General features: G+C 36.0%; 1 protein-coding gene across 1 annotated transcript; it reads right to left on the bottom strand.

The window, feature by feature from the left end:
• Positions 1 to 15,164: 15,164 nt before the first annotated feature.
• Positions 15,165 to 54,765, bottom strand: LOC149949760 (uncharacterized). Its single transcript, XM_090169494.1, has 14 exons — positions 54,720 to 54,765; positions 54,348 to 54,476; positions 49,630 to 49,737; positions 48,497 to 48,685; positions 46,612 to 46,802; positions 45,530 to 45,837; positions 41,013 to 41,252; positions 39,148 to 39,520; positions 36,232 to 36,453; positions 34,206 to 34,490; positions 32,580 to 32,756; positions 24,657 to 24,865; positions 19,188 to 19,267; positions 15,165 to 15,655 (listed from the first exon to the last, which is right to left on the bottom strand). The coding sequence occupies exons 2-14, from the start codon at positions 54,379 to 54,381 to the stop codon at positions 15,165 to 15,167; spliced, it is 2,907 nt and encodes a 968-aa protein (XP_090025620.1). The 5' UTR covers positions 54,382 to 54,476; positions 54,720 to 54,765.
• Between the last annotated feature and the right edge of the window lie 17,324 nt (positions 54,766 to 72,089).

Genomic DNA, 72,089 nt, shown 5'->3' with positions numbered 1-72,089 from the left:
CGAATTTGCTATTTCCGGGTGATATTTGTTTGCCAAGATGATAAATAGCTGAGTGGTCACGTGGCGATAACTAAATAGTGCGCGTTAAGGTTCAAAGTTCGTATCTCTTTACCGGGGTAGTATACGTTTTGCATCAGAATCAGGATTGAGGTATTTCGGTGATGGCTGACTCTAACGAAGAGATTTGTCACATCTTTGTTGTTTGCAATCTCGCAAAGCAAATCATCAAGTATTACCAAATTCTTTTTATTCGGGTCGAGGATATTTACGTCCAAAAGTCCTTCAAGAAATTCCATCGCTGGAGAGTGACACAGTACAGAATTAAACAAGGTAGATTGATATTCAGTGTAACACCATATTACTCTCTCGGGAACTGGGGATATACATATTTGTATATTCTTTATTAGGTTTGCAACAAACACAGACTTTCCCGATTGGGTTGCCCCGCTTATTATTCCGTTTAAAGGGTGCTTTAGGCTTAGATCTATTTCCATGACTATTAATGTCGAGGAACGGAGAACAAATGATATATATTTAGCAAATTTATTTTATTTATAAAAGCATTTTCTTCGAAGTACAAATAATAATAGTTAAAATTTCTTTACAAAATTCGTGACTAAGAAATGTTTTGTTTAGGAATACATTATGGGTGGAATTAATATCGAGAGACTTTACGGCATCCGGGAAGGATGCCTCCACTCTCTCAGCCCATTCTTGAACTGAACACTCATGTTCTAATTGTGATGGTAATGAATACATGCAACCGTTACACTTCAATCGAATTGATTCGCGCAGCTGCGACACTACGTTATTTGCGATAAGATCTCGAACACCTATGGTCTCTGCTAAGATAGTCATCACATTTTCGTACTTCTCAACTAAGTTCGTCCACAGCTCGAACCCGATGTTAAAACCTCTCTTCGTCGGGAAGAGCCTTCCGTAGTTCTTTCCAGTTCCAAGGACCATCTCTCGAATGTGCAACTCACGCCGGTCTTGATAAGTAGACATCTCGATACGTTTGGTTGTAGAACCTTCGAAGAACGATGTAGAGGGTTGAATAGTTTCGTTTTCCAAGAATGATGTGATCACCGTTCGTCTGTTCCATAACTCTTTGAATTCGGTCTCAGTCAAAACAATTCCCGATGAGCCGTCTGTAAGTCCTAGCTTTATTTTTCCTTCCGCCGTGATGGATACTGCTTTCTTGGCCGAAATTTGAAACACGTTCGTTCCAGACCTTTTAATATAGTAATATTTCTATCGTCAGTTGTTGAGCTTGGAATCTCTAAGTTAATTAAGAGAAAATTATACGTACATTTTAGGAGTCTTGTTGTTCCGTCTTTTCCTTTCTTGATGTCGATCGAGAGAATGATGGTAAAGATCTCACGTTTGCCTTTTATACTCAATAAAAAGGACAAAGGTCGATGTTGATATCATTTATGAACGTCATTGGGTTTTCCAGGATGTATTTACGTTCTCAAAATGTTTGTTTTGATTTCAATTATAAAATTGTTTTCCGGGGTAAAGAATGGCATATTTGTCTATTGATTATCATATTTCCCCATTTTGTTTATCTCATATGGAAAATTTAAATGTACCTTTACACCCTTTATCGTCCAGTGTTGTACGTCATTTGCCATCCAGTTGATAAATATCGGGGATAGTAATGGTTCAAATTTCAATTTAATAAGCATAGTGAAATGTTGTTTATTTCTTAGAACATGATTCACCCGATCTTTGTAGGGTATAAAATGTAAGGTAACATCGGAGAAACGAACACGCTTCATTATGTAATAGGAATATAACTTATAGAATAGATATCTTCCCTTTTAACAACGATATATCATCAAAGTTCGATGTTTAGTTCTCTGTCCTCTAAGTACCGATAAACATAAAATATATGTAAGTATAAAAAAACACTCTAGGATAGGTACACGAATTTTACTTTCGGCTCACCATAGGCTTAGAATATGCATATTTAGTTGAGTTCTCTGTCCTCTAGGTCAAATTTAACTATTTTGTTGAAAAAAATAGTAAAACGGTAATTTTCAATTCCAAACAACTACAAAGCAATAACAGTAAAACGTGCGGTGGATTTTGTGTGTATTATGCTATGAATAGGTGCAGAGGGATTAAAATGTATGATATTGTTTCAAAGTTTCAAAGTAATAAATATGCAAACGATAGTATGATTGTAGAATTCATGTACAAAAGATTTTCAATAATTTTTTTTATTTTCATTTTATACATATTTGGTTTAACTGAGAGAGATCGCGGGCACCCCAGCGCGGGTAAAACACGTTCGCGGAGTCGCGACTGGGTCGGAAAATCGCGTTCGCGCGCGCCCGGGTTCTAGGTCGGAAGCGGTTAGTCTTGTCGTGTGGAGTAGTGGCCGTGTGCTTAAGTTGTAACTCCGTCGTCTAAGATAAAGCGCTTGTCATCGCATGGGTTTAAGCATATCTTTGACTGACGTACGGTGTATAGCTCGTGCTTCTTGCTCAAAATGCGAACCATCTCAGCTATGGTGACTTTCTTATTTAAGAGGCACTCCCGATATTGTCTATGACGGACGTTTTTTTTCACCACCTGACGAGAGATACCCTTACAAGTTTTCTTTTCACCAGAAGCTGACAATATGGAGTACATCTTCGGACGTAAACCACCAAACTCCTTGATTGGCACTGAATCCATCTCGTCCTTGAACTTTCCAAGAACTTTACAATTTTCCATACTGAAAAGGGGATGATTTCTCGGGTACCCCGAGAAATCGTATTTGTCTGCTTCATCGGCAAAATCAGCGTAGAGATCGGTCGTTTCGATGGCATACGTTAAACTGTCTATGAATAAGAAACTTAGGTGAGTATGTTGTAGAGATATTAATTGTATTTAAATATATATTTACCAGTATCTGTGAAAAGAAGTTTTGCTTTGACACTGTACCGCGTCCTTACTACATCGTAGTGGAAACGGTACATGAGGAGCTTGGAAAGTTCAAGAATCGTAAATCCAGTATAAATCGGACGGTCCAAGATGAGCTTTTTTTTCACCATATGGATCCCCACGAGGTCGTTATGAAAGATGGTAAATCTTTCGGAGGCTGGAGAGCTCGCCTTTTTCGTTGCCTTTTCCGGAGTTTGTACCAAATGAAAATCAATGCGGTTGCGGAGATTTTCCATTGTTTTTCCTGAAAGATATAAATATATATATAAAATTTAAAATTAAATCTTATTTTAAATATTAATTACCAAATACAGCGTTATTCATGAGTTTGAAGAAATCTTTTTCGAAGGCATTGGCAGCTAACTTACGCTTCTCGGTGTTGAAATTAATGTATTTGCTCAACCAGGTGCCTTGCTCGAACGATATAATGCGGTGAACTTGAACGATTTTCATGCCCTTTTCCACATAGTACTTTATGTTCCGATAATGAATAACGTACTTCTCTTTCCTATTGAGACAGGGTACTAGCTTGGGATGACTGTTCTTTAGCGGGATGTTCAAATGGTTGAGTAACGATTTAGAGTAGTTAGATAACTCAGTGGTTTTAATTGGACGTTTCTCTGGCGCCAGCGGAGAATCACTATGTTCATCGTGCAAAGTGTCTGGATATTCCAGGTCTACTTCTAGGATATATCCAATTTCGTCGCTGTCGGGATGGTTCAAGATCGTTTCTATAGGTGTTGAATTACTCCATTGAAAGTTCCGCATAGGCATAGCGTCGTTCATTACAGTACCGTATAGATTATTAGTCTTAAGGAAAATGAGTATTAGTACTTTAAAAAACCACAAATTTCATTAAAATCTTACCTAGGTATGTAATGAAGGTGCTGGGTTTTTCCGGATCAAAAATCTCTGGGAGGTATTGATTGTTAGCCTTAGCGAACCGGTGGCTAATAACTGATACCCCACCCCGTATCCCACGCTCAATCATGAGATGCATATCGGGACATAGAAGCAGGTTCAACTCCACTTTGCTCATGAAAAGTGCGCTTTCCCATGCGAATCCCGGGCCTGTATACGCGTGAGCGCTATCTAAGTTGTAGAAAGTCATACACGTCGATCTGAATTTCTCAAAGACATCCGCCAATTGTAGCGCATCTACAGTCACGTAGAGGTCATGAAATTCACCTGTGTATTGTAAAATATAAATTATATATAGACTTAGGGTGGGAGTGTAGTTAAATATTTACCGAGATTCTGAATTTTGAAGATTCGCCATATCTTCTGGGCATGTTCATAGTCAGCATCGCTTATGTGGTCCCCAGTCAGAGCGCTGTAGATAGAACTCTTCTTTGCACGGTAGTTTTTTCATCTCGAACTTTTCTTCGGAATCCATAAACTCATACGGGTACACAACCTTTCTTAGCAGAAGAGTAACTTCCTCCGGCGTATAGTTGGAACTCAAAATTGGAAAGTTTTCCACACCTCCTGTAGAAAAACGGGAATATGGCTAGGCGGCTTCATCTTCAAATTGCAGCTGTTATGACAAGGGCCTCGAAACTTTCCACTATAGTGATCATGATCACGCACTTTAAAATCGGTTTCTGAAAATGGGGCTAGACAGACGTAACATGAGAGCGCTGATTGGAATTCTTCCTCTTCAGATGCGGATAAACTCATAGGTGTGTTCTGCTTGATCTTCTGCCAAATGATTTTTTCCTCCATTTGCAGAAACGTTTGTGCTGCATTTTCCCCTCTGTACGTAACCGGTTTTTCAGATTTCCCTGTTGTAGAAAAGACTGTTAGAAAATTCAACTGCAAAAATTATGTTATATTTATTTTTACCATCTGGGCCAACTACCACGTAACTAAAACCACAGGATATGTGGTTCGATAAAGCGGTTGTGGAGGAAAGGGTTTCATCCGGCATGCAGGTTGATATTTTGGTTAATAGGGACTCGAAGTCGGCAAAAATTACATATGGAACCTGTAGGTTAAAAACATGGAAATATTAGACCAATTAATGAAATATAGCAAAAATATTTAAACTCACTTTTTGACACCACCCATATTTTTTGAACCGCAAAATGGGTTCCTTTTCTGGCATCGATATTTTTTGGGGACCATGTTTGGCACATTCCACGATGTGGGCGCGGTGGTTTTCTTCCGCATTCTCTCCACTATGTCTATGAAGGCAATACCTACAATACCAGGTGGTTCTGCAGTTCTTAGTCTTGTCACTCAAGAGTCGACTTAAGCTTTTAATCAGACAAAAATGTTTCTTCTGCCCCTCGGTAATTAGAAGGAGGTCTACTTGTCGCGATTCACAAACTTCATTTTTACTCACGTATAAGGGGAAAATATCTTTCTCGTGTGCAAAAATGTTAACCGATAACTTGTTAACACGCTCAAAATTATGTAGTTTAGCAGAGTCTAATTTAAATGGAAAAACTATTTCACACATATCAAGTTCAGTTTCGTAGAGCCTGTAATGATCTACCCGCTGCAGGTTGTTAGGTTTCGGGTGAAGCTTTGCGAGTATGGACCAAATAAAACATTTATGGTCATTACCATTATCAACGTTCAATACAGCTTTTTTGGCAGCTAGTTTCTGTGGAAGTTTAATATAGCTCCCACCGAACAAAGGTAAATAAGCAATGACGTTAATTTGAAACAAGTTGGCAAGCCAAAATATACCTCTCCTCGGAAGAATTGTCCCTAGTGCTATTAATTTCTTGAAATAACCCTTAAAGATATATCTCCGCAATTTAGAGTTATTTGTTAAAAATGTTATCCCAGTTCTATCCCGCCCAGTATAAAATTTTAATTATAATTAAAATAATTGAGACGAAACGACCAATTTTAATTTATTCAGAATATCATAAGTTAAGTAGTTACAACAGTGAGTTAGACGTACTATAACAATGCACAATTGAATTTAACCCTATGTACAGTACAAGTTTGTCAGTTAAATATAATACGAAACAAATTTTAATGGAATAAATATTTACAGAGGGTATTATAACGACCGTTCGCTTTTTGGTTTATAATTTTAACGGAACCGGACCGATTTTAATTAAATGATAGTTTATAGAAATTTGGTTAAAAGAATATTCCCTAAGGCCACGCGATAAATTTACGAGAATAATTTCCCGTCGCCGTTATATCGAAAATTTATTTGATTCGGGATTGCCAGAACTGTAATGTTGTGGGCGAGTGATTAGAAAATAAAATGGCAAACAGAATTATGCAAAATAATAAATGTTTATTTTTATTCAGAACAGTCTATGGAACGTTCTAGATTTAACTTTTATCAATGACACAACAATATATATCACTTCTACGTAATTGTACAGAACTGGTACTCAAGTGTCTAAGACTAGATTTGTCTTAGTTCATCGTGATTGAAACATAAACCAAAACACACTTACACTTAGGTAAATATCATAAATTATACTGAGTAATTTTAACTAAATTCAAACTACCTAACTATAAACTCTGTCTAAATTAATAGCTGAGTGCTGTTCTCTACTAATTACTTCCAATCTACTTAATTACCCTCACAGGTTGAGTTGATAATTACAAGGGTATAATTAGGTTATTCCAATGCAAAAAAGAATAAGAATCAATTTTATCTTACAGCTGACTTGAGTTAGTTCACAATTACTTTAACACTTTCAGTCTTAAACACGCACTGTTCATACACTTAAGTCCATTCACTCACGTTCCAAACGCGAAACACAATTTAACTCTTTTCTTGACCGAAGACCGAACATACTAATTAAAACCGCAAAGTTACCTCATAACTTTTGACCGACACCAGGACCCCATCTGACAGCCAAGAACTAAGAAAGACGATTTCTTCTATATTGACGGCAACGGCTTTATATACCTTTATTTTGTGTTTTTTTTTGACCCGTCGAGATTTGACTAAAGTTCGAAAAATTGAAGAGATTATATTTTTTACCCGGTTTAATTGATAGTTCCCCACACGGTGGCGCTATATTATTACTTTGATATAGTTTCCACGGGAGTTTTGAATAATTATCCTTTTCTAAGCGTTATTAAAAGGTAACAATGAACTACTTTTTGTGTTTTAATGAAATTTTGTTAAGAATTTGACAAAAATTTAAAACAAAAAAAAACCGTACCAAAGAATAAACAAACAAAGTTCAATAAACAATATATACAGAAATTGTATTAATCCATTTATTAAAAAAACCCGCCTTATCATAATTGTTCCTTTACTTTAATATTTTCCCTAAGGAAGTCAATGGCTCGGCGGTGAACTATGCGCATTGTTACAATGAGACCCAAGTTCAATTCCTGATCGCGATCAAATTTTACATTAAAATACTAAAATATTTCATTAATTATAAGATTAATATAAATTATAAATATTTCATTAAATATAAGATTAATATAATTTATAAATATTTAAAATGATGTAGAATAAATTATAGTACCTAACGTTATAAGTTTGTAAAGGACATTCGCCAAAGCTGTTTTTTAGAAAAACACCGTAAATTAACAAGCGTTGGTGGCTGAGTGGTTAGAGCACATCTCTTGCACGAGGCAGACCCGGGTTCGATTACCGGCCAGCGCCAAAAAATCGCAAATTGATACTAAGACGAATACCGTGTACAACTGGTGGAAGCCCTGCCATTGGACGTTGAGAGGTTCCATAACACTCAGCACTCGGTCCGTCCCAAAGTCATTAAGAAGAAGTTGGAGAGAAAACGCCCATACAAACACAACAGACTCAACATCCACAACCATCATAACACGAACTCAACACACACAACCGTCATAACACGAATTCAACATCCGCAACAATCATAACACAAACTCAACATTCACGACCTACACATTAACGTAACAATAACGAAATATAGGGTGAACGTTGACGAAAAAAGACCAACCAAACCAAACCCAACCGCAAGTCAATCCGTTAACTCTCACCGTCATACGGTGGTTTTGAAAACCTTCGAGAAACTGCGAACGCAGAAATTTCGAGAAACTGCGTACGCAATGATTACCCTTTGCCCCGAAAATGCAGGCCTGACAGACAGACCCACCCACAGACAGACAGACACGGTGATTGTATAACCCCTCCGAGATGACAAAGTCCCCTGGGAGGTAAAAACGGTTATGAGGCCAGGATTTAGCGTTTAATTTTTTAATCGAATAATGTTTTAAAATTTGACATTTTTAGGATAACTTAGGAAATTTCGAGCCTTATTTCGGTTTTCCAAACAGAAAAAAATCGCATATCCGTGCCAAATATAAATTCGTTTTTCTTAATAGTTTGTTTCTTTTTTTCAATTATCTCCAAACTTGTGAAGTGTTAAGTTGTAGACATTCGGATTTCGTTGTTAGTGTAGTGGACATCGTGCATAACGTGGTTTAGCTGGTGCGGTAGTAGTTTTGCTACGACATTGGTTGTACTTCTTTTGTTGTAGCCCCCACGGGAGTGGTCGGTGCTTCGTTCATGGGGGTTTTTGCTACTATGGTGGTTTATATCCTAGTAAATAGGATATTTCGTAGAAATGTGAGGCAGACGCATGTTGGCTACCGTATGAGCACGATGTCGGCCCCACTTCGCCTTTCTCGTGATTCAACTTGTGATACCAATCGTAAGTGTCGTCAATTGAAATACCAAACGTTTACTGGGTCTTGTTCTGGCTCTTCTTTCTGCATTAATGTTATCTAAACCCCTATGGAAAATTAAGGGAGTCTACAATAACGTTACATTGGTGGCAACGGTAAAACGTTACCTCGTGTTTCTCTTTTAGGCTTAGGCTTGGGCCTTGGATATTTTAGTAATTTTCTCTAATACTTTTTCTTTTTCTTTTTATGAATACCGTTTAAATCCAGATCGTTCGGAATTTTCGTTACCTCCTCTTACGCCTAATAGAGCGAGAGCTGTTGCGAATTTACAAACCTTATTGTCATACGCAACCACTCTTGAACCAAGGGGACGAATTGGGTCCGTTGGTTCTGGGTTATTGGTTGTTCGTAAATCTCGACCTGAGCAGCAGGAATCTGTTGAACCTCTTTGGCGATTTGGTTCTTGCCCGGATATTCCAGTGGTTGTTAAGATGTCTTCTGCAGAAAAGGAGCAGATGACTGCGACGATTGCTTTGTTGATACAGAGTGTGGCTAAACTTACGAGTTTGCAAGACCGTAAGACTAAAGTTAGGAAGGTTTCTGCTCCACCTTTTGAGTTTTCGGGTCTGGTTACTGAATTTCCTAGGTTGTTTCTTTCGAAATTGAGACGGTTTCAGATTGCTGAGGGGCTGGATCCTGGTGACTTATTAAGGGTTATTCCACTTACTCTAAAGGATAATGCTGATATTTGGTGGTCCACAACATCGGTATTTACGTCCTATGATGTTTTTGAGACGGCATTTAAGTTAAAATATTTAGCTTCTGATTACGAAAGGGCAGTTAGGCACAAGTTAATGTCTCTGGTTCAGCACCGTGACGAGGAGCCAGAGTCATTTATGGCCGATGTTATATTTCTCAACGGTCAGTTGTCGGAACCTTTTAGTGAGGTATTTCCGTTGAACCAGGTGTTTGATGGGCTTCGTTTTGAGGCCAGGATTTAGCGTTAAATTTTTTAATCGAATCATGTTTTAAAATTTTTAATTTTTTACGATCAATAATAGATAACTTATTAGGAAATTTCGAGCCTTATTTCGGTTTTCCAAACAGAAAAAAATTGCATATCCGTGCCAAATATAAATTCGTGGTTTTTAATAGTTTGTTTCTTTTTTCAATTATCTCCAAACTTGTGAAGTGTTAAGTTGTAGAGATTCGGATTTCGTTGTTAGTATAGGTCGATATGGCCTCGCGCTCAATAGAAGAAATTCCTTATGATTTGGAAAGCGAAAGTTATACCCGGGATATGACAGAGACATTAAATAATGATGCTTGCCAACCTTTCAGTGAGTCAAAAGTTGTTAGGAATAGAGATCACATCGAGCTGTTTCTGAAAAGATACGATTCTACAAGGGAGTTAAACATTTGTTTAGAAATCACCCAGTCTCGAATACGGTCCAATCTGAATGAAACCAAACAAAATCGCCAGTGCAAAGAATAAAGAAGATGAAAAAGAGTGTTTTTTTTAAAGAACTACGCGAGTTGCTCGCGCGTGAAAGCCCGATATCTAGAGAAAAATGTGAATTAGTTAAATAAACATCTCAGCCATCTGAAATGCGGAACCATGCCTGTTATCGATTAGCTGATTATTATTATCACAAAAAAGACAAATTTTTGTGTTATCAAAAAGTTTGTCTGAGCAACCGTTCCCGAAGGTTTTGAAGGTTGTCCAGTTGTCAGCTCCGCGTGATGGACAGAGGGACTTGTCGAATCTGTTAAAAGAGGCACTTAAGAGTCCTACAAGTCCAGAAAAATAATGCCAAAATTTAAAAACGAAAATCTCTTCGTAGATATTCGCCACAAAAGGCTTTGGCGCTAATTATAGATGAAGACTTAACAGTTAAAACTTATAACCGCCTGCGAGAAGGGGCAAATTCCCATGGTGTTGATTTGTACCCACCGTATTCTGAAGTTCTCCAAATTAATGCTAAGTCTAAACCAGTTATTTATCTGCAAAGCCTTCTAAACCATACAGCTTCTCGTATCGTGGACCTACAGACTGAAGTTCTTAAGCATTATTATGACATCTTAAATATAAATGAGCTTAGATTTACTCTATTTTTATCATGGGGATTTGACGGTAGTACAGGGCAATCTCAATATAAACAACAGTTTTCAAGAAACGAAAACTCGAAGGACGAAGTTAAGTTTGTTGTATTGTATTAAACATTCCGTTACATTACATTAAATACTTTTATTAGTCAAACCACATATCAGGATCAAACTGTGATATCCCGTCTACATAACATGTTGCCCCCTAGTGTCTAACTAAAGAACTGATAATAACAATATGACGTAATGATAATATATATGACAATATAACAACTTTCTTTTTTTTTAGTTAATTGTTAAATTTATTATTTAACTTGGTGAGAATGGTTTTGTTGGTTTCAAGATTCGGCCTCTAGATGATCTCGTCTGCACGTTGTTCCTGGTGTTTTGCGATGTTGTTTCACTTGTATTCATCTTTGAATGACTAGTTGAAAATGGTGGTAATACCGATGTTAAATTTAGACAGTTTCTGGATGGATTGGGAACGATGATGGTGCTATTGATCGCCTTGGGGTTGGTGGCCTCTGAAGCACGGTACTTGAATGTTGAGGCCAATAGTACAAATGAAAATCACCTTTGCCTCCCTTTGATAGTTCATCTTGTTGTTTTGTTGTTTTCTCCATTTGAATTGGGGAATTTTCGGGGGTTTGAAACATTTCTTCCTGGGCTTCAGGAGTCTGAGATATTTCCTCCTGGTCTTTTCTTCCATGTTGACTTCTTGATCGTGTGTCTTGAGACTGAACCGGTTGTATGGGGAACGTTGACGCTTGTTCTTCCATATGTTTATTACAATACCTTGGTAAGGCGAGTGTCTTCCTATCATGATCAGGTTTTCTATCGTGTTCTTCAACTTTTATCATATATTGTGTTTGTCGAGGTCGAAGATGTGTACGAGTTCTTCTGAATATTTGATTCTTTTCAGTTTTTATAATGTACAATTCTGGATTACTATCGATATCTATGACTATTGCTGGTAACCATTGTCGCATTGCTACGTAGTACCATACTTTTTCATTTATGTTAAGTTTTCTTAATGGTTTGTGAGGGCGACGGTTGGCTTGGTTGACCATATTTTGTTGTCTTTGTTGTAGTACATTCTTTATTTGTCTTTTTGGGTAATATGATTTAAGGGTAACATCGTTTGTAGTAAGTGGGGGTGCGGATGTTTCTCCCCATTAACATTTCAGTTGGACTTGGAAATGGTAGCCGAGGTGTAGTTCTATATTCCATTAGGACGTAATTTAAGTCCTTTCCCTCTTCTTCAGCCTTGCTCATAAGGTTCTTGAGATTCTGGACTGTACGCTCTCATAATCCGTTACTTTGGGGGAAATAGGGACTAGACGTCACATGTTTAACGCCCCATTTCTTCAAAAATGTGGAGAAAATGTAAGAGTTATATGGTGGGCCGTTATCCGAGATCAGACGCTGTGGTATGCCATGTCTGGAAAAATGCGGGACCATGAACTTTATTATTGCTTCTGCATTGGTACTCGGTAATTCTTGTGCCTCCACGTATTTGGAATAGTAATCCACCAATAAGATTACCTGTCTTGACTTATGTTTGAACAAGTCGGTCCCCACTGTGTGCCACGGCAAGGGTGGTATCTCGTGAGGGTGAAAGGAATTCGGAATATTGGCAGAACTTCGTTGACAACATGTTGGACAGGTCGAGACATATTTCGTAATGTCCCTAGTCATGTTAGGCCAATATACATTCTTACGTGCTTTTACTAAGCAGGCTGTTATGCCTTGATGCGCCCCATGAATCTGAGCCCTAGTTTTGTTTCTTAATTCTGTAGGAATTATTAAACAGTTGCTTCGATACAATAAACCTTCATTTTCTTGTATTTCTTCTTGCATGGGCCAATATAATTTTACTTCATTGTTTGAAATCTTGTTATAGCATTTTGGCCATCCTTCTAAAGTGTACTGTTTTACTAGCTGTAAGACTGGATCACGTTGAGTGGCTGCGTTCAATTTTTCTTTTCTATCATCCGAGAATGTAGTTAAAGCATACACAGTAGCGTAAGGGCCTTCCAAATGGTCTGTGTTTATGGTGACTTGTGGTAAAGGCGCTCGTGACAATGTGTCGGCTATATGCAGTTGGGACCCAGGAATGTAGACTAATTTTGGGTTATATCTCGCCAATTCCAGTGATAGTCTCTGAAGTCATGGTGACAATAAAGTTAACGGTTTCCTAGTAACCGCTAGGAGTGGCTTGTGGTCCGTTTGTACGGTAACTGTGGAAGTTGCTATGTAAAATTCAAAATGTTTGCAGGAGTAAGTGACAGCCAGGAGTTCTTTTTCAATCTGGGTGTATTATCTTTCTGTTGAGGTCAGAGTCGTAGAAGCATACTCAACGGGTCTGTTATTTTGAAGTAGAACCGCTCCTATACCATCTACTGAAATAACCGTTGGTGCGTTGGGATCATAAAAAGCTAGCACTGGCGCCTTGGTTATTACTTCTTTTAGAAGCTCATATTTTTGGTGGTAGTTTTGGTCCCATTGGAACTCAGTTGTGTGTTTTAGAAGTTGACGCAGAGTGTTGGTTCTTTCTGAGTAGTCTGGGATGAATCGTGATAGAAAGTTTAGCATTCCCAAGAAACGTCTAAATTCGGTCTTATCTTTTGGTGCTGGCATTTCTCGTATGGCCTGTTTTTTTCTCGGGGTTTGGCTGTATGCCATGCTAGGAGATGATATGACCCAAATACGAAATTTGTTTTACCGATAATTGAATTTTAATGGTACTAAATTTTAGACCAGTACTGCGGGCACGTTCCAGTACTGCGTGCATCAAGAAATCATCTGTTGAAATATGAGTTTTGGGGATGTCAGCGAAAATAGTGTTCATGGTGCGCTGAGAATTTTCTGATGCTGAAGCTATTCCATATGGTAGGCGTTTGAATCGAAATCGTCCAAATGGGGTATTAAAAGTGCAGAGGTATGAGCTGGCTTCATCTAATTCGATTTGCCAAAAGGCACTTTTGGCATCCAAAACCGTATATATTTTAGCAGTATGCAATTGTGCGAAAATATCTTGTGCCGTTGGCATTTGATAATGTTCTCGTAACAAATTATCACTAAGTCTCCTGGGATCCAGACAAATACGGACCTCCCCATTAGGTTTAAGAACAATAACAATCGGATGTACCCAGGCAGTAGGTTCAATGACTGGTTCTATAACACCCAATTTTTCCATCCGGGCCAGTTCCGTCTTGACTTTAGATTTAAGTTGTATTGGAATGTAATGTGGTGGTCAGGGTTGTTTGATTTAAATCAAGTTCATTTAAATCAGCGATTTAAATCCCGATTTTAATCAAATGATTTTTTTTAAATCGTTGATTTAAATCTGTTCCTATAAAAGATTGTTTAAAAGGTATTAAATTTCCATAAATGAGAGATTTACTATTGAATTATTATATTTTAGACCAATTTTGTCATTATATTACACTATTACCTATCACTACCACGATCCCTTCCCCACCTCATTTTTTGTTTTTTTGACAAAAACCTAAAAATAATAAAATAAAAATCGATTAAAATAAAAAAAATCCGATTAAAATAAAAAAAATCAACAACCCTGGTGGTGGTGAGATGTAAGGTCTTGCACCAGGTTTGAGGAGAATGGAATGCTGACCAGGTAACTTGCCCATGGCATCAAAACAATCTTGATACTGATCTATAACTTGTTGTGGAGTGGGAAACTTGTATTGTATGTCCTTAGAGATATCCAGGGTTTTCTGGGCTGTAGTAAGAATTGTACTTCCGGGTTGCATCCGTATCGCAGCTATAGTAGAGGTGCCTATGTGCGGTACATTATTTTGTAATCGTGCGATGAGTCCAAGTTGGAGTGCAGTTGCTCCCCCTATTATACGTACGTTGTCTTGCTGAATAACATAAAATAGAGTTGGGACTATAGCGGTAGCTGAAGCACACTGCAAAGTCACAGTGCCCAAAACTGCAAGATTATGGCCCGAATATGCCTTAATTATATGTTTGGATGTCTGGATCTTGTAGCCAGAAAATAATGTACTGAATATTGTTTGGGGTAGCACATTGACTTGAGCTCCTGTATCAATCTTAAATTTAATGGATTGATTGTCTACCTTTAACTGAGCAAGCCATATATCTGGTTCTTGAAAATCATTTCGTGGCATTATGGAGTGCACTGTTAACGCATATAGATGTAACATCGGGTCGTCTGGGAACTGATTGTAGTTTGTATGGCCAGATTGTGGTTGGGACGACATGTAGGCTAATTGCTGGTAATATTCAGGTGAGTGTGAGTGTTGCGAGGGTGGATGATGAGACACAACCGTAGATGAATCTTATGGTAGATATTGTTCTAAAGAATTGACGGAGCGACATTGAACCATAAAGTGGTTTAGACCTCCACAGCCTCTGCATCGGCGACCTTGAGCTGGACAAGTCTGTTGAAATCCATGAGGGCGGTCACAACGTGAACATTTGATAGTAGTATGGTCGTTGCGTGACGAGCTGTCAGAACGGTGTCATGTGGAAGTAAGTGTATTGTAACTGTTGGCACGAGGTCTGTATGGGTCTTGACGAGGATAGGTGTTGTGATTAGTTGCACGTCGTTGGCAAGATTGTCTATGAATAGCATGCACAGTGGCTGTCGGTGTCTCGTCTGTTGGAGTAACAGTTGTAGCAACGGACATCGACTGTTTATTGGCAGTTTCATCCATTTGGCACATGGAAACAGCTTGTTGCAATGTCAAAGTAGGCTTGAGTAGTAACTTCTTCCGTACTTCAGTATTTGTTATTCCAATAGTTATAACTGCGGCAATAATAGATTCTTTCAGATCAACCCAATTACAGTTATCAGCTTGGGATTGTAATTGCAATAGAAAATCATCAAAAGGTTGTTGTGGAAGCTGTCGGGTAGTTAACAATTTGTTACGAGCATAGGTCACATTGTAATAGGGCTTGTAATATAAATCAAAAGCAGCAAAGATGTCTGCTAATGTTCTGTCTGCAGGGGCTTGAGCAAAAGGAAGTGTCTTGTAAATTTTTAAGCCTTTCAGGGCCTAATACATGCAAAAATATATTCCGTCGTTGTTGCGCTTGGTCCTCACTCGCCATTTGCGCAGCAGCTATGAAAATCTCGAATCGTTCTTTGTTAAATCGCCATGCTTCAGCTGGATTGGAGACAGGTATAAAATGTTTTATTGTTGTGTTTTTACTTATTAAATTAATATTGATGTGTAAAACAGCCTCTTGTTTAGTGGTTAAAATAATTTTGACAATTTTAAATTTCAAAGTAATCTAATTATTACGTTTTAATTCGCACCCCCGGAGCTAAACACGTTGGGCAAGCGCCCAAACTAACCTATAGTAGTTGACCTCTTGAACAATAATTTTTCTCACTAAACTTGCTTTTAAATCATGTCATTTTTTTAAATATCTAATATTGCAATAAAGTTTCCCCTATTCCCAATATTGTCGGCGGATGTGTAAGTGTTCCCCTGAAGTGCTAAATCTTGTTGGGCACATAAAATAATCACTTGCACGTGTGTAGATAGGACCTCTCTGTTTCTAATAACATCTAGTCTATGGTGGTCGTTAACCTGGCAAACTATTGATCCGCGGGATTTGGATTCCATGTAGTCTAAGTACATTTTGTAGGCTAGTTGGTGAGAAGATTTGTTGGAAGTGAAGTGTTCTTCGAATTGTGTCCCCATGTTTTTCCAATCCGAAAATCCCTTTAGAAATGCAGTGTTTCTACTGCCTAAAAAATGACGGCAACAAAAACAATACACTGCATTCTTTGCAACTGAATATTCAATCATTTGATATTTGTCATACCAAGAAGAATTGAAACCTCGATTTTTACCGCCAATTAATCTTTTAGGAAAAGGATTTAGTTTAGGCTGAACTGGAAGGCAATCTTTATCTAGACTAATATCCAAGTTATTCAACGCGTGTAAGCCCATTTATTTTGAATTGGACACGTTGTTTGATGTATTTTGTGCATGGTTAGAGTTGGGGTTTGGAATTACTTCTGCAATTTCTCCTTCATGAGTCAGTTCCATTTCCATATCAGTACTCACGTTTGGAAGAACTTCAGCAGTATTACTAAAACAGTGACTGTTATCAGTCTCCAAGGATTCTTAACCCTTTCCCAATTCTTTGACTAGGTTTTTCTCAGAACTATAGTTATGGCTTTGCGCCGACGATTTCAAAAAACGTGGCATTGCACCTTTCTGATAACTAACGAAACTATCTTCCCTTTTCCATTTTTCTCATTTTTGGGACCCAGATAAAAATTTTCTGGTACTCATATTTCAAAATGCTACTATTATATACTAATAGCGAAATAACCTTAAAAAGGTTTAAGAAAATAAAGCTTAGTTAAAGCTATGTAGTCTTCAAACAGACTTTTTAATAATACCAGCTATATCAAAGCCCTGAAAAAAGCGGTTTGAATATTTTTTCTAGAATAGCTAGTTAGCCTTGAAAAAGGCTTTTTGAATAATTTAGCTAGAATAGCTAATTAGCCTTGAAAAAGGCTATTTAAAAATTAGCTTAAAACAGCTAAATAGCCTTTAAAAAGGTTGTATTGGCAAAGTTAGTCTCGGAAGAGACTTAGAAAAAATTTGACTGGGAGAGAATCGAAATTGAGAACTACCTGTTTGTTCAGGAGCAGAAAACGAAATGAAGAAACGCGCGTTATCTGGGACAAGTCCGACCACCGAAGGTCTAGGTCCTTTCTCTACGATCAGTGGTCACTGATATCACGTGATTTCGCAAAAGGGACAAGGAGTAAAAAAGAAAAACCCTAATCCCCAGGACGCTCTGTATTCAAAGTAGTGACTGGTACGATGCTTTACGCTTCGACTTCAGCTCCGCTGGGATTTCCCTTCGTTTCAGCGTTGCAACGGCTTAAGTCGTATTAAAGAAATCCAGTTTCTCACTTTATGCCCCCTTTTGTAGAATTCCTAGAAACTAAGCTTATGTTTATTGAGTTGGTTGGAGCTAAGTTATCACTGAGGCAAACAGGTGGTTTTTTTTGCTGCTTTCCGTGCACGACGGACTTCCCCGTCCCGGGCCAGTCTTTTGTCATATACTCTATATCAATGTTAACAGAGTACACTACCAAAAGCAGAAACCACAGAGTTCGCTGCCTTTGTTTGTGTACTCAAGTAATATTGATTTCGAGTATAGGTGGTTCAAAAGGGAACGTTTTGTTAGGGCCATTTAGGACTCTTGCAAATTGGAATTGAATGGGAGTTCTTTTTTTAGGGGGCTAGATGACCAATTTTAGAAATAAATAAAATTTAAAAATCACATTTGGAGGCCCCAGAGGCAATTTTTTTTAAACTTTTAGAGGCCCCTAAAATAGGCCTAAAATTTTTTAACATAGGCACCTGCCTACTTGTGCCTACTGCTGGCGGGGGCACTGAAGAACAGCAGTCGCCATCACTAAGGCTTAAACTCGGCAAGGCCCGATTATTATAATATGATCGTCAGAAAAGAAAATAACGTCGATGAAGCAGTCTAATACCTTGGGTTCGTTGTGACTTCTGACACCATGTGGTATTGTATTAAACATTCCGTTAGATTACATTAAATACTTTAGTCAAAACTACATATCAGGATCAAACTGTGATCTCCCGTCTACATTACATGAACTGATTAATCTACATGTGATCACCTTGGGGTGTGTTGCCCCCTAGTGCCTAACTAAAGAACTGTTAATAACAATATGACGTAATGATAATTTATATGACAATATAACAAAGTTTATTTGCCACAACTATTATTCCACTTCAATTAAAATCTGAAAATGGACACGTTTCGTGGAATAATCAAACCCCACAATCTGTAAGATATTGCCGACCTTTGAGACTTGTCTTTTGCAAGGAAACCGCGCAGTTAATTAAAGACGAAAAGAAAAAGGTTACCGAAGAAATAAAAGCTCTCTTACCAGTTGATCTTCTTCTCAATACGAATAAAAAAATTCCGTTAAATATGACCTATCCTTTACACTCATTGATGGAAAGGTATTAAATGTCGTAACAGCGACTAGATCGCAACAATCTTGTCCAATTTGTGGAGCAACATATGCGCTATATTTAATAAGATTTAAACAATTAACTTCATCCCAAAGTTTGAAAATATCAAGTATGGAATTAGTCAACTTCACGCGTGGATACGTTGTCTCGAGTTTTGTCTTCACCTTGGATACTGAAATTGTGATGGCCTAAGATGCTGGCGGATAGAAAATTTGGCCGTAGGGGGCAATAAATTATAAACCAAATAAAAAGCAAATAACAAAAATCTACGTTTGTTGGTTCCAATTAAAGCTTGGGATTTTCGATAAAAAATGGGGGTAATCGAGGATATCACTAAGCGCTGGGAAGTCTTTTAAAAAGAGTCTCGGAGTCTTTTTCAGAGAGTTTTATTATCTTTTTAATAGAGTAACGATGTCTTTTTAAGAGAGCCACTTAGTTTTAATGAGAGAGTCACGGAGTCTTTTTAAGAGAGTCACGTAGTCTTTTTAAGAGAGTCACGGAGTCTTTTCCAAAAAAGGCACTGCTCAGAGGAATTATTCTCTGTCCAAGATAAATAAGTTCTGGTTTTAGCGAGATATCTGAAAGTAGAGAGATTTTGGAAAATCAGAAAAAGCAGATTTTGTACGAATGCATGTGATATTTGACATTTAAAGGTTAAGTGCCAAGCTTAATTTGGTTAAACAGTAGCATGAACCTACCGATTTTGTTTTGCCCCAAAATGTGGGCCTATGTGAATATAATATTTTATCAAAATATATATGAATATTTTAAATGGAATGTTAAGATAACATTGAGGTATCTTTATTTCACTGTATACATTAGTTTGTATTAAAAATCATTTATCAATAATAAGGGTTTCGCATCCATATTTAACATGATTAATTATTGATTATCGAAACTAAAAATCACATTTGAAGAAGTCTTTAATATGATTGTAGGAACCTGGGAGGAATTACTTTTACCTTTTAACTCTTTAAACAAAATATATTAAGGAAATAAGGTTCAAAGTCAATAAAACACAATATCACTATGCTTTGTTCATGGACAAATAGCTTAATGACTTAGGTCTAGGGTGGTGCCTTAGGTATTAGCCTAGCTGATTACTATTATTTTAATATTATCTAGTATGTCTTAAATGTCTTATTGTTTGAGTTAATAAAAACTTATTATTTGGTACACTGAATAGTGCTATGCTTATAACTTATTTTAAATTTGGCCAGGAAAAAGCTGTTTTAGGTAGTACCAACTTGTTTTTGTTAATGACGTAATATCTAAGTGAAAATTGACGGAACAAATATTATTTGTAGGTTCGAGAGTATGCTCTACAACTTTCTCTTTGAAAAGTTTTGTCTGACGCCTTTCGGTAAAAAAGTAATTTTTGCAAAACTACGAAATGTTTTCCGATTTTTCTTGCCAATAAATATACCCTAAAAATCTCAGAACTCCACATTAAATAGGCTTTAAGAAACATATTCTCGCCGAATGCTCTAAGACCCTGTATATTTTACTCAAAATCACAGAAATGCTATAACGAAATTAAAATGAAATTTTTATGAAGCTCGAATTTTTATATTTAAAGTTCATTGTGAGAAAATCGTAGCCAGATCAATAGGCCCATGAGAATAGGGGGGGGGGTTGCAATTTCAAGACTGTAGATGGCAGCCCTGCCCTTGGACGGAACATCCGCTATCTCGCTGCAGACGAAAAAAAGCAAGGCTTAACAGCGATGCATCATGCATTGCCTACTTAACAATTTAAAAATATTCTACTAGCTTTACACTAATGGCATAAATTAAAAGGTATGAGTTGATTAAACTTTGAAAATTTTCTGGAAGTTAATTATTTGTCATTTTTAGACTGATTTCTAGATGTGGTAAAGAGTCAATATCAATACAAACCGTAACGCCACGTTTAAAGGTTGTTGTATAATTTTCTTGATTTGCCACGTGTAAGGTGAATTTTTTTATCTAACGTTATATTTTTGTTGTCAATTTTATAGTTTTATAATGGATAGTCCCAAAGCTTCCACATTGAGACTTAAACTAGTTTCAAGATCTCCGTGCTCAGCGCTTTCGCAGAAAATCCAAAGTGACCCAGAAGATGTAGTTATTTACCGTATAGTCGATTTTTCAAAGTACACTAGAAACAGTGCCACGCATAACAGAATAGAATATATTATCATACAAAGAATCTAAAACAAATACGCAACGTCAATATAAACGTAGTCTCAAATTTCTGACTGAAGGATACATTGACCCGTCTTCCATATCAGCACAGTTTCAAAGGTTTGTGGTTTCTCTAACAATGAATTATATAAGTATCTTACTGGTTTTTTTCTATTGATACGTAGAAGGCAGAATCTCGCTTTAGTTACGGGTAAATGCTATCGAAGCATGAAAAAAATCGAGAGACCGTACCTTGTAATGGCTGCAATTAAACCAAAAGGGGTCATCAAAGAGACAGTTTGCGAATGCAAAGCTGGGAAAGGCGGATGTTGCAATCATGGTATTGCTCAACTCAAATTAATAGCTCTACTGTAGAAATCTGGGTACGAAGTAGCACCTCCTAGTCTGGCTTGCACAGAGCTACCACGAACGTGGAACCGTCCCAGAGGTAAAACCATAGCAACTTTCAAGCTCAATGAAGTAAACTGGGAATCCCCTAAAGAAGGAAAAAACTCCAAAAAAAATGGAATCCAAACTTTATGAAGCAAGACGTTTTGGTTATCGATCAAAAGATGAAGAAAAACAAGCAATGGAAAGATTGATAGCTGATCTTTTAGAAGCAGGTGACACGAATAATGTTCCATTAATGGTGGTGCACGATGATTTAGCGTGGGTTAAAACTCAAATGGGCGAAGCTTCACAACGCTCTTATTCGTCGTATCAATTAAGCTTCACAGAAAGTGGATTTGAAGTAATTCACTCGTTGTTGCCTTGTGATAAAGAAAATTTATAAAGCAATTGTGATATACCAGAAGTATTTATTCCAACCAAATGTTACAAATCGAATGGAACATATTTTCCACTATCCATGGCCCAGGATAAAATTCTCTGTTTCGCTAAAATAAGTTTTAACTTTTGCAGAAATTTGTTATATATTAACTCGTGATAATTGGAGCCTGATAGTTTCATAGAACTGCACATATTGTCCACAATTTGTTGATTACTGGAGAAAGACTAATTGGAATAGTTCGGTCAAATATATGATAACACCTAATTCTTTGAATTCTTCTCTCCACATGAATCCGCAAAGCAGCAATTTTTTGGGTTTCTTCAACCTCTTTCTCAGAAAAATGATCTTGTTTGCCAAGAAACAGTGGAATATTAAGTTTTAATCCTTTTGTCGCCAACATTTCTTGAATGAGGAATCCTTTGTCGGCCATTATTGAATCATTTTTAGAAAAGCTTAAATTTAAAAAACCACTGCGTTGAGTTAATTCTTTATCGCATATTGAACCGGTATAAAGATTAGATACGAAAGATACATTTCCACTTGGTGTAATACCAAGGAGACCTTTATACGTAGTTGTAGACTTATAATTTGAGTACGTTCCCGACTGTAAAACTAGCGAACTGGATGTTTGCCACTTGAATTCAGTTGCATCTAGAATCGTCCTAGTAATTGGATATAGTTCTTTAAATTTTTTAGGCATTGTTTTGTCAATGGCTTCTCTTGTAGGCCAAATGCTCATTTGGCCTAACCGCAAGTAAATGAAACTGACCCATGAAATCATTATCCGACTAACTGTATTGCTCGATATACCAAACCGGTCGCGAAGATCTTTCACAAAAAGGCCTAATTTAATGATCATCATTACCATGAAGAATTGGTCAATTGGTTTTAATTTTCTTGGCATGACAAATCCCGTGGTTTCAATATTTTTATTTGGATACCGTAATTTTAGATTTTCACCGTTTTCACCGGGTTCGAGGTAATTATAAATGGCGAGGAATTTCTTGTAGTTTTCAAATCCAGTGTAAAAGGAAACTTTTACATCTTGGTCCTTAATTGACTCAATAGTTATGAGTCGTTTTTGTAGAGGTTCTAATAATCCTCTATTGGTTACGGTCAATTTAACGTTACGCGTTTGAAGCGTTTATGTTTCACTCTTTTGCTTCGATACTATTTCCTTTAATAAAGAAGTGATTACGCATTCACTAGACAACTTTTCTTCTAGGGTCCTATTTTTTTCTCTCAGCTTTTCCTCATTGGCTCTCATTTTTTCTTTCATCTTATCTTCTTGCTCACTAAGTTTTTCTTCGAGGGCTGAAATTTTTTCTCTGAGGTTTTTTTTAATCATTTGTAAGGTGGTTATGTATTGCACAAACAAACGAACACCCATCAGGAAACGAAGATTCACAAATATTAATTTACATATCACTGTTATTCATCGGTTCATCGGGTTCATTAAATACGCCAATATCTGGATTGTCATCAATAGCTGCATTTGTGTTGGTATCCAATTTTTTTTCCAGGAGTAATAGATTCAATTTTTTTCAAATCTTGACTTTTTTCTCTCGCGAATAAATTTGAATCCCAAGTAAATACAGTGGGTGCTCTGCCTGGTTTCAAAATTCTTATGCCGTCCTGCTCAGTTGCCTTGAAATCCGAATGTAAAAAATGTAAAGAGCAAACGCAAGATAATTTTGTGAGTGTCTCTTCAGTTCTAAGAATATTTTTCAGCCAGACCTTTCGAAGTTCTACATTTTGGGTGTGTATAGTATGGTAGCTTACCTGTTGAAATAAAATGTATGTTTACTAACTTTACTTTTACTTAAGCCTAGGACTAAAATGGTAAAGTGCTATGGTGTTATATACCTTTTTTCCTTGGCTATCTTTAGTTGTTTTCTGATTACATAGTGATACGGTACATAATCGAGGTTTTACTCTTGACGGTGCCATATTGTAGTTTTCAAAAATTAATATAAGAAATCGCCACTAACTCGCTATAAAAAACCTTTGAAGTAAAGACAACGCGCATAAACTTTGGAACAAGCAGACTACTAGGTCACGTGGTTCAAAACGTCATGAACAGGATGTTCCGTCCGAGGCTGTCTGCTTAGCCTGTATTCAGTACAGCTGCCGCCCCTCTTTTCTCATGGGACTATTGAGGAAATAATGATATCAAGAAATCGGAGAACGTACTAGTGGAGCCATTTACAGAAGCGAGTATTACCTTGGCTAGACCGAAAATTGAAATTCAAATTGAATCGTTATCTGTCTGGAATTTGTTTCTTGGAAAATAATTGCGACTCAATAGACATACTAGCTCAACCCAAAATGCATAAAAATTATTTTAATGTACGCTAATCTATCGAAATTAAAAAATAAATAAATCTGCGCAATGTTTAAACCGTGGCGATGGTCCCTTTAACTTATCCACGTTCTCTCCCCTTTTTATATGTTCTTATGGTCCTCCCCTCTCCCACACAACGTAACAATTCCTCCTCTCGGAGAATCTCTCATACCGACAATATTAGCCTCGCGCGCGAATGAAGATATCGAGCCCATAGCTCATATAACCCAACGACGGTCGACTCGCCTTTGGGAAAACACGCTCGCGGCTATAGAACAGTAGCCACTATATGTATAAAGCTCAAAAATGTTTTTTCGTCGCAAAGTTTTACCATTATATTGTCAGACTTGTAAAAATCCCTGAAGAAGGAGGAAGAGTTCCCCCGAAACGTTGGATTTTATAAATAAATATATTGTTAATTTTCAAACCGTTTCAAGTCTGTTTTAATGTAGTTCTTTCACATTGTGCTTCTCTTCACTTCATGTTAAATTGAAATATTGAATAGTTAATGCCAGCTTTTTATGAAGTTGTATTGAATTTTAAATTATTCAAGTTTTTCGACAGATTAATGAAAGCGTCCTGGAGAGTTTTCATTTGAGAGAAAATTGGGCAAATTTGAGAATTTTGGCTAAATAGGCTCTTGCTAAATGTAAATTCTTTAATCCTACCTGACAAGTTTTGGCAGTAGGTGTTGTGGAATCTCTTTCAATTGGACGACGATGAGTTGCTTGTAGCTGTTCCTCAGCGACGCCGTGACGGCGGTGTCGAGTTCGAACATGCACCATTGGCTTTTTATGTACTCCTCCGTCAGCACGATAATTACGGCACTGCTTTTGGACATTGCGCGCGAAATGTTTTCGCTTATGAGGAGACCTCCCTGGAAATTATAACTTTGATTTCGTAATAAAACTTCATGCTGAGGAAATATAGGATAAAATTATTTAACGTAAGTTAAAAATAAATAAATACCACTTATTGTGAAATATATAGTTTTTATTAAAAAACGGGACAACTAGTTTTGGTTTGGGTACATTTGTTCGAATTTCATTCCTCCGAACGGTGGTACAAATGTCCGAATGATCATTTGTCCGAATGCCGGAAAACAGGATCGTATGTCCAAAAACTTATTTCATTTGCCCAAAAAAATTATCACAACTTTTGTTGGTGATTTAGTCCTTCAACTTATGTTAACTTTACTGGCGAATTTCATTTGTTCGAATAATTGTTGTCCGTTTTTTTCGAACATTAGGAATTGGTTTTTTTTTATAAATATTGTTAATATAAGAAAATAGTAACATTAACGTGAACCTCACCTAACCTAACCTAAAATATCCACAACATTCAACGCAATTGCCACTTACTATATCGGGCAAAGGAAAAATGTACATAATAAGATAAAATGATTAGACATTATACATTATAGAAATACTTATTTAGCGACAGAATTCGGACAAGTGATACTACCGATTCGGACGAATGAAACAAACAAGTTGTCCAATTTGAACAATTGAAACATTTGTTATTTCGGCGGTTCGGACGAATGAAATTCGAACATTTTTTCCACCGTTCGGAATATTGAAATTCAAACAAATGTACCTACCCCCTACTTTTGCCTTCCATTCGGAGGCTTCTTCAGGTCTGACGTGGGCGAGCGCTATACATGTGTACACAACAATACAAATTAGATAGCTCACTGACCGCGCTCTTAAAATATGTTTGGGCAAAAGTACCCCAAAACAAGATATTTTCGTTTAGAATAAAGGCTTTAACCATTTCTTTTAAACCTACTATCAAACCATTGTATAAACATCTCAATAGTGTCAAAGACAAATCAAATGCTCTACTAAAACAAGGAATTTTTAAAATTCCCTGTTATGATTGTGATAAAAGTTACATTGGTCAAACGGAAGGATCCTTTAAAGTTCGTTTAAATGAACACAAAAGCCCCATTAGACGTAGTGAGTGGGAACAATCAGTCGTAGCCCTTCACGTTAAAGAGACTGGACATTCACCCAACTTTGTTGATGGTAAATCATTTCTGAACCTATATTTTATAAAAAAAAAAGATACGCGCGAAGCTATCGAAATTAATAAACATCTGGGAAAATTAAAAAAAAATAGATAGACCTTGTTTACTTTTATTTTTTACTATATTAAATTCTAACGATTAGTTTGCACCTTTGACCTTTGTAATTTGTAATGTTGTGTATATAATGATGTACAGCTCTCGATCGTGTCTGAAACGAAGAAGCATACGAGTGGAAGGCAAAACTAGTTGTCTCGTTTTGTAATATGATCTACGTATTGCACAATAAGTTGGATTTATTTATTTTAAAATAACGTTATTTTATTTACAAGTGCTACCTTTAGTCTAATTATAATTAACTATGTGAGGAAATAGCAGACGACTTTTGCAGATAAACCTGTAGCTATTGTGTAGAGATAAATTTTATCGGGGGGCAAGCTTTAACACGACCAATTTATAAATAGGCCGGTAGGCGGCGATTCGGAAATATAAACTAAGCCTATAGACGCTACAATAAATCATCGTCCCAAGAAATCGGCTAGAAGTAATATTTCCAAGAGCCAGCACCTGCAAGTCATTGTTTTATATTAATAGTTAAAATACTGGAATTTTTCACCTTTACGGCAGCAACAAGCGTTCCCTTTTAACCAGGTAGGTTTTTTTAACATATTAAAGGTACATTATCACTGTTAATTTTTTTAAATAAGGAAATAGTTCGTTTGTCTGAAATAGAACCTCTTTTGTTATATAAAAGATTTATTCACACTGGCACGTTTTGTTTTCCACCAGGTCAATATTAGAGCAGTTTTGGCAGAGTTATTTTTTTGTAACTGAGGGTAGAATGGCAAAATTGGCAGGTCAGAGAGACAACACGTATTTCTTTGTACGTACTTATTTTCTCACTAAACGTCTTTAGGGAGCGGTTGGGTTAAATCAGTATTCCAGGAAGAAAGTTTTTTTGTTTGAATGAGTTTCTGTGCAGGAAATTTGTATTTTTCATTTCTATAAGCGTTGCCTACGATATTATAAAGGCCCGTGCGCCCAAGGACAGTAGATACAGGTACGAGAAAGTGTATTGGCGGCCTCTGTTGGAATATATCACCTAAAACGACCTAAACGCAAGGAGAGTTAGTTTTAGAAAAAAAATGGCGGTTACCTAATTTTAACGGTTCTAGACGAGGCTTAAAGGGCCTCCAAAGTTCGGTGGCAAAATGAGTGTAAAGTCAGTAAAGTTCGAAATTTACGGTTGACTGTGCCCGCCTCTGCCAAGGCCGAGTGAGGGGTTGGGGGGTGGGGTGAAAAGCATGCTCAATTTTATTTTTTTTGCCACCGAACTTTGGAGCCCCTTTAAGTGTTTAAAACAAATGGGCATTTTTTATTTAGGCTCGTAGTTACCTCTCCGAGGGGACAAAGTCCCCTAGGAGGGGTTATACAACGACCGTGTCTGTGGGTGGGTCTGTGGGTGGGTCTGTGGGTGGGTCTGTGGGTGGGTCTGTCTGTCTGTCAGGACTGCGAACGCGTTCGCATTTTCGGTGCAAAGTGTAATCACTGCGTACGCAGTTTCTCAAAGGGTTGGCAAAACCACCGTGTGACGGTGAGCGTTAACGGATGCATTTGCGGTTTGGTTTGGATGGTGTTTTTTCGCTCACCGTCGTGACGGTTTGGTGTATTACGTTTTTGTAATGTTTATGCGTAGGTTGTGAGTGTTGAATTTGTTGTGTTTGTGTTCTGATGGTTGTGCATGTTGAGTCTGTTGTGTTTATATGGGCGTTTTCTCTCCAACTTCTTCTTAATGACTTTGGGACGGACCGAGTGCTGAGTGTAATGCTACCTCTCAACGTCCAATGGCAGGGTTTCCACCAGTTGTACACGGTATTCGTCTTAGTATCAATTTGCGATCGCATCGGGCGGGATTTGAACCCGACACCTCCTGATTGACAGGCGGACGTTCTACCACAGAACCACCGACACTTGTTACGCCTTATTGAAAATTAGACCTTCAGCTTTATCGGAAGCGTATTTAATAGAGTAGGAAATTTTGGTTTAATTGAAATAGAATTGAAATTGAAATTATTGCATCGAAGAAATTCTAATTTAGCGTTTCTCTATTGATTAAAAACAAATGCGCCACCCAGGTTTCGAACCCAGACCATTCGGCTTGGCAGTCGAGCGCTCTACCACAGAACCACCGATAGCTGCTTAGATTCACTGAAATTAAGACAGGCATCGTAAGCATAATAGGTAATAAAGTCTTTTTTTATTAATGAATTTATGAAGGCCTAATCTGGTATTTTTTAAAGGTTAAATCTTGTTTTAGCGCAGTCAGCCGAGATTAGAGGGTTAAAGGGTAGACCCTGTGGGTGGTCCACTTTCTTAACGACCTATATATAGTTCTGTTAATTCAAAGGAGATAATTTAACGTTAATTGCTTTAAGAGCTGGCGGTTAGTCAAGTGGCTCTCTGTGCTTTGTTGATGGTAAGGTTTTTGCTTCTTGTAAATACATTTGGTGTGGATATTTGGATATCTACGATTTCTAACGCAGTCAATGATTTCTTGGGTGTGCGAGTCATTATATGATATTGGAAATTGGACGGCATTGGTCTTTTTCATGTGGTATGCGTCACAACGTCAACAGGAAGTGAACGAGTCGTCCACTACCAGATATCTACGGTATCTTCATCAAGGGCGAGTGTTGAAATAAAATGAGCGTTAAAGATGCGGCAAGTATTTCGTAAGCGAGTAATTCCAAAAAGCCTCTGTAGATATTTCTTTCATTAAAATTTGCTTCGTATTATATTTAACTGATAAACTTGTTCTGTAAAAGGGTTTAATTCAATTGTGCATTGTTATAGTACGTCTAACTTACTGTTGTAACTACTTAACTTATGATATTCTGAATAAATTAAAATTGGTCGTTTCGTCTCAATTATTTTAATTATAATTAAAATTTTATACCGGGCGGGATAGAAATGGGTTAATATTTTTAACAAATAACTCTAAATTGCGGAGATATATCTTTAAGGGTTATCTCGAGAAATTAATACCACTAGGGACAATTCTTCCGAGGAGAGGTATATTTTGGCTTGCCAACTTGTTTTATTTTTAATTTAACATAAAAATGGTAAAAACTACAATTATACTGTCCATGGTGAACCACGTCTTAATAATGAAGACGTTTAAAATCGAATTTATTTTCCTGCTTTCTCTCCCTGTATCTACTGTCCTTGGTGCGCCGTTGACGAAGAGGGGGTATATTTAGACGATGCGACGTCTTGTTGTTTTGCCTTATATCCCCGAAAGATGTCGCGGTAAGTTGGACCTTAATTTTTCAAATAAGGGATTTTCATAAAGTTTTTATGCAAGGGGGCATTTATTAGATTGTTTAACATTAGAGTTAAAACCATTGATATCATTTATCACAGAAGTTTGAGGAGAGAGATGTCTGACAATAATTCTGTTATGAATAGGCGATAACATTTCTCTTGGTTTTGACTGTAGTTTAGAACCATTTTGTTGATGTATTCTGTTTTGAGAAAGATCATAGTCAATATTTTGGCCTAGACCATCATTGATGCTTGAAATAAAGCTGTTGTTATTTGAAATTATATTTGTACTGTCATGTTGAGATATTGCCACACCATTTGATTCATCAAAGTTAATCACAATTGGAGTATCAGAATTAATCACAGTTGGAGTATCACAGTTACTTGAAATTGATTTATCACAATTTGTAACACAAGGCACAACATTCGGATTAAGAAATCATTATCCTTAAAGTGCCTACTACACACTTTTCCATCTCCTTGAGACTCTATTAATTCTATGTAACGAGAAAGATCCGTTGGACCAAATATTGATTATATCCATTCCCTTTTAAATTCTTCTTCTTTTGGGAATGTGTTGAAACTGATATGTGGAAGAATGTTTTACATGCTCAATTTCACTTTTTCTGCTCCTTCTTTTTCACTTTCATTGCACTTGGGAACAGAACAGATTACCATTTTCAAAATTTGAACTACATAAATAATGATCATTAATTTGGTAACGCACGATTATAAAATGTTAACAGGTTATCTTACTTTTTATTGTAATTAGGCCTAGGGTTAAATTTTATGATGTGCATGTGGTTAGGGTTAAAAACGAACAGAAATACCACGTTTTAAATTAAAACTAATTATGTAAATGAAATACATGACACTTCCTTTCATGTTAAAAATTATAAGTTACAAAAAAGAGAAAAATAGTTAAATACCAAGGCAATTTTGATCTTAAAATCATAAACAACATCGCAATGCCGCTCGTTAGTGACATTTTGTAATTGTTTGAGCCGTTGCCTCCGATATATCTAATAGCTCTAGCACAGAATTTGGCGATCACGTAGGCATGGAGTCCAACTTCGAGCGGACCTAGCGGTGAGATGTAGCAAACTAAAGTGCCAGAAAAAAATAAGATAAATCTCCCGTGCACGGGCCTTTATAATAACGTAGGCAACGCTATAAGTTAATATTGAAATAGCAGTACAAGAGTTTCGGCACTTCCACGGTTTTAAAGTAATTAACCGCTTGGCTAATTCTAGTGGATGATCTACTATTTCTTCCATTAAAACACTTAAATCTTGTTAATAATCGAAAATTTGAGGAAAAACCGTTATAACACTCTCTAACTCTTCTGTTCGTAAATAAGTAAACCAACACGACGATTTCTGCTTCTCTGACTCCTGAGTCAACGTTAGTTCTAAGAGCTTTTGGGACAATACCCCAGTTTTTCCCAGAAATAACTGTTGAATAACGTTGTTTCCAATGAATTTAATCGGACATCAATCAAGTTAGTTACTAAGTCTTTTTACCCAAAGACCTTACGGAAAACTCATGTGTGATATTTCATTAACGTCATATTAACTATTTACTAGTATACGATTAGGCACAATGCGTTTTCCTTACACTCCTTTCGTCAGGGAGGGGGGAATGTCTATTTAGAAATGTCGTACAAGGTCACTTGACCCCCGTTAAAAGGAGAAATTGAAGAAAGAATAGGTGGAGGACTACACAACTTTCACTAAGGCGGACGGACGGGACGCTAGCGGTAGGAAGTAAAATGTTGAGTTACCCTGCCTATCACCTTAAGTTAAGTATGCATTTTAAATATACTATAAGCATTCCTGCTCTGTAAGTCCTATTTTTCAGAAAGAATATTTTGCATACTTTTGCAAAACTAGTGCGAACTGGCCATTTTGAAGACCTATTTTGCGGAAAGAATATTTTGCATACTTTTGCCAAAGAATTTAGACCCCAGGAATGGAAACTGCAGCTCTATCTACTATCATTTGCTTGTCTCTAGCCTCCAAAGGCAAACCCAGGTTGACGGGCTTATATCCGGTTATATTGATTCGCCTAGCCGGAAGCTCACCCGTCAACTCGAGAGCCGAAACATTAACGGTTTTTCTTTCGATTCCTGGGGTCTATATTATTTTCTTTTGCAAAACTAGTGCGAACTGGCAATTTTCTAGAATAGCGCCCCTCCTATATATTTGTTTTGATTGTGCTATAATATAATATTTTTAAAATAATTTTTCGGAAATGAATTCCTAAGGAGATATAGTTAATTAAAAATTATCCAAAGACTATACATTGGCGCCTGACGGCGCCGCGCACTCACTTCGCTCGAGCGGTGGGGGCGCGTGGTGCCTCCCCAACCCATACTAAAAAAGTCATGGACCATCTACAACACGACCTAGAGGACAGTACCAAGCCTTACGCATGAAGTTTATAATTTTAAATTAACTATATATCCTTAAGTATTCATTTCCGAAAAATAATTTTAACGGCAATAGATTCCTTGCGAAAAATACTATTATAGCACAATCAAAACAAATATATAGTAGGGGGCGTTATTTTTGAAAATTTCCGCATTAGCTACGTTCGCACTAGTTTTGCAAAAGTATGCAAAATATTCTTTCCGCACTCGGTGAAAATTCAGACTGATTTTGTTTATGCAGTTTCAAATTCTCGCCGCTTTTTTTTGGGAAGATGCTGCCTTACGGTATAGGAAAATTGTGAAATTTGAAACTAAGTTCGTCCGAAATTGGGTGATAGTGTACCTTTAAGGCTTGGCAAAAACACGAAGTACTGTTTAAAGGTTAAAAGTTTCCATTATTTACACAAGCACTATATAAACAATACCTTGCGGGTCCTGGCTCTCGGAAATATTACTTCTTGGCGATTTCCTGGGAGGACGATTTATTTAAGCGCCTATAGGGTCGACCGAGCATGTATCGTGTAGCTCGATCTAGTGCTAATCATAATCAGCTATCGACTTTTAATGTCTTTAAATCAGGTGGCCGGCTTACAACGCGTTTAAGGGTGTTTTTTTCATCATTGTAATTCGAGATTTAATGTTCGGATTAAATTAAATCGATTTCTAAATGTTTTAATCGGTTTAATTTTAATAATTTTTAATCACTTCCTTAAATTCCTGTTATTTTTGTTCTATAAAACCTAAATAGAACCTTTTTTTTTAAATAAATAACAAAACTATGTTCATTTCGAATTTTAAACGAATACTAACTTGGAAATCCCTCTGGTGCAAGCAAAGCTTGAAACTTTCTCCTTGATGATTGTGACCGGCTTCGGTGTTGGGCAACAGACGATTAGCAACCCATTCCTCGTCCCAGGCACTGTACGAAACAAAAGCATCGTAAAGATACTTTCTTTCGTCAACTATTCCATCACGAAATTGGCGAATCTGAAACCATTTCAAACGCATTATTTCAAAAAAGGAGAGCTGGATCAAATGGTTTTGTAGCGTTTTTCGGCAGTAGAAACAATTGAAAAAATTATGGTCATGTTTAATAATTAAACCCTTTTCCACTTTTATATTTAAAAAATGTGTAATAATTATATTTTCTTTAATTGTGATTGAAGGGTTTAACAAAAAATATACTCCTCAGCTAAAAGTAATACTTGGAGATTTTGTTAAATCACGGGTGGGTATACGAATGACGTATGTATCTACCAGAAAATCGATCACTTGTTTTCTACTCTTGAAATAGCTGTTGAACATAATCCTAAGCAAAATGCATGTGGACTGGGTGGGCATCTGCATAAATCTGTGGTGGAATTACCCCGCCTGTCTTCTCCAAAGCTTCCTTAGTTCTGGCGATTCTCACCAGACAATAATTCTACTTTTTAAATTATTCACTGTTTTCAACTATTATTAGAAGTTTATGTTACTTTCCAATTTTTTGGTATGATGCCATTTGTACGTCCCTTCACAAAACAAAGATTTAAGCTGGGTGGTTCAAATTGCTTTTTTTTCCAAATTCAAAATGCAAAATACTTCATCAATAACTCAAAATGTAAAATACAAAACTCATTTGGAAAATGGGTTTTTCTCAATTTTGAGAATGGGTTTTTATCAATGCAAAAGGCAAAATGTAAAATGCGAGATACTTTCTCCGCAACTCAAAATGTAAAATACAAAATGCATTTTGAATATGGGTTTTTCTAAATTTTTAAAATGGGATTTTCTAAATGCAAAAGGCAAAATGTAAAATGCGAGATACTTTCTCCAAGACTCCAAAACTCAAAATGCAAATTAGAAAATAGTATCGTCAACTCTAATGACTTGGAAGTGAATAAAGAGACGAACTTTCTCTACAAGAGCTGCGATGATGGTACAGAGTAAAAGCATTTTGAAAATGTTTTTCCACATATCAAACCCACAAAATTCAAAATGTAAAATGCAAAATACTTTTTGTAATTCAAAATACATTTTGAACAACACTAGCTATCAGGAATTATTTCGACTATCTGACACCTAGGAGCAACAAACACAAGGAGAACGCAGCTTGCCTTTAAACACGCTAACGCAGTGTTGTGTACAAATCTCATCGGGCGAACCTTTACGCTCAACGAATTACGGTTGGGGGAAGACAATTTCCGAATTTTCCCCTTCCGACAGCAGGTGCTAAAATGTTTAACCAATGAAAACTGTACACAAGAAAATGCACGATTTTTGACGGGTTGCGTTTTCCTTGTGTGGGGGCTGTGTTTGTTGCTCCTAGCTGACACTTTTATTAACCTTCGTATTTATGTCGCTAATAACCTTGAGGCCCGCACCAGGATTTTCTACTACGTTCTAGAATCTAGATTGAGGGAAGTTTGGCCTATAATGAACAGCTAGGGGACTTACTTCTCTTTGTACTCGATATAGTCCAACTCTAAGGCGCATAGACCATTGATCGTATCGACGATAATAGATTAATAACACCAAGCTTAGAATGGTCAATATACTGAAGGCAGTACTCAGATAAATCTGTAAAAGCAACGAAAGCGACGTCTCGCAGTGGGCCATTGCCTCGGCCAACTCGACATCCGGAAGAGGTCTCGAGTCTTCGCTACATTGCGTCGAATTTGGGCTTAGTAGTGAGGTCTCGTTCTTTTTAAGAAAACGGAGAAAATCCACATTTTCGCACGTCTTGAAATTTTACAAATCGGTTTTGTTAGTTAGATCATAGGGTTACTATAAAAATAAACCTAAGTATATCAATAAACAATTTCATTTATTGATAGTCGTAAGCTGAAGTTTTGGAAGACAAAACAAGTCACTCTTTTGTCTTTGTTGATAGAACTACTTCCAGATTAGTGTGATGGTGATAAATACAAGCGAAAACGCGTTTAAGTCTCAATTTCAAAAATACGAATAGAAGTAACGTCGCGAGTGTTAATAATTTAGTCAATTTTATGTTTCGATTTTATAATTAATAATTATGTTAATAAAGCAAACGTTATTTCTACTTTTGAAAACGTTTCAATTTTCCATAAGCCTTGGCTGCTCCGGGTAAAAGGTTATCGGCAGCGGTTTCTCGGACACTGTTACCCGGCCACCTGAATTAGAGGCTTCAAAAGTCGCTTGATGACTTAGGCCTAAGGTGGTGCCTTGGGTATTAGCCTAGCTGATTATATCGCGTCGATACTAGTAACAGCTCGCGGAGAATTGCCAGATCTTAGCCCGGTACTGATTTGTATGGTAATTGGTAAAAAAATTTACTCGCAGTCTCTGTTATGAATATATATCCCGCTAGAGGGATGGGAAAACGCTTTCGCAATATAACTAAGGAAATTCAGTTGCACCGAAATGTTCCAATTGAGAGCAAGCGGCGGGTTTTACTAATTCGCGAAGGGAATGTGGTAAAATAGAAGCTATTTGAACAGTCCTGTCATGCATTTTTTTTATTTCACAACAAAAATGTATAGCAAGCCTGTTCTATAGACTAAAGTGACTGGTTAACAGTACTGTAGTACATTTAAATAAATAATTTTAACACTTGATAAAATTGCATCTGCTACGACACATTCCCTTTGTGTAATTGCAAAATGCGCAAACAAGGTGTAGTTCATCACTGCGTCTAAATGTGCCCAAGGCTAAATATACTATAACCAAGTACGATAAGATATTACTTTGATCGGTAGCAAGTCCAAGTCGAAACTGGGCTAGAGTGTCAATGTCGAAAAAAGGTCGGTAAGAAAATTAGCTTTAAAACCAAATTATACTTATGTATTTCGGGACTTATGCTGCTACCAAACTATGACCAATGAAATAAGTGATATAAAAAAAAAAATTAGAAACAGACCAAAGGGGGAAGACAGCTAAAAGGGGAAAATACACCACTCGCCTCAAGATCACGTGAAAGTAATTGGAGGCTTAAGTTGCGCTTGCAAATTCGCAATAAAAGTGAATTTACTCTTGGTGACACGGCAACCCTACAAAAGGCTATTAGCTTAGATGTGGGGCTGGATTCTGAATCTGAAACAATCGAACTGGCCACCAAATAAGTTTCTATACTAATTTTAAAGTGATCATTTGTTTTTCCAGCGACCGAAAACTGTTAAAGTAAAGATGGCGATAGAGTAGTATCACCTCGTAGCTTTGGCCATGGCCGCCATTTTAGGCGCGTTTTTTTCTCTATAGGAAACAGCATGGGTGACGTTGCGTGATGTAGCACTGAAACTACTCTATAGTGGCTGAAGACATAAATCTTAGAGAACCAATGAGATACCGAGTCGAATTGAATGATTTTAAGCGGCTTATACTGGCTGACCGTGTGTGGGGGTTGGTAGCAATGCTATAAATCATGTTTACCTATTCGTTATCCCAAAATAAAAAATAAATACAATCTTGATAATATAAAATAGTTAAATGTTTAAACAATTTTCACCTGGCATTTGAATGGATTTTCCGAGATATCCAATTCCACTATTTTAGAAAAATCTCGAAGCATTGCGGAATAAATGACGCTTATTCTGTTAGCTTTGATGGAAAACGTTGCCAGAGAAATATTTTCCGTCAGAATTTCTTGTTCCCAATAGATGACGTTGTTTCGCGACATAAGTAACGATTTCAGATTCGTCAGATTTGAGAATATCCCTGCGGGGATTTCCTGCAATAGTTTAAAAAATATTAATTTCATAGTAGTTTATGATTTAAGGTGTCATTTTGATCCTTGGAAGGGGGAATGAAAAGGGGAATTAAGATTCAATTAGAAACCAAATTCGCTGCAAAAGCGTTCGATATTTAATTTTTCTAATTTTAATATTTTTCAGCCCTGATTTCCAACAACTTTATAATTTATTTCGATAATTTAATTATTGATTTTTAAATTTTTAAACCTGATTCTAATAATAAGAGTTCTGGTTTCGGGATTTGTAGTCCTATTTTCACGATATTCACCCCTGATGTCCAGAGTTTTAGCCCTGGTTTTATATCCAATAATCCGATCCCCACGCGGACATGGCGAATAGGACGTGTCAGCCCCAAACGTGACACCATTCTTAGATTCTTTGCTGAACTATTAATTAACAAAGCTCGGGTAATTCTAGAAACTGTCTTCTAGTGGCAGTGTAATTACAAATTTCGTTTCATATGACAGGAATTTACAGTAGGTTCAATTTTAAGTATATTTTATTTACCTTCTAGGTGATCGGCTTATAAATTGTTTCAAGAACTCATAGAAGTAACTAAGAACTATGAAAATATCACGTTCTTCTTCTCAATCTGAGGGAATTGACGGGCGCCCTCTAGTGTCTACATTTAATACAGTCATAGACAATGTAGTCTTTAAACTAAATTTATTTATTGTTATTATTTTTATTGATATTATTATTTTTTATTGTTATTATTATGTTTTATTGTTAATATTATTTTATTGTTATTATTATTTTTTATTGTTATTATTATATTTTGTTGTTATTTTTATTGTTAGTATTATTTTTATTGTTATTATTATTATTTTTTATTGTTATTATTATATTTTGTTATTTTTATTGTTATTTTTATTTTTTATTGTTTTTTTATTTATTATTATTATGAATTATAATAAATTATACAAAAACAGTCTTTCGAACTGATAAAAAACGTGTTTATTCTTGTAAATACTACGGCTAAGAAGGGACATATATTATAGGTCCACAACAGCGTTTCACGTTTTGTTCAATTTCGCCAAGTGACGTACAGAACACCAATGACGTTTCAGCTAACCGCCATGCTCAGTGCTGTCCCATTTCATTTCAGCTGGCGGGAAACCAGCTCAAACGCTGGTGTGGCCCTTTAAGAGTATTTATGGATTTCCAGTTAGTGTATAAAGCAATGATTTATGTTAAACATTGTTCCGGGAGGAGTCCGAATTCGAACTTTCCTCGTGTCTACACCTACTGGGTTAGAAATTACCGGGAAATTTATTTCCAAATGATTGACTGCTTGGAGGAAATACGAATAGCTTCCATTAAGGGAAATGCATGGTATTTTCAAAATTTAAATTTTTTTTTAAATACTTAGACGGAAGCAAGTGTTTATTGGGGGTACGCCAAAGTGCAATCCTATTTACACTATTTAATAAACCTGAATTTATGTAGCCCAACTGCTCCCAACCGTTAATTTGTATTTTTGTATCAGGGTGTGACGCACCGACCACAGTTTTCAATGGCGCCGTTTTTGTCTGTAAAATCACATTAGTAATTTTTTTCCGTTGACAAAAAGGTCGCCAAACAGATTTTGGCGGCCCCATTTAAGTGGCGCCCGGTTTAAGTTGCCGGCCCTGCCCCCTGTCGGTACGCCACAATTGTGAATAACTCCCGCAGCACCGGCGTTAGGGGGGTAAGCGGGGGAAAAGTACCCCGGGCCCGGGCCTCCGAAAGGGGCCCGCCGGAACGGGTGCCTAACTAAAACTATCTGACTATTTCCAAAAAAAAACAAATTTTGGAGTAAAAATTACCTGGGGCCCGAAAATCCTAGCGCCAGCCCTGAACTCCCGAGTTTGGAACAAAGTGTTGGTTTGCTAACCCTTTGCGTTAACAAACCAACATTTAGTTCCAAACATAACTGCAAATACGATCGTATCAAAACTGCCCCTCTAAATTAAGAAACTATTGCTAAATTTACTTTGGACATGGAAGAAGAAAGCTAAGGAATAGAATTGGGATGCGCGATTCACACCCCATGCGAGAACTCCGCCACCCCCAGGTTAAAGATTTAGAGGGGTGAAAAAAAGGGTTATCGTGGTAAAATATTTGCGACGTAGCATCGAAATAGAACTGTTTGGCGCCCTCTTTCCATAGGAAAAATATATTTTCAAAATTACAGTGATACTGCTGATTGGGTTATAATTAACCAAGCCTAGCTGATTATTGTCTGCGACGACTGGTTTTCTTGCTGCAACTGCGCAATTGATTTCTCGGTTCTCGGGCAAAAAACATCCCATTTTCGGTTTAAAATAATTATGATACGCAAAGCCACCAGATGAGGTACGGCCTGCTCTCGAAAGTCATACCATTGCCAAAGGCGGGACCCAGGGTTAAGAATAAACAGTCAACCAATCTAAATTTAAAAAATATCTTACCAATTTCGAATCTTTAATGAAAGCGGGGAAAATATTTTATGACTGAAGACAGATTTTTAGGGCGTTTTTATTCTAAGATATATAAAATCATGGATGTATGGTACAGTGTTAGTGTACGTAGTTCTTAGTTACGTCTACGCGTTCTTGCTTGTTTTAAGATTTGTAATATCTTATATTTTCATATTTGTACGGTATTTTGATGAATGTCCCACAGTAAAGAAAACGTGGCTTGGTTTTCACCTCAATAAGGTTTCCTCGCAAATCCAAAGATTCTAGCCGTGACAAAGGTGCAAATGGATTATGATTATGTAATAATTGTAGTTTGTTTTCATTGAAAAAGAGTTTTTCCAAAGAGAGCAAGCCTTGAAATGTGAAATCGAAAATGTGTCTTATATGATTGTGGTTCATCTCTAAGGATTTAAGGTTCTTCAATTTGGAAAAAGCGTTATCGTAGATGTGACGAATTTGGCAGTCGTTAAGTTCCAGGCGCTCCAGATGGTGCAGTTCCGAGAGCAGTTCCCTCGTTATAATTGGCTGGTAGTTCGAATTAAGCTTCAGTTCTGTAAGAGCACTCAAAGCTTTCAGGTCTTTATCTTGCACGTAAAGCTGGTTTCTGAAAAATGAACGAAGCAAATTAAATGGAGAATAATTATCGAATTTAAAGTATTTGCTGCTAGAGTGGTGGTTAACTTTCCGGGTGAATAGTCTGTAAGAGCTTCTTTTCCTACCGCCGAAGACAAAATTCGCCTCTTCTGAAAAGGTTTCTCCTATCTTACAATTAAACTACCCAAGATGTTTATATCCGATTTGGGTCAAGCTCGGGCTAGCAGACCTTCATTGCAACTTGAAACTCTAAAATGGGAAAAGTTACATTGGCCTTTCATTTTACCGTTTTACCATGGCAACATCAGGTGTTTTTGAAGGCCTTTGATGCAATTCTACCCAATTAGACTGTATTTTAATTTCTTTGAAAAAACCTTAATTTATTTAAATATCCCAGATTAAATTTGAAACCCAAATTTGCATAGTTATTTAATTTACCTAATTTTAAGCGATTTTGTCCAACTTTACTTCATTTTACCGAAACATCTTGAACGATACGAAATGTATTTGATTTTTACTTAAATATACCCAAACTTCTGTAGTTAAAACTAATTTTTCTTAATTTTTTTTAATTTTTCAGGGTTTATCCATTTTTATCCAATTTAATTTGAAATTTTTCATAAATATAAATTCACCAAAATTAACACGGACTAACCAGAATTTCACATCATTTCGTGCTATCAAAAGTAAATTTTGGTGCTATTTGCCCATTTTATCCCTTTCCATAATTATACCCAAAATGCTTGAAATATTATATCTATACTATCTATACTATATTCCTAAGTGTCTTCTGTCTGTCTTGCGTCTGTTTCTCTATAGGCGTCCGAGCCGTTCAACCTAGGACCTCCAAATTTCTCACAGCTACTCTTATGGCTCAATGGCTGCGAGTCGCGCTATTTTCATCGATTTACAATTAAGTTAATTAATTAAATCATGTATTTTTGCCCCTGGAAAGGTGCCGTGAATCCTGCAACCTACATGCACTTATACAACCAATATTTTCCTGTCTCAGTCAATTTCTTGGCTGCGGGAGGGGGGGATAGGGTTTTGTTATGACTCAGCTAGTATATATATAATACTATGTCGAGCAGTAGTAGAGTAATTGTATGTTCAGATTTTGGAAACATTATCCCGCCGTCCTACATTCGTTTCGCACTGTCCAGTTGTTGAGCGATTTAGCCGTTTTTTTTGTTTATATGTAGTACTCGATTGTATCAATTGATATTTCGAATAAGTGAAATATTTCCTGTCCCCCAGATTTTGATATTTAATTGTTATACTTGTTTTTTTTAAAATAATTCCGATTGGAATTTAAAAATAAGTACAAATTTAAAATAACAGTTTATTATTATTACTGATATGATATGTTTTGCCGTAGCTATACTGAATACTATCAAACAACCATGATATAGTAATGCCGGTCGTGTTTGGTTTAAAATGCCGGCACGTTTTCGCGCTGACAAAGTCTATAGTAGGTCTGAAATTTTTTGAAAGACACAAACATGGGATCAACAACTTCGTTTCTATTGTTGTCCAGCTCGAGTCGTCTCAGTTTGGTTAAACGTAGCGATCCTTGTAAATTGATAATTCTATTCTCGTTCAAGTACAGCTTTCGAAGTCCGCTCACTGCCTGAAATGCGTCTCCCTCAACGTATTGAATGCCGCAGTTGCCCAAATTGAGTATCTCGAGTGATTTCATCTCAGGAATGGAGGCAAAGTTCAGGTGTAGAAAAACATTTTCACTGAAAATAAATACCGCGAGTCAATTAAAATTTATCGTGTTAGATTAGTCCTACTGTAAATAGATCCGATAAAGACTGTGCGCTCCTAGTCGTGATCTGTTTCAATATGTTATGTCATGTGTCGTATTTTTTACCGGAATCATTAAATATATTAAGGTTGTTTTTATCTATTTTAAGAGTATAATTAGTGTTTAATATAAAAAGCAATGCAAAATATACTTAATTTAAAAGTAATGTAATAATTTGAAGGTTTATGGTGCTACTATAATCAATTTCGGGGATGGGGTCTTTTAATTTATTAGTCTTTACTCGCGAGTACTTGAAAATTAATTTTTTGTGACGTACTTTATGAACATTTTCACACTTTTGTGAAGTATAATAACCAGCAAGTATCAATTTACGCATATAGCTTCGGGGATATGCTTTTGTAGCGACGCCCCATTTTAGGCATTATCTTCATTTTATGTTTAGAGCGCCATCTCTTGAACATAATAAGAAACACAATTCAAGAGAATTAATATATTTATTATTATTAATCTTTTTATAAATACCGCATATTATTAATATAAATTATATTAATTACAATTCAATCTTATAACTTTGACATTTTGAATATATGATGTAATTTTTCTCATTAATAATAAAAACTATTAATCTTAGTTTTAAAATACTGTTCTAAAATTATATTTAGAAGCAGTAAGCAATTTAGAACTTGATATATGTTAAAGTCATAATTATAATTAGTTTTGGTTTCGCTCAATAAAAATAAATACATATGGTAAACTACACGGAAACGAAATTGAGCCGGTTCCAGGTTCTCCCTTGCTTCAGTCGGCGGCTTATCTTGTCTAGTCTCACGTATCCCGAATTCAACCCGATAACAAAATTCTTAACCCAAACCCGACTCGAAAAGAGTACAACCCTTACTCGACCCAATAGTAAAATTTTTAACGGAAAGGGGTACAACTCGAACTCGATCCGATATTGAAATTCTTAAACGGAAACCCACCCGATCAGGAAATTCTTAACCTGATATAATTTTAACCAAACCAATCAAGAATTGACACTCTAAAGGACCGAGTATCCGAAACCCAAAGTTGCGTGAACGCCCTCCGTGCTATCGCTCACGAAAAAAATTATATTACGATAAGAAACACCGCCAGATCAGCTTTAAAGTAGGAGATTTAGTCTTGCTAAAAGCGTATCCCCAATCTTCAAAAATTAAGCGCTGTTCAGCTAAATTAGACGATAGATTTAATGGTCTTTTCCGAATTTTACAAAGAATGTCTGATCTGTAATATACATTTTAGAAACACTTGATAAAAAACCGAGGAATTTAGGGACTCATAACACTGTCAATTTGAGGCTCTATAATGCCAGAAACAGAATTTGGATGTTTAATATTGTGTACTTATTGGATAAATTTTCTATTTGAATTTTTTTATTTTCTGCTTATGAATTAAAATACCACATATTTTTCACAGTTCAATTTTGTTTTCACAAATTGTTTTATGATCGTAAATTTTTCGTTTGCCAATTTTATTAATTTGTGGTATAACACTGTTGGATTATTTGTTTTTTACCTCGTCATTGGTTATTAATTACTGTTTATTGATCGTAAATATTATTTTACTGAAGTTGATGTTTTGCGTTTCGATTTATTACTAGTTTTGTTTTATCGAATAGTCACAATAGTGTATTGTAATGTAGTGGGAATTTTTACTTTTTTGTTGGTTATTGTGTTGTAAAGTGTATTCATTTCCATAATTGGCTTTATAGTGGATGGGAATGTAAGGGTCGGGTATGGTTTCGATAGCTGTTAAAAGCTTCTTTTGTATAGACTCTTAAACGCGCCTTCCCAATCGACCGCCATTACCTTACAGTCTACGGGGAGGGTGATGAAAAAACCGGTTTTAGGGTAAGAAATTTCTGCGGTAGAGGGCTGGCTCGTTGGTTGTCTGACGATTATGGCGGCGCCCAGTAAACGTTTCTAAAAAGAGTGTATACTTCCTTCGGTATGTGCGGTTTTCCCGAGTAGGCAACTGTTCTCCCCTTATTTTCGTCCGTTTCGTTCACCCTGTTGCGAGGTTTCATTGGGGGACAGTCTGCGCGGAGTTTCAGAGAGGAGTCCGAGGGAGGGACCGTGAGAGTAAGCAGTTTTGGTTCGAAGTAAAATGTGATTTGTAAATGTGTTTTTTTATTAGTTCATTAAAAACTTTATTATTTACTATACTGTATAAGCCGCTAAACTTCAACATGTCGAGCGACCCCTTGCATATTCTTCACCCAAAATCAACCCGGTAACAAAAGTGTTTATCGGAACCCAACTCGATTATAAAATGTTGAATTCAAACCGGACCCAAAAAGGATACAGCCCGTACGCGACTCGATAAAAAATTCTGAGTTCAAACTGTACTCAAAAAGAGTACAACACATCCGCGATCCAATAATAAGATTCCAGGAATCCATAACTCTACTTGAAATGCTTATTGTGCCGTAGAGCGTATGATAAGATCACTCTGACGGCTTTTTCCCCGCCTACCAGAGAAAAAATCCCCTCTGCGCGCGCTCCCCTCTCACGTTGTTGTTGGGTAAGTTAACATAGGGACGTCAAACAAAAACCGTCTGCCGCGATAAGCATTCCAAGTAGAGATATGGATTCCAAAAGATTCTTAATCGGAACCTGACCAGTAAAGGGTACAATCCGTATGCAACCCGACAATAAAATACTTAATCCAAACCCGACCCAAAAAGAGTGCAACCCGAACTCGACCCGATATTAAAATTCTTCACCCGAACGTGACCGGAAAGAGTACAACCCAAATCCAACTCTGAACCAACAAAAACGGGTACAACCCGAACTCAACCCATCAATAGAATTTTTAACACAAACCTGACCCGATAATAAAAATCTTAACCCAAAACCGACCGATCCAACGTGAGCCGATAGTAAAATTCATTACCCGAACTCAATCCGAAACGATTAAAACCCAAACTCGACCCGATAACAACATTCTTAACCTGAACCCGACCCGATCATATAATTCTTAACCCATACCTGAAACGGATAGGGTACAACATGTACTCGACCCGATGTAAACTTTCTTAAACCAAACCGAAACTGGTCAAACATAACTATAAACCGTATATTAATTTTGAAAAAAAGTGTCTGTCTATATGATAAAGTGAAAAGGAACATAGTGAAAACCAATTTTTTTTAATGACATTTTATTTGAAATAGGCTTGAAATAACTATAATTCCAAAAATGTCGTTGCTTTATTTTTTGAAGTTGATGGTTTTACATTTTGTAATTTTCTCATGATAATTAAAATATCGAGGATGACGTCATTTCCTATTTTCGGTTGCTTGCTCTAAGGCTGAGAAAAGGCAAGGGTAAAATCGAGTGCCTAATAGAGCTGAAGCTTAGGGGCCCTGGTGTTAGGTAATCCACCACTGTTTGAAGACGGATTAAGATTTCCTATCTAAATTGTGACCACTTTTTACTAATAATATTGAGTAATTTTACTGAAAGCTGTGTACAAATCCATTAAGTAGTGGTGACCACCCAAATTCAAATTAATTTCACCAAATAATTTTCATTTAAGTTACGTGTGCTCACTAGGTCGTTATGGAAACAAAGATGGAATTTGTATTCCAATAGAAATTTACACTCAACCACTTCACATTCTATTGGTTGAAAATCGCTAGCCCGAAAGCCTGGTTCTAAGATGCCTCACGCTTTGGTGCTGTTGTCGTGAAAGATTTTCATGGGGTATTTCTCTGACCCCCCCCTTTCACTTAACGTCATTGGAATCCAAAACGGGAGAAACTAATTACGGAATGATACTTGTACTACATGTAATGCAAATATATTTTTGAATTTGGTCTTTATTTATAAATATGCTTCATTAGATTAACTACGGCTCTGAAGAAGTCGATGTAAATCGAACAGTTTGGGCTAATCGCAACACAAACAAGCCAATAGCATGTTGAAAATCGTCAACCCAAACCAGACCCAATAACATTTCTGGTTGAAAATCGTCAACCCAAACCCCACCCAATAACATTTCTTGTTGATAATCGTCCACCCGAACCTGACCCAATAACATTTTTAGTTGAAAACCGTAAACCCGACCCAATGCCAATGGTTGAGCTGTCAGGACGTTAGTATAGATGTGGGACCCATATTCCCATTTCTGCATTGATGCACACTTTTTCAAATTTCGCCTTGGGTATTAGCCTAGCTGATTAAATAATAATTGACCTCGCAACTGACCTAAAATCCAAATGCTTGAGATTTGTTTCGTTGAGACTTTTAAGTGCCTCAGTTGGAATTAGCGGGATGTCAAATCTCAGTTTAGCTGCCTTGAAAGTGCTTAAATTTGAGTTCTTCAAAGAGAGCGTCAAGTTGAATAGAGCGTCTTCGTTAATGGGATTGCCACTGACATCCAGGTATTGAAGATTAACTAAATTGGAGAAAGACTCCCTGGAAATTTTTGACACGTTGCAGTGGACCATTTTGAGGATATTCAAAGACTGAGTCATTTCTCCCTGCAGGAAAGAGCTCTTCAGTTCAGATATCATCTACGAAAAGAGTAATTAAGTGGGTTGCAGCGAAAATTTTTAGAAGCACCAGAATATATTTATCACGGAACTAAAAAAGGAAAAACCTAATGATAATTGAACATTTTGCTATTCCTGCGTCTCACATAGCCCTTGGCAGCTATTTCCCAAAGAGACATACATATGGTTTTAAAAACAACTAAGAGAAATTTGGCATGAAAACTGTATTCAAGCCACCATGGCTATTGTAAACGTTTTTAGATATTAATTTATTTCCTATTCAGAAAGTGTTAATTTCATTTTGAAAGCGTTCTAAATTTCGCAAAGCCTTGGCCTCAATCAAAGTGATTAGATTTGTGGGATTATGTTTCTTATGATATTTACGATTAGTTTTGGTCTAAAATAATAATGATTTTACCAATTAGTATTGGTCTATAATACTTATGTTGTTACTGAATAGTATTAGTCCAAAATACATTTGTTGTAACCGAATAGTATTAGTCTAAAATAATAATGATATTACCGATTAGTATTGGTCTAAAATACTTATGTTGTTACCGAATAGTATTAGTCCAAAATACATTTGTTGTTACCGAATAGAATTAGTCTAAAATACTTATGTTGTTATCGAATGGTGTAAGTCTAAAATTCATTTGTTGTTATCAAATAGCATAAGTCTAAAATACATTTGTTGTTACCAAATAGTATTAGTCTAAAATAATTATGTTATTATCAAGTAGTCTTAGTCTAAAATAATTATGTTATTATCGAGTAGTCTTAGTCTAGAAAACTTACGCCATTGTTGGAGAAGTCCAGTTCTCGCAACCTTCTGAGTCCACTCAGAGAGTCTGAAAAGCAGTTGACGCCCGTGAAATGGTTCTCGTTGAAGTTAATAAACTCAACCTCGTTTATCTCAAGAAAGAAGTCTGATGGGACGGCAGTTAGGTTTGTCCGAGTAATTGATATTCGTTTTAGTGAGGTAAAACCTTAAATTTTCAAAGTATCTTGTACACAAATATTTTGCTTTGTACAAAAATTTTGCCATTTAACATATCTTAGCACCATTAAAATTTTATCAAAATCTACGAAACATATTCAATCAGAGCAATAGCTGTCTCGTAGATGCAAATAAATAAAAACTCTTTGAAAGGTGCAATCCCAAAACCCTATTTAGATTACTGTTGATACCCTAAAAACGGCATTCATATTAAAACAGTAACTCCATCTCTCGGGAACGTTTCCTAATATTTTTTGGAATAAAAAATCATAATCTACCGAGTATTATACAATTAATGATTCATTAAATTATTAAATTGCTCTTATTAAGAACAAGAACTAAAACTAAAACGTTTTAAGGACCGAAACTAGTTGGCGCTGTACAGTATTGGTAATTAGTAACGTACTTATCCACGGATTTCCAGAGCCTACAATAAAGCTACGAGTCAGTGCCACAAGTGGCAGAAAAATGAACCAAATATTTGAGGATATGTTACTTTTAAATGTCACCAGTCAAATATTCTGCAGACACTTAAATTCCACAAGAGGGATTATTGTGTTTTAATATTTCATCGTTGACCTTTAATTTTTACCTATAAACCAATTGGTCACCTTTTAAATTCACCCCCTTCATGTGCATATTTTATAATTTTAACGAAGAATAAACATAAACTTGGGGAGAATGACAATGTTTAGATGGTTTCCGGGGCTGCTTCAGATCACGATCGAAAAGTAAGCTCAACTCAAAAATCCAATCAGCCCGGTTCTCTGAAACTCATTTCTCAATCCTCCCCACGTGGCAGGAGAAAGCTCCCATGTTGCGTGTGGATCGTATAAATCAGGAATCCATACCTCTACTTGGAATGCCTATCCTGACGTATCGCGTATAGTAAGAACACTCTGACAGCTTGGCCCCGCCTACGAGAGAAAATATCCCCTCTGCGCGCGCTCCCCTCTCACGTAATTTTTGTAGGCAAAGTGACGTCAAGAAAAACCGTCAGCCACATCGGGACGAAAATCTACCAAAATAAGCATTCCAGGTAGAAGTATGGATACCTGTATAAATAAATATATTTTTGTTTTAATCATCATGTCATGCACACGAGTGCCAGATAAGTCTGATAACCGAGGTGCTCTTTGTAAATAAAGATACAAATTTCAAAAGGCATTGGACATACAAACGCTTTTAAAGAACGGGATGCTTTGTGACCAAGGTTTATCAATTAATTTTCATACGTATAATTTCTATGATTAAATTATAAATGTTATAAATGCCGGTTAAAAGGAGTAAAAGTAACATGGTATCTAAATTAATTTTTAGCGCTAGGAACGCTAATGTTTTTCTGGTGATAGGTATGTTATATTCTGAAGCGTGTGCCTTTTCTGGAATTGAAAGATGGTTCGACCAAAGAGAATTATTCTAAATAACTCACTGGGTAACCCAAGAAAAATCTCTTATCATATTATACCGAAGTGTAGATTTGACTGAGTGTGAAATAAGGAATTGAAACTTAATTACCGAGCTCATAATTGCAAATCCCGATTTGAAAAACATGGTTAAAATATCTCAAATGTATTCCAGTTAAAATCTGTATTCACTAACAAAATTCAGAAAAAATATTTTGGTCGTGTGAAAAGTTCGTAACTGACTTTAAAGAGTGTTTTCAATTAATAATTAACCTACCTTTGAGAAGATCTTTCGTTACTCGTTTGACCGTCGCATTTGTGAGAGTGAACTGCGCGAGAAAATTTCCAGGAAGCGATAAATTAAGTGCTCCTGTTATTTCGTAGTCCGTAAAATTGTTAAATGGAAGAGCAGTGCTATTTGTTGATAAATTTGAGAAGCAGAGAGAAATGGGCTGTTGGGAGCAGTCTGAAATATCGAAATATCTAAATTTTAATTCCAAAATAGAGTAATTATCTTATGTTAGTCGTTCCCACTTTAATAAATTAATGATGAATTAAATAAAAAACTTGTATACTTTTTGGTAAAGTATTAAAGGCAGTTTATTGAAAAACTACGGAATACTCCTTAGGATTCGCTATCAACTAAATCGTGGTTTATAAATGAATACATTTAGCAGTTTAAAATTGAGAAAAAAAACGATGTAAAAATAAATAAATCGCAATTATAAAATGAATAAGTTTTGCAGCTCAAAATTTAATAGCTTTTGCAGCTCAAAAATTTATAAATTTTGCAGCCCAAAATTGAATAAATGTTTACTTTTAAAAATGAAAGAAGCGCTATTTAAAAATAAATAAATGTTAATGTTTTAATAATTTAAAATTATGATTTTGAGGCCATCCGAAAGCTGAAAGATCTGCCCTCGTTTTTTCCGAAGCAATAATGTATGAATTAAATCCACTTCATTTTAATCAATGATTTAAACGGGCTGTAAGTAAATGATTTTAAAAAAAAATCATTGATTTATATCGGCTATTACATTTCATTGTATTTATGAAAATGTAAAAAAATAGTTACTGTAGCAATAAAAAGGATTTACTTTTAGTAATCATATTTAAAAAAAGCTTAATTGAAATTTAAGTATTTTAGTAAATTTTAGAAAATTATCAATCAAGTGATTAAGAAAAAGATACGTAATAAATTTAACAATCATTTAAATTAAAAAAAGTGAAATAGAAATACGATTCAAACGAAATAAATCGATTTTTACGATTTTTTAAATGAATAAAAAACATAAACCCAGTGTCAAAATGGGAAAGCTTTCTTTTAAGTAAGGTTAGAATTACAAAACTTTATTTGAATTGCTCAAACTTGAGTTTACAGCGTTGTAGTTCGCAAAGGAAACAGCTTACCTTTTGAAAGAGTGCTAATTATTAGTAAGCCGTTGAACATGAACAGGAACTTTGGAATGAGGCTGCGTGTAGCTACTATTTCTTCATACATCAGATCCGTTTTCTCATCTAAAATTTGGATGTTAATCATATTTATTATTTTAACTCGTTTTTTCGGTCTGTTTACCACCGACTTACAGTTTTAAATCTCTGTGGCTATTTCAGTGGTAAACCATCTGTGGCTATTTTAAACTGACTTTTAGTAGTAAATATCAATGGATATTTACCATTGACTTAAAATGATTAATCTCGCGGGCGAGTTACCACCGACTTTCAGTGGTAAATAATAAATCATAAATTGCTCGGCTATTTTCGAACGGAATTTGGGTGGTAAACAACTGCTTAGACTTATTTCCCTTAGTTTAATTATAAGTTTTTAATCACTTATCCGCGTATAAATTAAATTAATATAAAAAGATTATCGTACAAACCTCATTTAGAAGTTGAATATATTGGTAAAAAATATTGGCACTTGAATCGTAGGGGCACTAGGCGTGTTTGTGGATTAAGGATGAGATAAAAAAAGAAATATTCTGGAAAATAACCACGAGACATTTCCAACGACGTATTTAACCAGGAAGTAAAAATACGCGTACATAATAGTAATAGTTTTAGTTGACGCTACTTTAGAATTCCCCACAAAAGAGACGGAAGTCCTTCCTGATATTCTTAAAATCGCATCTCCAAAGAGTTGACTATAAATTTATTTACAACTCTTTTGAACGTTTATCAATATATTTAACACCATTAAAAACGATTTTTAATATATTTAAATCATTTGAAACGAATATTAATGTATTTAAAACATTTTACATGGTTACTATTTTATTTTCAACAATTTTCAACAATTATTTATTTATTTTCAATAATTTTAAAGGTTTTTCCATTTATTTACAACCATTTTAAAATATTATAAGTATTACTTCAATTTATACTATTAAGAATGGCCGGTAGGCCATTCTTATTTAGGGGTCAGCGCGATTTCATATGGCTAAAATTAATACAGCCAAGCGCAGGAGAATCAATAGTCGGGTCGCTAAAAAATTTAAGACTTTATTTTAAGCGATTTTCATGTCCAAGACTCAGTATTGTGGATGCCTAGCGGGATTATTCTTACTGTCAACAATTATTGTCTGGCAGTACTACAATTAATTTTAATGTATCAGCGTTGGTGTACAGTACAGAGATATCCATACGGATTTGTTGCTACTGTCAACTTCAGCGAGAAACGTATTAGAATCCCGTCATTTAACGAAAGTTAGTCGACTGTAGATAAGAAACTTCGTACTGTAATGAGTTAGTGTACCATTTTTGACATGGAAGGCCAGCTGATCAGCTCGTATCCTGTTTCGCGGAAAAATGGAAAAATCAAATTTCGTCCGTCTTCGAGTTAACGTTGTTTTTCGCAATTTACTCAAGAAATAATAAACCATTTCTTATGGGAACTTTATTTAAATCTCATTATTTATACGTAATTAAGTATTTTAACCAAAAATTATCATTATCGTAATTAATTTAATTGCAGTTTAATAGTAATTAACATTTAACCTGTTAAGCCTTTGCTTCGTAGGGAAAATTAGCCCGTTGAACCTGATCATATATTCTAGGTAAAAAATAACGTATTTAGATAATTTAGTAGTACCAGAAATAATTTTGTGGAAAGTGAAATTTAGTTTAAAGTTAATTTTGTTTTATCTCTTCCATAAGTTTTTTTTATCAAGCTGATTTTTTACAGAGTTAAAAAAATTAATAATTGAATTTTAATTTAGGTGTATCCATCTAGCATTGTGTAAATAATTTTGGGAATTTTAATTACAGTAATGAAGTATGGTAAATATTCGAATAATTTTTCATAACAATAAACGTTCTGGGCATTCAAACTTAATCCTCTATGACTCTATGTAAAGGCGTCTTAATTATTCAAAAGCTTAACGAGTGAGTAGACTGAAATTATTGTTATTTGAGGATCAGTTATCATCAGTAGTGTACGAGTCTTACCGTTGTAAGGTAGTATACAGCCAGAACAGGGCTGGATAGACCCACCATTCAAGTACTGTTAATAAATGTTTGCCTTTGTGGCTATAAATTACACGTTTGCCTTCGTGAATATAAATTACACTTTGCCTCGGTGAATATAAATTACTCATGGTTGGTTTTTAATTTGAAAGCTCGGCAGAGTTGGAAAAGTAAACGATTCAAAGCTCTTCACAAATCAAGCTATGCTACCCATAAACACTATCTCATCAAAGGTCTGTTTTTGATTGAAAGTTTTACCAAAATTAGCATATTTCACTTGCTTACTAGAACCAGTTATACACCTATTATCTTGTTATCTAAGTCTTAATGGTAAATTAAAACTCAATTTGACATAACCAATTATCATCATTTCCCAATGTTAAGTAAAATATTTAAAATAATATTCAATGTATTTACATTCAATAATATTAAAATTTCTGTTCAAAATATTTAAAATTAAACCTATTTATTTTCTAACTTATTGCTTTTATTTTAAATTATTAATTTTAGGAAAAATATGACATGTGAGGCAGAGCAAAGGGACAACTAATAAATAAAAAAATGCTTTTATCAAAGCAGTTGGAAGGTTGATTTAAGGGGTAGTTGGGATCAATGAAGGCACAGATATTGGAAATGTTTTAGAATTAAAGAGTTATTCTTTGGAATTATTTTAAAAAGAAAAATATATTTCTAAAATAATTTCCATAAATTTTTCACCATCTTTTATATATTTTTAAACCCTTTCCTTAAATTTGAGCCTTGAAACTGTAACAGTAAACTGAGAAAATTTTAAATTGTAAAGGATTACGTGTAAAATTACACCATCTAAATTGCTGAAACTCATTATAGAAACTAAACTAGTAAAAAAGGCACCAGTAAAAGAGATTTGCAATGAATTTAATCAAGAAAGTTATTAAAGTTAACAGAATAGGTACAGTTATTGCCTCTATTTTCACAATAATAGCCGCCTAGAGTTAAATCTAGGCGGCTATGGCACAATCAACAGATGATATTCTCTACCTATAGAGAGAACCTGCAAGTGCAAGGAGAGCCATGTGTCTTGTCCTTTAGCTTAGAAAAGGTAAGTCATGAATTTTCTTTTATTAAAAAGACTTTCAAGAGACCCTCTAGTCAATTTAAAATACGTAATTCAGTTGTCGTACATTATGAACCCAAAGTTACGACTGAATGACTTATTTCAATTCGACTAGGTCTTTCTTGAAAGTCTTTTTAACAATTGAAACAGAGAGAGAATTAGCTTACATGTACATAGAAATTTGCAAACTCCATTAACCATTTAATTTCTTATGTATTTATATCCAATTTTAATTTAACATATAAAAAAGCATATTAATTAAGGTTATAATACTTTGCGAGTAGTAGTTTGAAACACAAAACTGCAGAATCCAGTTACGACAGCATAGCAGACGTTTATACAGGGCTTGCTCATTTGATATCTAAAATTATCTTCTTGCGATAATTTCATTAAATGAAAAATCCCGTTTTTCGCGTTTTTGGCCTAGAAATTCCCATTTTTTTATATAGATATTCAGATTAATTCTGAAAATGAATCCCACTTTAAGGTTTTATTTATTACAAAATTACTTACATTTGAATAGTTTTGCAAAAACATATCCTCAAAAGTTGCTTTGGATATTTAGATCGTGACTTTCATTACTTTTATAATCACCCTTTATTAAATATCCATCGCTTTTCCAGTTTTCCCTCTTAAATTGCATTATTCCCTTTTAGCGTTTTTAAAGGTTGAAAAATTCCGGAAAAAGGAAAAATTCCCCGCATATGGAAGCTCTACATCTATTGCATTGAAAATCAATGCCAGAAATAAGCGATTCAAAAATATGGTGCCTTATTAGGCAAAATAACTCACCTCGTAGTACGTCTTTTTCTTTCGAATTTTTTTATCACACAGCCCTATTTTATATCCATGGCGGCCGATTTTAAAATTCATTTTAAATATTTCCATTTGAATATACATAATTCTGAACTAAAACACGCGTACTCCTTTACAATTTAAAATTTTCTCAGTTTACTGGTACAGTTTCAAGGCTCAAATTTAAGGAAAGGGTTTTAAAATATACATATAAAAGGTGAGGAAAAATTTATGGAAATTACTTTAGAAATATATTTTGCTTTTTAAAATAATTCCAAAAAATATCTCTTTAATTCTAAAACATTTCCAATATCTGTGCCTTCATTGATCCCAACTACCCCTTAGATCAACCTTCCAACTGCTTTGATAAAAGCATTTTTTTATTTAATAAATATAGGAGAACCGATCTCCATCTTAGATACAAGATATCGGTTATTTTCTGCGTAAAATGTCTTTTGTGGAAATTCCTAAGAATATTGATTGCTTTTAAAATTCGACATACATCAACTATGATTTTTCTGAGTAAATTAAATATAGAAGTTACTATGGCAAAATGTTATCCATCTTGGATTCAAGATGGCATATTATTTCGAAAAAAAAGTGGATTCAGTTGTGAGGTGAATTTCGAAATCCACTTTCTTGAGTTCAAAATAGTTTTATCGTTAACAAATTGCTTTTGCAATTTAAAAAATAAAAACCGGAGTCCTAGAAATAATATATTATCATTATCGGCTGTAGTTAACATGTAGTCTAGGCTCTAGACATCATGTACCTTTGTTATTGGAGGAACCACGCCTAGTGAGCATCTAACTCGGCTCCCGACACAAGAAGTTAACTAACTCTCGCAACGGGACCCCAAGCCACGAAACTGTCTTCGATTCCATCTGTCCTGGCAACGTGCCTAGATATGATTAAAAATGAGAATTTGAGCCTTTTGAAGATTTCAACTGACCAAAAAGTTGGAGGGGGCAATAACATTAGTGGCCCCTCCCAGCTAAATTCTAGGGAGGGGCATTGTCCCCCTTGCCCCCCCCCCCTGGTTCCTACGCCCCTGTATACCTATAACGTAGGGGCATCATTAAAGGTTCGAAGCAAAGCAGATTCTCTGAAAGATGAATTAATTTATTGTATGGTTTATACTTACCTCGTTAAATATTAATTATATACTTCTGACTTTAGTAATTGTTTCGCTCAATAACATTAAAAGGTTTTTGCGCCAACTGGAGATCCGCTTGGAATATTACTTCGAACTAGACTATGTAAAAAAAGACCTGGGTACGCACGCAATTATAATAACAGCAGAGTACACTGTGCTTTAAAATACCAATGGAATCTAGGAATCGATTCTACTCGGGTCTGAAGGGGGTTTACCGACAGCAATTTGTCGGATCCAAAGGTGGGCACTTTCTGCTCATTCACATTTCGAAACCTGTATCTGAACAGGGAAAATCCAATAATGGGAGAAAATAATATTTACTCCCGAAACTACGAGCTTAAATTTAAAACATGAATATCTCCAGATATGAAACCTAGGAAATATTCTTTAGAAATCTATTCGTTAAGAAAAATTACGTCAGAACACTAACTTATCAAAAGATATTTCGAAATAAATGTTGTTTGAACATATATTTTGCGATCAGTTTCAAAATTACTACCGTAATCAGATATTATAATAACTTGCGAAGGTCGTTCCCGGCGAAATCATTTCAAATAGATTTTTCGTCTAATAATGCCACTGCTATCTTGAAAATAATATCTTTATCGGGGATACATAGTTTTATAATAATATTTTTGGTTTGGGCGAACCAAAATATTAAAAAACTGGTCAAGACAGTACGTTTCTAGTTTAGTAACGAATATTGGACCAGATTAGACCTATTATTTTAATATTTTATTTCCGCTTTACGCTCCTCGTAAATGTTATCAGTTTGTTTAAAAAAATAAAAACATCTACTAAGGTTGAAAGTGAGAAAAGAGAACCTCCAAAAGTTCGAAGAGCTTAATAAATACCACCAAAATTTGCGTTGAGTGGAGGGCAAAAAAGCGTAAACAAGACCTCCCGAGAGGCAGGCGACCAGAGGGAAGTAAAATGGGAGGAAAAACTATTCAATAATTCAAAAACTAATAATAAGGAAAGAAAATATTTTCGGATATGTTTGGAAATTTCCAATCAAATTGAATAATTTACTGTATGGGTCCCATTGTCCAAGTAATTGTTTAAATAATAATAATAATCAGCTAGACTAATACCCAAGGCACCACCTTATTAGACGGTAAAGGGTGGTGGGGTGATATCAAGCAAGGTGGTGATCCTGAAGATATTTTGAAGGACAATTAACGGATCGCAGGCAGCAATTTGTTCCATAATAGTCCAGTCATTATAGGAAATTCCTCGGAAAAAATAGGGAAGATTTGAAAATTGCAGGGTATGTAGATTTGACCTTCCTCATGAAGGTACGGTGGTGTGCCCTAGTGTCCGAAGTGAGCGTTCGCCGCCATCTTGGAAAATGGCCGACAAAATCACTATTTTCCCTGCGTTTATCGTTATATCTCCTAAACCGTACACACCACAAGAGTGTAATATTTTGTTTCAGATAAAGGATTGAATGAGGCATAAAATGATGTATCCCAATGTATAAGTATAGAGTTTTACTTGAGTACCTTTATAAAATCTTCGTTTAACTATAGTTAGTAGCAGGAGTGCATAAGCAATAAATATGCCACGTTTCAGATTTGTATAAGAAGCCTTGTTTTTGATTATTGAGAGATAAATTTGTTAAAGTATTTGTCGGCTCCAAGCAGCGCAAATTAAAGTAGTAAAGTTAGTATTGTTTGAAATATATTTATTATTATTATTACCCGTTACGTATTATCCGCAGGAATGGATTTAAGCAATAAGTATAAGCGGGAGTGTCTGACTTAGTTTTCGTTACAACATTTATTTATTTATTTACGGGGTATGTGGTTATTTAACTGGTTAATACAAAAATAAAACATATTATAGATTTAGGTTTTTTTAATGAAACATCCATGACAACAATTTGAGTTTTAGGTATCGGTGATGTCTTCTTCTTCTGAATTGTTCTCTAGCCTTACTTCAGTTTCGCCTGATTCTAGACCTTCGTTGTCCGAGTCGATTACCTCTACAGTTTTCGAATTCGTACAACCATTACCACGGCACTGTCCACATAGTACGGAACATAACAGTCCGGCCTTAAGAGAGCAGCATGCTCTTTCGCAGCCACGATTGCAGTTGCATGATATTAGGTTTTATAATATTTCTGGTGCAGGTGCTTGTCGTGTAAGTACTGGATAAAGTTTACCATTAACAGAATCCCATCCCCAATCGGAAGCTTTCAACTCATACCCGAGCCAGTGTTGAACTTGGTGGTACGCGCGTAACGAATGTTCAGCAGCTGCGGAGCTAGTTGGTGGCAGAGAAGCTAGTTGCAGGCTATTTTGAATGGAACATTTCGCGACAGCTCTCATGTAAGAGTGAAAACGGTGTTCGTTCAAAGAAGTTGTAGTTTTTGGAGCACCATACAAAGCGAGTAAAAATGTTTCTCCAGCTGCAACAATTTCGTCTTTACTTGAAGTTGGCTTGCTGAAAGCGTCAACTGGTGCGACTATGTCCTTTTTCATCATAAGGTTAAAACCCTTTTTCTTCCCTTGACGGTATAAAGCGGAGGTCGTGTCACAGCTCGTGATTGCGTGTAGGATAAGTAGTTCGTTGCAGTGAGTACTAAATTTCATTTGGATTGCGCTTATATCGTAACATTTGCTCTTCACTTTTCCAGAACCTGGTTTGAAATAAAAAAGATTTTTGTACGGCAAACCAAGTTGAATAAGTAAAATTAACAGGTCTATATTGGTTCCGATAACAACTAAATTTTCGAAATTCAATGAAACTTCTAGTGCGGTTTTGACGACTAACGTATCCGCGTCTGAAACAGCTTGTTCAACCCGTATACGTTCGTTTTCCATGTGCTCCTTCAGAGCGCGTATAAATCGTTCCTTGTTTTTAGAATTAGCGAAAAACGTTTCTTGGGCAACTGTAATTCTCATTTCATCAGTAAACATTATCTCAGTACTTTTAACTTTCATAGCTCTTCTTATCTGTTCCACGCGTTTAGTAATAGGATTTTCATGGTAGCCATCGAATACAATACAGCACTCGAAACCGTAGTGCTTCTTTACGTAGGCTATATAGGTAATATAGAGATCGTTGTAAGTGACGTTTTGTGGCCACACAGCACGGTGCAAAAGAAAGCCTCCGTCTATAACTTTAAAAGACCGATCCGACGGATAACTGGTCGTACAAGCGACGTGGGACTCTATAAGTCCGTATAAAACAGATTTGTTGGTTTTTCGCATTGAATGCTCGCAGTACCCCCGCCAGGAATTTATAACACACAGGCCCGGTCGTATTTAGAGGCCCCTCATCTATTTATAATAATTTAGAAATGCCCAATTTTAAAGAACATTTTTGACTATAGTTTAAATTTTAAAATTATGACACAAATATGTTAATTTAAACGTTCTCTTAGGAAAGATAAAATTTTCTTCAATGGCAATTTAATCAAAGAATGATACTCTTTGATAAGAGCTTTTACCAAATTCGTCAACCACCAAATTAAGGTGTCCTTTTAAACAATTCGACAAATCCCGATTAATGGACAACGTAGCCAGATTTGAAAGTCTAAATTATCAAATAGTTTTTCGTAGACGTGTTTCTTTTCTTTTCAGTGAACTGAAACTTCTTTCTGAGGTAGTGTTTGCCACAGGAATGCATGAAACAACCTTGTAGTACTTAACAAGGTCAGGGAAGCTAATTTCCATGGTCATTAAATAGTGGAAGCAGTCGCTTACGCTGTTAAATTTTTTGGGGATAATTAGATTTCTCGCAATTTTAATTTGACTTTTTAAGGAATCAAGGTCGAAATGAAACCTATCGAATGTGTTACAATGTGTTAGGATATTGATTTCGTTTAGGAAGTTCTCAGAGTTAGGGTCAGACGCCATGATAACATTATATATACCAGAGTTTTCTAATAGCCGGATTTTCATTTCAGAAATAAATTTGTTTATTAATTCGAAATAGGTGGACCTCATCTGGTCTATTAGGGTTTTGGCTTCAGTTTCCCTGGTCCCCGTTGTAATTGTTACCACACTATGTTTTAATCTCCTGTTAGGGATAATTTTACGTTTACGTAAAGCTAATGGTTCGCTGTTACGGTCAGGTACTGCAATAAAAGCCGATTCCGCGATTTTAGTAGCTTCTTCCCAAATAGAATCAAAGCGTTCAGAGTTTCTACAATCTTCTAAGGTCTTGACAGTAGCTTGGCAAATGGCAACGGCTTCCGTTAAAATAACTTTGGAACTTGGTAAATATTCCGACAGGGAATTTGTTACGCCTAATACTTCGTCTAATGCAACGACTAATATTAAGTTGTTAAAGTTATGTAATTGGGATATATACCCACGACACTCAGCAGCCTCGTTGGGTTTTCCGTTTTCAATCAGATTCTCTAAAGTTAAAACTACGGAATCGAGTCTATTTCTAAAATAGTGAATCCCTTTTTTTTGCTCCACCATCGAGTGTCGCGGCTTTGTGGAATTTTCAGTATGTCGTACCCTAGATCTTTTTGAGAGTTTTCAAAATATTCACTTCTAATAACCGAATTGCTTTGAAAGTTGTAAATGGCTTGAACCAAACTAAGTAATTCCCTAACTGTCGATATTTTGGAGCAACAGTCAACTAAAACTAATTTTAAGCGGTGGGCGTAGCAATGAACGTACGGACAATGGCCACCTACTGCTTCTTCTACTTTAACCCTTACTCCTTTTACGTGTCCACTCATTACACTAGCTCCATCATAAGTCTGTGCAACACAATTCTCCAGTTTGAAACCACCCTCTTTTAAAAGATTTATAATTGCCAAGCTGATACTCTCAGAATCAAACTTGTGTAAATCTGTGAACCCTATAAATCGTTCTACGACACCTATTTCTGCTTAATTATATCGAATACAAAGACTTAACTGATCTACTCCCGCGTTGTCTCGTGTTTTGTCAGCTATAACAGAGTAGAATCCACTGCATTCGTTGACCTCTTGAACAATAATTTTTCTCACTAAACTTGCACAAATGCCAATTATTTCGTTTTGTATGGTGCTGTGCAAATATTTGGCATTATTCGGCATATTATCGCACTTGGCTTTTAAATCAGGACATTTTCTTTTTAAAAGATCTAATATTGCAATAAAGTTTCCCCTATTCCCAATATTTTCGGCGGATGTGTAAGTGTTCCCCTGAAGTGCTAAATCTTGTTGGGCACATAAAATAATCACTTCCACGTGTGTGGATAGATAGGACCTCTCTGTTTCTAATAACGTCTAGTCTATGGTGGTCGTTAACCTGGCAAACTATTGATCCACGGGATTTGAATTCCATGTAGTCTAAGTACATTTTGTAGGCTAGTTGGTGAGAAGATTTGTTGGAAGTGAAGTGTTCTTCGAATTGTGTCCCCATGTTTTTCCAATCCGAAAATCCCTTTAGAAATGCAGTGTTTCTACTGCCTAAAAAATTACGGCAACAAAAAAAATACACTGCATCCTTTGCAACTGAATATTCAATCATTTGATATTTGTCATACCAAGAAGAATTGAAACCTCGATTTTTACCGCCAATTAATCTTTTAGGAAAAGGATTTAGTTTAGGCTGAACTGGAAGGCAATCTTTATCTAGACTAATATCCAAGTTATTCAACGCGTGTAAGCCCATTTATTTTGAATTGGACACGTTGTTTGATGTATTTTGTGCATGGTTAGAGTTGGGGTTTGCAATTACTTCTGCAATTTCTCCTTCATGAGTCAGTTCCATTTCCATATCAGTACTGACGATTGGAAGAACTTCAGCAGTATTACTAAAACAGTGACTGTTATCAGTCTCCAAGGATTCTAAACCCTTTCCCAATTCTTGGACTAGGTTTTTCTCAGAACTATAGTTATGGCTTTGCGCCGACGATTTCAAAAAACGTGCCATTGCACCTTTCTGATTACTAACGAAACTATCCTCCCTTTTTCCATTTTTCTCATTTTTGGGATCCAGATAAAAATTTTCTGGTACTCATATTTGAAAATGCTACTATTATATACTAATAGCGAAATAACCTTAAAAAGGTTTAAGAAAATAAAGCTTAGTTAAAGCTACGTAGTCTTCAAACAGACTTTTTAATAATACCAGCTATATCAAAGCCCTGAAAAAAGCGGTTTGAATATTTTTTCTAGAATAGCTAATTAGCCTTGAAAAAGGCTTTTTGAATAATTTAGCTAGAATAGCTAATTAGCCTTGAAAAAGGCTTTTTGAATAATTTAGCTTGAATAGCTAATTAGCCTTGAAAAAGGCTGTTTAAAAATTAGCTTTAAACAGCTAAATAGCCTTTAAAAAGGCTGTTTGGCAAAGTAAGTCTCGGAAGACACTTTGAAAAATTTGACTGGGAGAGAATCGAAATTGAGAACTACCTGTTTGTTCAGGAGCAGAAAACGAAATGAAGAAACGCGCGTTATCTGGGACAAGTCCAACCACTGAAGGTCTAGGTCCTTTCTCTACGATCAGTGGTCACTGATATCACGTGATTTCGCAAAAGGGACAAAGTGTAAAAAAGAAAAAACCCTAATCCCCAGGACGCTCTGTATTCAAAGTAGTGACTGGTGCGATGTTTACGCTTCGACTTCAGCAGAAACCACAGAGTTCGCTGCCTTTGGTTGTGTACTCAAGTAATATTGATTTCGAGTATAGGTGGTTCAAAAGAGAACGTTTTGTAAGGGCCATTTAGGACTCTTGGAAATTGGAATTGAATTGGAGTTCTTTTTTTAGGGGGCTAGATGACCAATTTTTAAAAATAAATAAAATTTAAAAATCACATTTGGAGGCCCCAGAGGCAATTTTTTTAAACTTTTAGAGGCCCCTAAAATAGGCCTAAAATTTTTGAACATAGGCACGTGCCTACTTGTGCCTGCTGCTGGCGGGGGTACTGAATGCTCGTCGAATAGTGACACGGGACGAGGAGCAAGTTCGAATTTCAAACAAGAGGCAAATTCTTCGTCCGTCTTGATGACACATACAATACGGTTAAATAATTGCATAGTATTTACAGATATTACTTCGTCACGAACTTTGACTGTGTTTGATATAGAAGCAATATTCAGTACCTTATCCTTACGGCGCAAATCAACATCTCCGGAACTTTTTCCAATCATATTTTCGATAGATTTTTTCCCCACTTCTACGGCTTTGTCACAGTTGATTGTTTCATTTGCTACAACGCCGGTAGAAATTGACATAAGCTCGGCTTGGTTTGCAAAAGGTGAATTTACTTGAAGCCACTCTACAAGTTTTTCGACATCTTGATTGTCACGTTTCTGCCTAGTTGATCTCAAGTCAACATGCTGCTCAGACGACTGGTATTTTTTTCCACAAAATGACTCTAGCTCTTGGCTTAGTTCGGAACAGGCAGGCATTCCCAAAACCCAACTGGGCATAACATTGTCACTCGTTCCCCTCCCACGAGTAAGACCCCCGGCAATTTTCATGGTACGCATTAGAACTTGTTCTTTTGTCATATCAGTCCAAACCCCGCAATACATTTTTTCGCTTCGTCTCACCGTTAATATTCCACGGTCCGCGAAATTTCTAAACTCTTCGCCAGACATCCTTTGCTCTAACTTCGACATGTCTTGGAAGTATAATTGTGAACATTTCGCATATGCTAAATGTCCAGCTGCGTGAAAGTGTGGCAGCATTTTCTCGATAGTAGCTAAATGTGCTTTCCAGTCGCCAGATCGCTCAGAAGTCAAAAACTGACGCATCAAAGTCACCATGTTTGAAATATTGCACCCAGAGCTTAGATGTACGGCTATTTTCGGAAGCACCTTAATTAAACTCTAGAAATATCGTTAGGACATCGGTCATCGAAGAATTTTTCTCAATGTCAACGTTTTAAACTTCGTTGTTCGTTTTAATAATTTCCCGTGTCGTGTCAACGATATCTAGATTTTTAAACAAAATGACTGCTAAAGACAGCTGCGTTAAAAAATGAGCATGAAGAGCTCTTGAATAGGAATGACCCGATAACATTTTCTCTGTACTCTGGCCTGCGTATATTTGCGACCAAAGCTCCTTAAGACCACTTCCACCCATAATGTAATCAACCGCTCCCATAAACGACATTAATAAATGGAATCCGCCACGTCTAACTACTACAGAAGAGAATTCATTTCCAGTCTCTGATTTTACGATTTCTTGCGCTTTATAATAAAGAGGCTGATCAAACGTAACGAAACATGTGGTTTGTTTGAGCTTCTTACATTCTTCCGACGCGAACATTAAAACTGTGTAAATAGTGTTAATGTCTGATGCTTTTAAGTTTACGAATGGAAGAGCTAGTACTTTAGATGTTTCGAAATTGTCTTGGCCCTTCGTTAGTACTTCCATATATCCAATCCAATTTTGATTTTCTGGTACTTTCAACCAAAACGAACTCATCCATAAAATATCAGTATTTCCAATGTCTATCTGGCTGGAAGTGATTTTAGATAATTCCTTTATTTCGTCCAAGTCTTCGATCACTACACTTCGTAGTCCGCTTTCATTACGGTTGCACCACGTTCGAACTTTTATTTGGTTAATTTCTGCCATGTGCTGCGCGGAAGGTTGTAGGACTTGCCTAACGATAACATGTCCCTTTGCAATTGCATTTTTTGGTGTGACGCACATTATTCATCCCATTCCGTGAAAGGTTCCATGACCATCCAAAGTAAGTACATTAAAATCAGCATTATCGAATACGAATTGCTTAAATGCGTTGTCGTCAATTCGTCTTTCACCTTGTAGTATTGCGGAATATTCGTACCGTTGGGCTTCGGAATGCGCAAGCTCCAAGAGAGTTTAAGATATCAACGAGATGTCGTGACCCAAAATGTCTATGAATATAAACTGATAATCCCACGTGAACCATGGTAACGAACGATTTGGTTCTACAAGCTGCTATTATGGAGTGATTGATAAAAAGGCATTTTCTTCTTATATTTTCTAAATCTCCTTTCTTGCCTTTTGCGATGATTTCATTCATAAACACCTTAAGCGTTTCAGGCACCGGCGAATTAGATTCTTCAAACGCTTTATCTGCAGGAGGGTACTGATTTGTTTCGTATGGTGTAGATCTTATGTCTTCTCGTATAATAGCTGCAGCAGTTTTTACAATTCGAAGTCTTTCTTCTTTGGGGTCAGAATCTCTTTTGGTACACCAGAATGAATTTAAAATTTTGTAACCAGTATTACGGAAACAGGCAACGGCTTTATTACCAGAGAGATTTGTAATTAAAATTTCATCTTTAAAGTTTTCGAGCATCTTGTTTTTGAGCGTTTTCTCTGTACAAACAGAGGCCACCGAGGACGATGACGACATGTTATTCTCTACTCGTTCCAATAAGTCTTCAACTAGATATTGACATTCGTCATTATCTTTTAAATGTTGGAAAAGATTGTTCAACGGATCTGTTAAAACGCTTTAAGCGGGTCTAACTTTCTTGGCTATCGTTACCTTATGGTCAAACTTCAGATAACATTTTCGATGATATCTGGCCTCTGCAGCCACCAAGTCAATTACCGAGTTAAGCCGTTCTGTGACTTCAAACCCCCAATCGTCATTCCTTATAGATGCCAGAGACATAATACTCTGTTTTATGCAATGGGTTCTTATTCGAAAATATCCCGTCGTTTAATTGTTTTTTTTCGAATCAGCTTTTAGATCACGTTCATCAGCACATAAAAAACAATGCTTTTTAAAATCAAAAGAAACACTTTGCGATCTTACTACATGTACTTTCGGTTTCGAATGGTGAGAAATTGTCGCTGCTTTTCTAGTATAGTTTCTTCGGCATGACTTCCCAGGTAGCAAAAACACGTGTTAAACACGAGTGATATGATAGTGCGGTACACGTGTGGAGTTCACGTGGGGAAAACGGCGAGCCTGTCACCCTCAAACACGTGTTACAGCACGATTTGATAACGTTTTTCGCATGTGTCTATACACCGACCGTCCACGTGTATATTCATCAATCGCTACGTGTGTAAATACGTACCATGCACGTGCTTACACACCCATTTTTACGTGTTTAAACACGAATCATTCACGTGATCATATTCTGATCGTCCACGTGGTTTAACACCGGTTATTTACGTAATGAAAATATTGTATTATTGTTAATTAAAAACACCCACAACTTTTTAATTTTAAATTTTTTTAACATACTCATCTAAGATTAAATATTAAATACGATTAATAAATTTTATATTCAGTATTATTTATAAACTTTCGAATAAAAAGATATTTTCTAATAATTTTTTAATTAACTGAATTTTTCAATACAAAGCAATATGAACAAAAGTCAACGTTTTAGGCCAGAGTTTCCAAAATTAGACCGGTTCTGCCCTTTCGGGGCTCATAAGTGATGTGTAGGAACTCTGGCTATCCTCGGAAATCTGCCGATATCAGTATAACTAATAAACAATCAGAGTGCCCTATAATTGAGCAGTCCATTGCAACTTATAGTGAAATACCTCACCAATTATTGCATAGCGGTCGCTATTCAGCAGACATATTTTACGCTCGGGCTTCCGTTGAATTCCAACGTTAAGATATTTGTATCAAAAGCCAAAAATTTTAGGCCAGAGATTCCAACAGTAGACAAGAACAAGACGTACGACGGTCAGAATACACACAATCCTTCTAATGTGTTAAGTTTGTTTGAGCTATAATTTAACATTAAAAAAAACACCTTCAGGCCACGTGTAAATTAACACCTAAAAACCATCGTGAGTTAAAAACCTTTAAAACACGCGGAGATCCCGTGTGAAATTACACGAACCGATTTTCGTGTAACTGAACATTTAAAAAACAACTTCAGGCCACGTGTAAATTCCCACCAAAAAACCATCGTAAGTTAAAAACCTTAAAAACACGCGAAGATCACGTGTGAAATTACACGAACTGATTTTCGTGTAATTGAACATTTAAAAAACACCTTCAGGCCACGTGTAAATTCCCACCAAAAAACCATCGTAAGTTAAAAACCTTAAAAACACGCGAAGATCACGTGTTAAATTACACGAACTGTATTTCGTGCACTATTAACCGTAAATTCCACGTGTTCTACACGTGTGTAATTTTAAACATGTATTATCCACGAAAAATACGAAAATTACACTATAAATACACGTGTTTTTGCTACCTGGGTTATGTAGCTCCATTGATTCCGTATTTTCAAACTTTTCATTCAGGCCATCGTCATGTTTTAAACTAAGTTCATCAATGTGTCAAGCCCTTTGCTCACCAAAACAGTTTGTCCGTCTTTAAGTGGTTTTTTGCATATAACACAGTTCCAGTCATCCTCCATTTTGCAACGTTAAGTATTTTGCAGTGACCAAACCGCCTACAAACGGTATAATATCAAAGAACGACGATTCGCACGTTCCGTCGTCAGGCGTGTATTAAAACCGACAACAATCTATATTTAGAATCCGGCAAGGATTATTATCTTGTTAAAGAGCAAGCGCACCTATACGTCACGAAGGTTGAAGGTAACCCCTTAATAGAGAATAACTTGAAAACGTTCGTCCAATATTCTAGCCATTTATACTTTAACGCAGACTCGAATTAAAAATTTTAGCGTCGAGAGAGGTCTAACAAGTAAAAATATAGATTTTTAATTTTAGAACGTTTGTCAAGAGAAGTGTTTAATGGCTCATTTGACACAAAAATTTCACAATCTGACCATTTAAACGTGACCGACTGGTCTTTGTCGGTAGGCTCCGACCGATTCCCGGCCGATGGTATCCAAATGGACTTCGAACACGCGAATCATTGTTTACCTTATCAAAGCTTATTTCCTGCGATGGGGATAGACGGTGCTGATCGAGATAATTTTATAAAATTCAGAAATTTTTAAGCTGGGTTTAATATTTATTGTTTCGTCGTGACCTACGACAATAACGATAGTGCCGATTATATGTCCATTAGAAAATACAGTAGCTTACAGTTAGATGATAAATTCAAAAACGCTTAACAGTAAAACGTCACTTCTATAATTCATTATGAATTTAACAATGATATTCTTATAACACGCGATCATTAAGTAATTAATAACGCTGAATAACCCTTTTAAAACACCGTACTGGATACAGGTTTATAGCATTCTTTCGGGTTAAATCGTTGATCGATATCACACTCTCATTATCTCTCGTCGTAACTGGAAATTTTCTTCTCGAACGTTCCGGGAACCGACATTAAAAATAAGCGTAAAGGTCCCTGGAAATACAAGTCATTTAACGTACACGTTTTGGAAAATTTATTTAAATTCACCGACGAAATTGATCCTTTTTTTCGACAGCTGGCTAACTGATAATGTAAGGCTAGAAAGATTTATTGACAAAGGGGTAATATTGTCGAGTTGCTTTCTTACGTACACTCTGCGTATAACAAGTACATGTACGACGTTTTGTATTCAACTTCAAAAGGTTTTGCGATGTGTAAACAAATTGGAAGCGTTTGAAAATTATTAATTTAAATCTTAATGCGGAAAAGGATGTGAAAGAAGAATCTAACGAATGGAAGAAAAAATCCATTAAGGACGAATTAACCGATTTATTAATGTTATTTACCGGATCTTGCAAAACATAGCTTGCCATCATCAACTTGCGCATGGCATTACCTGCCTTCCCGCACCTTCACTCTGGGTCGAACGACTTAAAAATAATGTTAAAAGAGCGCTTCCTCTCGTCAATTATGAAATTACACTAACAAACATTTATGGCAAATTTCAGCAATCTTCGTTGAACATGTACAGTGTGTCAGAATTTATAGCCCGGACTACCTAGTAACAGAGACCATACCACCGGAGGCCTATCATCATAGTGCCCTACGCCAGCGTCCACCTAGCCCGGACAGGTGACAAATCCAGCATGGGTAGTAGTACCCTACTACTGATGGTCGCCCCTTTGACGCAAGCCACTCAACCCAGCAGAAGGTACAGCAATGGGTGGACCAATCCCCACTTCGCACACAGGCTGGTGTGGGATTAAGAATGGATGCTATAGCAACTCCAACCGACACCCTACCTACGGAGGTAAAAAGTCAAACCCTTTGGAGAGAGCTCCTAAAGGGGAACGACGAGCACACAGCAGTCCAAGTAACCCGGCACAGCCGGCACCGGAGATCCCGGGGTGACTCCAGAAGGCCAGGAAACCGGACCGCCGTGTCCTGATACGGAGGCCCACTGCCCCACAGCAGGCTACCCAATCCGATGAGGCGGCCAGTTTGCACGGACCCTCTCCGTTAGCCTGAGCCGAAGCCCAGTATCCAGCCCAAACCTGACCGAAGTCGGAGGTGGAGATAGGACCATTTGATCAGAGCTAACATCTCCCAGTGCGCCACCGCCCTTATGGGTTACAAGAGCCGGACCCCGACTTCCCGGTAAAGCTACCAGTTATTGCACACTCTAACCCATTAAGGGCCTGTTGAACATGTACAAGTTAGTTCACACTCTTATCTAAAGTGAAAATGAAATTATTTCTGATTTTATTTTAATTATAAGCTCCAAGCACGAGGCGTTCAGCCATGGAAATAGAAAATAAAATTAACATGAGGATGCGAAAAGCACCAGGGGAAGAGTAGAGCAATAAGAAAAGTTAACCGTTAATTCAAAAAAAAAATACCTATACGTTGCATAGAGATAGGAAAGTTAAATTAATAAAATTCATTAACTAGATTTAATATTTTGGAATGAGTTGAAACCCGATTATAAATATACAATATATATATATAGACTTAAAGCGGGAAGCACGTTTTACAGTCGTTAAAATAATCCTCAAGCGCGATAAACCCATGAAAATTAAAACATACCGGAAAGGGAATTTCTAAATAAGACTGTACAGGACTAATTTAAAAAGAATGGCATCCAGCAGTACGTCAGTTATGGCGATACAAAGCCAACTTTTTTAAACTAAATTTATTAACGATTGAAGAAATTCGTCTTTATAATGAACTTGTTTTTATTTTTAAATCATTAACTAACCCAATTTTTAATGTTTTTCAGTATAATACGGCCTTTATTACAATTTTCGAAATCAGAGATATTTATCAACAGATAAACCACGTATAAATTTAAAATTAAATTCTACACATTATACTGGTGTAACATTTAATTATTTAGGTGTTTCCGAATTACCCTCTCGATATTTTCTAAAAATTTATCCCGTAATTATGTTCTAACAAATCCGGTAAAGCTGAATTGAAGTATTCAGACTTTAAAAAAACTTAAAAATTCACAAAGTGTGATTTATGATATTTCTTGTGTTGGCGGCTTAAAAGTCAGACTTTGAGTAAGCCCTTTTATCTTTTTTGTTAAAACAAATAATGCTACGCAAATAAAAATTATTATTATAATAATAATTATTATTATTATTATTATTAAATATCTGATAACCAACATTTGTGGAGGAGCTCTGCGCTGGAATATGCTCAAACGAGTGATTTCAGCTACGAGATTTACCGACTACGATGTAAAGCTTAATTGGTAACGTGCTATTAAAATCTTTATCTTCATAAGAATGCGATTTTAGGAGATTTTTAAATAAACTAACGTAGCGTTATTATCTGAGAAACCCACCTTTCATGGTAGGAATAAATGGAAAATAATGACTGTTAATGAACAATTATTTTTAAATAACACACCATTTAGTTTTAGAATTATAAAAAAATCGTAACATATTTTCCCACGACATATGCAAGTAAAAGTTATTTGATTTCCACTCTATTTTTATTTTGACTGATAAAAATCTGTACCGGTTTTATCAAAGATTTGACAGGACACAGTTCATAAAAAAAAGGAAGGATTTTAGTTTGAGGTACTTTCATCAATTTCGTTTTTAATTTTAATTTTTCTTAAACATTCATTAGAAAATACAATTATATGAAAAATAAAATCCCGCTTTTCGAGAATAATTGATAATTTACGTTATATTTCCAATTTCAAAAATGCGAAATTTTGGTCATATTAATACATTTTAATATCTCGTAGGGTACACGACGGTAGTATTATCACTTTTAGACGTTCTTCAAAATTTTTATTTCCTTCCTTTTGGTTAAATGTATATATGTATTTCAATGAATGTGGTATTTCACGTTTTGAGCACTTGGAGCACCTGATACGCGTGCCCTGTTTTGAGCATTTTCTTTATTTTAGACCAATGTAGACGTATATTGGGATATATCGTAAGGTTTCTACGTTTTTGGCCTAAAACTCGATTTTGATTATGGTCCCTTATCGTTCCCTTAGTTGATTTGCTATGGATAAAAAAATCTCCTCTAATTATTTAAGCGTCTCTCGGCCTTTCAGCCAAGAGTAAATGTTGTATGTTATGCGGTGTGCATCTGATTCTTGTCTTTCCGGCTAAAGACAAAGTGTAGTATCTGCTACGTAGCAGAACACATTTTGTTCGAATACACTATATCACACCTACGTTAGCTCATATTCGGGTAGGGAAATTAGCTTTCATTCGGGTAGGTCGTAGCTTGTTTCGGGTAGAGAAATTAGCATTCATTCGGGCAAGTTATAGCTCATTTACGGGTAGGTTTCAGTTCATTTTCGGGTAGGTTTCAGCTCATTTCCGAGGAGGTTGTGGCATACCTTCCAGTGGGCTTAACTTACGAGATTAGCTTTTTTTTCGGACACCTTTTCACAAAACTCCCCATGAGAAACAAGTTATGGTCACCTCCAAGTGGTGTTTCTCGGGTAATGCGAAGTACCATACATACAATATAATTGTACCCAACCGAATAGGGCTTAAAATAACCCAATGGGCTCAAAACTAACCGTATTAGGCTTAAAATAATTTTAATATTTGCCTGACACAAAAAAATACGCCTTTTCCAAAATATTGTTAGTTAATTTTAATGCCTGCAACAAAAATGGCAGCTAGTTGAAACCTAGTGCATGCCCCTAAAATTACCCATACTGCCACATCTAAACTATATACTTAGTTTGCACCTACTCTACCTACTCTGTTTCCACCTACTCTGTTTGCATCTACTCTGTTTGTATCTACTCTGTTTGCATCTACTCTGTTTGCATCTACTCTGTTTGCATCTACTCTGTTTGCATCTACTCTGTTTGCATCTACTCGGTTTACATTTACTCTGTTTACATTTACTCTGTTTACATCAATATTTTAATTTAAGTTTCTATCCCCACCCAAATCCCCAAATTTTCCCCAGGGCCCGTTATAAAAAAATGTCCAAAAGTAGTAATACTACCATCGTGTACCCTACGATATATCAAAATGTATTAATATGACCAAAATTTCGCATTAAATTTCGCATTTTTGAAATTGGAAATATAACGTAAATTATCAATTATTCTCGAAAAGCGGGGGTTTATTTTCATATAATTGTATTTTCTAATGAATGTTTAAGAAAAATTAAAATTAAAAACGAAATTTTTGAAAGTACCGCAAACTAAAATTTTACCAAAAAAAATTAAATTAACCCATAAAGGGGGGTTCAGACATAAAAACTTTTGAAGGTCAAATAACTTTTGCCGAAAGATTTTTAAATAATTAATTCATTGGTTTTAAAATAAATATTCAAGATATGAAATGTAATTGACAATTTATGTTGCAGCTTTAATAACAATCAATGAGCTTTGATGTATTGAATATTTTATGAAAATTTTAATATATTTGGATTAACCATCAGATAGACAAAAAAATGTTTTTGAACCCAAGGTTAAAAGCGTTAATTAGTAATAAAATAAGTAAATATAAATTTTATTGTTGTAGATACGTTCTTTACGAAACTAAAACTGGATTTGGTACGCTACTGCCCAATAAAACATGGACAGGCGTGGTAGGACGATTAGCCTCCAAGGTATAGCTTTAGATAGTGAAAAATTGTTCTTATTCTAAGCACTCACTCTAATTTATTAGGAAAAATTGATGTTGTAATATCCGGCATAGTCGACACTTATCAGAGGCGCAGTGTCATAGATTTCAGCAGTCCGTACTTTGAAGAGACTTTCAATTTCTTCGTTGAATCGCAAACGCCTTCTCGACCCACAATATGGTTTTTCCTAAGTCCTTTTCAAGTTATAGTAAGTAGATATACATTTTAAGAGAAACTCTAGTGTCAGAAGACAGATTTAACACCCGGGATTCACTTCGATGATTCACGTGTTAAGTTATGACCCATGTAGCACAGCGCGGTCGGTTAGTAGTCGGTTAAAGGTCGGGTCGGTTTTTGCCGACTGAAACCGACTACAGTCCAATGTTTTGACTTTTTGCCATCGGCGGTTAAAGTGGGCACTAAGCAGACGGCCATTGCAACACTCCCAGTTCAATGTATTCTTAGGTGCCGACTATTTACCAACGCTGATTAAGATAACCATTTTAAAGTCGG

Source organism: Leiobunum rupestre, chromosome 3 (genome assembly GCF_980474605.1).
Source record: "Leiobunum rupestre chromosome 3, qqLeiRupe1.1.hap1, whole genome shotgun sequence".
NCBI classification, from domain to species: Eukaryota; Metazoa; Arthropoda; class Arachnida; order Opiliones; family Sclerosomatidae; genus Leiobunum; species Leiobunum rupestre.
The sequence above is the reverse complement of the archived record's forward strand: the minus strand, read 5'-3'. Positions and strand labels throughout refer to the sequence as shown.

Bases quoted from the DNA above. Each gene is read 5' to 3' on its own strand.
- LOC149949760 (XM_090169494.1), bottom strand. From the start codon at position 54,381: ATGCTCACTAGGCGTGGTTCCTCCAATAACAAAG. The intron at 48,686-49,629 runs GTAAGCTGTTTC...TCGATATTTCAG, and splicing joins AATTAGCACTCTTTCAAAAG to ACTGCTCCCAACAGCCCATT. The intron at 32,757-34,205 runs GTAAGTCCCCTA...AAATGGTTTCAG, and splicing joins TATATCGAGTACAAAGAGAA to ATTCGCCAATTTCGTGATGG.